The 65,443-nt window shown below is 47.5% G+C and overlaps 1 protein-coding gene across 3 annotated transcripts; it reads left to right on the top strand.

Annotated features, from left to right (window-relative positions):
- The first annotated feature begins 9,822 nt into the window (after positions 1 to 9,822).
- Positions 9,823 to 63,317, top strand: Anxa6 (annexin A6). 3 transcript variants are annotated; one of them, XM_027427465.2, is made up of 26 exons: positions 9,823 to 9,963; positions 21,599 to 21,642; positions 29,859 to 29,949; positions 32,415 to 32,509; positions 33,006 to 33,119; positions 34,922 to 35,012; positions 36,592 to 36,671; positions 37,452 to 37,508; positions 38,107 to 38,200; positions 38,567 to 38,662; positions 39,859 to 39,917; positions 41,354 to 41,476; positions 42,757 to 42,815; positions 44,266 to 44,344; positions 46,454 to 46,535; positions 47,746 to 47,840; positions 48,098 to 48,211; positions 48,300 to 48,390; positions 49,741 to 49,820; positions 50,529 to 50,582; positions 54,813 to 54,830; positions 55,647 to 55,740; positions 56,728 to 56,823; positions 58,824 to 58,882; positions 60,642 to 60,764; positions 62,617 to 63,317. In XM_027427465.2, exons 2-26 carry the CDS (start codon positions 21,625 to 21,627, stop codon positions 62,674 to 62,676), a joined length of 2,022 nt encoding a protein of 673 aa, XP_027283266.1. In that variant the 5' UTR covers positions 9,823 to 9,963; positions 21,599 to 21,624; the 3' UTR covers positions 62,677 to 63,317. The 3 variants fall into 3 exon arrangements, with proteins under 3 accessions (XP_027283266.1, XP_027283267.1, XP_027283268.1); XM_027427466.2 differs by lacking the exon at positions 54,813 to 54,830; XM_027427467.2 differs by lacking the exon at positions 21,599 to 21,642 and having other exon boundaries at positions 9,837 to 9,963.
- The last annotated feature ends 2,126 nt before the right edge of the window (positions 63,318 to 65,443 follow it).

Below are 65,443 nucleotides of genomic sequence, written 5' to 3'. Positions count from 1 at the left end.
CAGGCAAGCTGCATCCAGGCTTAAAAGCATTTTTATTTTATTTTTTAATAATTTATTTAACTTTATGTGTATTGGTGTGAATGTATCAGATCCACTGGAACTGGAGTTACAGACAGTTGTGAGCTGCCATGTGGGTGTTGGGAATTGAACCTGAGTCCTCCGGAAGAGCAGCCAGTGCTCTTAACCACTGAGCCGTCCTTCCAGCCTGCATTTTTATTTTTTTGTAATGTACTTAGTGTATTCGTGCATGTGTGTGTGTGTGTGTGTGTGTGTGTGTGTGTGTGTGTGTGTGTGTGTATGTGTGTGTAGGCCAGAGAACAACCTTGAGTGTCATCTTCAGGAATGCCATCTGTTGTAGAAATGTTATATTTGTTTGTAGGCCAGAGAACAACCTTGAGTGTCATCTTCAGGAATGCCATCTGTTGTAGAAATGTTATATTTGTTTATGCTGTGGAACATTTGTTTTAATGATGCAAAGATGTGTTGCATTTGTCTGACTCTGTGAAACTTTGATTTGTTGCCTATCTAAAACACCTGATGGTCTAATAAAGAGCTGAACAGCCAATAGTGAGACAGGAAAAAAGGACAGGCCAGGCTGGCAGGCAGCAAGAATAAATAGGAGAAATCTAGGAAAAGAAGAAGGAACAGGACAGAACAATGAGAGGATGACATCAGTCCTACATTTTTCCTTCTATTTATTCTCTCTACAGAAGTAAGAAAAGGAAAAAGCCCAGATCAAAAGTTAGTTGGAATAATTTAAGAAAAGCTGGCTAGAAATAAGCCAAGCTAAGACCGGAGGTTTATAGTGACTAAGTCTATTTCTCTGGGAGCTGAGTGGCAGTCCCCCAAAAATATAAAGAATGAACCAGTAAAGAGCCGCCAGGTGGTGGTGGTGCACGCCTTTAACCCCAGCACTTGAGAGGCAGAGGGAGTGGATCTCTGTGAGTTCAAGACCACCCTCGTCTATAAGAGCTAGTTGCAGAACAGCCTCCAAAGCCACAGAGAAACCCTGTCTCGAACACCCCCCCCCAAAAAAAAGAGTAAAAAGCCAACAACAACAGCCATCCAGCACCATTGAGACAGGTTCTGTTACTGGCCTGAAGCTCACAGTTAGGCTAGCCTGGCTGGCCATGAAGCCTAGGGATCCTCCCATCTCTGCCTCCTCTGCACTGGGATCATAGGCACATGCCCCTGCATCTGGATTTTATGTGGGTTCTGAGGATTGAGCTGAAGTCCTCATGCTTGCAAGGCAGGTACATTACCCACCAGGCTGTCTCCCAGCCTAGAAGAACTTTATCCCATACACCGGATGTTTTAGGGAGATGTGATCTTTCACTAGATCCTTGAAGGTGTTGTGGTATCTTGGAATCCCAGAGAGGGGAATCTCAAAGTCATAGATATTAGGATCTGGATTTCTATAGCATTGAATGACATGCAGATGTTTCCGGATGTCCTTATTGTTGACAACTCTCCCACACATTCTCCTTATATGGATGACTTTGTGGTTTATATTTTGATGCAGGATGTCCTGCAGCCCAAGGCTGGCCTTGTCTTTGCTGGAGATAGCCTTGAACTTTGGCTCCTCCTGCCTCCACCTCCCAAGTGCTTGGGGTCACAGGCATGGAGGACCAGACCCTGTTTATGGCAGTGCTGGGAATTGAGGCCAGGGCTTCATGCAAGCTAGACAAGCCCCCTGCAAACTGAGCAGTATCCCCAATCCCCAATAATCTTGGCATGTCTCTCTCCACTGCCACCACTTGATTCAGCACAGGCATCGATGGCAGCTTTGAAGGTCACTCCTTTTAGAGGACCTTTGCCAGGCTGTTGCTGCAGTAGAGGAGCAGGAACACTGCTGCATCTCTGGAGGTATTCCAACACCAGTGATTGCTGCCCAAGCCTTGCTTGGGCTCCAGTGATGTCACCAAGCAGAGCATCGATAGCATCTGGGAGAAGTGTTTGCCAAGGGGAAAGACACTGAAGAAATGAACTCACTGTCGTGGCTAAGGAACTAACATGTAAGAATTTGATAATACCGGAACAGTAGCGCATAACTGAAGATGCAAAGGGAAGGAAACTGTAGAACCACAAAGAAAATCTCTAGCCGGACATGGTAGCCCATGTTTGCAATCTCACCACTTTGAGAGTCTAAAGCAAGAAAATCATTGCAAGTACCAGGCTAACTAGCCTGAGTTATGTAGCAAGAATAAGATTCTGTCTCAGAAGAAATAAGAGGAAGGAAATTCACAAGGAAGGGTGCAGCAGATCTGCCCACCTCCACCAGACTTCAAAAGTGTGGGAACCTGATGGTAAGCAGAAAGCATGGTGGTGCATTCCTGCCATGTCAGCACTGGAGTTAGGGGACGAAGATGGAGAGTTAAGGTTGGCCTGGGCAGCATAGCTGACACACCCTGCCTAGAAAACAAACAAACAACCCTTTACGGGCTGGAGAGATGGCTCAGCAATTAAGATCACTGGCTGCCCTTCCCAGGACCCACAAAGCAGTTATTATTCCAGGTCCAGGCAATCCAGTCTCCCCTCTTCTGGTCTCCCTGGGGACTGCATGCAAATAGTATACAGATAGTCATTCAGGCAAAGCATGCATATACATAAAATAAGAATAAATATGGGAACCAGTCATGGTGAGGCACACCTTTAATCTCATCAATCCGGAGGCAGAGGCAGGGGGATCGCTATGAGTTGGAGGTCAGTCTGGTCTACAAAGCCAGTTCCAGGACAGCCAGCAACCAGGTCTGTTACACAGGAAACCTGGGCCCCGAAATCCCAGAAACTCCCTTTAAGAGAGACAAGCCCACAAACCAGTAGCTGCTCATGGTAAATCTCGTATTTCTTTGTTATTATTGGAGGGGTACAATTCACACATACCATAGCAGGTGTGTGGTGGTCGAACAACTTTAGGGAGTCTATTCTCTCATTCTACTATAGAGTCCAAGGATAGAGCTCAGATCATCAAGATTGTGCAACAAGAATTTTTACTTACTGAGGCATCTCCACAGGCCATCAGGTACAAATGTCAGTAATGACTCCTCCTGAGGAAGCTCCTCAAGTTCCTCAGGATTATTCCATAAGTCATTATTATAGGACACCTCCCTACTGTCCTGAAGAACTTCCATGTGAGATGGTGGCTTCCCAGGCTGGCCTTAAACTTCTGAACCTTCTGCCTCCACCTCCTGAGTGCTGGTATTAGGGGCCACAGCACCTAGAAAACTGTACTTTAAACAATGTAGCCCACGAATGTTCATAAAGTTCATAGTAGTGTATTTGAATACTCTGGGGCTGCACCCTCACATCTGCCTCCTTACGCCCAAGCAGAGCAACTCTAGGCTTGTTCTGCAGACCCCCTTCATAGGGTGCACCCTGCACACAGATGTTCTTTTTTTTTTTTTTTGACACAGGGTCTCTCTGTGTATCTCTGACTGGCCTGGAACTCACCACTATAGAGACCAGGCTGGCCTTGAACTCACAGAGATCAGCCTAACTATGTTTCCTGAATGTTAGGATGGAAAGCATGTGCCACCACGCCCAGATCAGATGTATTGTTTTTTTTTTTTAATCTGTGGGTCATTTGGGAGGATGTTGACTTGTTTTGAGACAGGGTCTTGTGGATGAACAGATTAAGGTCTAGGATAATATAGGTTAATTTTATTCGGGGAGAGGTCACTTACACGAGAAGCCAATAACCCCAAGTTCCAGCTCTGAGGATCATGCTCAGCTGCTCTCCGTGATCCAACAGGAACCAAGAGAGCTTGTGCCCTCTCTCTCAGCCCTTTACTCCACACGCCCGGTTGGGCGTGGTCACAGGTACAGGTATCCGGGTCTCCCCCTACAGGGTCTCACTATATAGTTCTGGCTGCCCAGGAACTCATGGAGATCTGCCCTTCTCTGCTGTGTAGTAAGAACGACCTTGAACTTGTGATTCTTCTGTCTCCACTTCCCAAGTCCTAAGATTACAGCAGGAGCCATCATGCCCAGTTCAGTTCCTTCAGTGCTGGAAATAGAACCCAGGGCTACATGTGTGCTAGGCAAGCACTCTACCAACTGAGCCACATCCCAGACCTCAAGTGACCTCCTGTCTCAAAGTGGGTGTCTTCATATTGCAAGATTCCATAGCAGGAAATAATCTTCATGACAAATGGTCGGGAACTATGGAGAGCAACAATCTTTAACTCTATTACTATTTTTATCATTATTATAGTTATTGTTACTATTATTATTATATTTTTACTAACTCTGAGAATTTCATACAATGCATTCTTACCATTACTCCAGGTAGGCCTCCACCTCCCCACCTCCAGCTTCATGTCCTTTTTTTAAGACTCTTAACTCTTATGCAGGCCCTGAGAGAGGCATTGAGGGCTTCACTGGAGCGCATTCTAGGTTATTATTAGGCGGGATTCCGGGGCCACCTCAATGTGGGAGTCTGAGGGAAGGCACCGCACTGCCTGGCCGCCATCCAGCAACTGGCCAGCAGGTGGCAGTGTCTGTCCACTTTCATCTTCTCCAGGTAGTGCTCAAAGATCCTATTCCTATAAACAGTTCAAATTAAAGCCCAGAGAAGAGAGTTAAGGAAAATCCCCAGTCCCGGTACATTGTTCTGGTCTGAGTCATGGAGTCCTTCCTCTTGCATACAGACCCCTTTGGATGGGCCACTCTGTGGAGAAAGGGGCCTGGGAGAATTCCAAAAGCATAGTGCCATCTGGATGTTTGCTTCCTTCCAGGGTTTGTTTCCATCAGCCTGCCAGGCTGCGACACCTGCATACTTCCAGTCCCACAGCTGAGGGGGCTTCCTCTTCATACTAAAAAAAAAAAAAATACAGTGTTGCACTCAAAGCATTCCCCATATCTCAGATTGTTTTCTTAGGACTGATTCCAAGAAGCAAAGACAATGAAGTCAGCCAAGGAATGGTAACTGTTAATTAGCCATCATTCTTGCTGGATGCTTCCACTCCTGAATTAAGGCCTCAACTATGCAGCCAAAGGAACCAGCTTTTAACCCTGCTTCAACCTTTTCAGCTGACTCCTGGTAAAAGTGATCATTTTGATTATATGTAGAGCAAGTTAGGAATACTAAATGGAAATGGAAGCCACTGACTGTGCAGGCCTATGATCCAGCCCTGGGGAGGTGGAGGCAGGAGGACCAGACATTCAAGGTTATACTTAGCTACATAGAATTTGAAGCCATCCTGGGATACAAGAAACTTTGTCTCAAAAGACAAAATTAAATTTGTCAATTATACAGTATGGCAATTTCTCAGAAAATTAGGGATCAACCTACCTCAAGACCCTGCAGTACCACTTTGACATATACCCAAAGGAGGTACACTCACACCCGAAGAATATTTGCTCGAGTATGTTCATAGCAACATTATTCCTAATAGCCAGAACCTGGAATCAACCTAAATGTCCCTCAATAGAAGAATGAATAAAGAAAATGTGGTACAATTACACAATGGAGTACTACTCAGTGGTAAAAAATAATGACATCCTGAAATTTGCAGGCAAATGGACAGAACTAGAAAAAAAAATCCTGAGTAAGGTAACCCAGACCCAGAAAGACAAATATAGTATGACTTACTCATAAGTGGATACCAGACACAAAGCAAAAGATATCCAGCCTACAATCCACAACCCCAGAGAAGCTAGAACCCGCCTCCAGAAACAGATGGAAGCAGATGCAGAAATCTACAACTAACCAATAGGCCAAACTCCTGGGGTACAACAGAAGTGAGAGAGTTGTGATAATATGAATAAAGGAGTCAAGAATATGATGGGGAAGCACAGAGTCAGCTGACCTGAGCTAGCGAGAGATCACTGACTTTGGTCTGACATATGGGCATATGAAGCCACTGGCAGTGGGTTCCAGATCTAACTCTAACGAACAAACTGACTTTGTGGAGCCCATTCTATATGGAGAGATAATTTGCTCAGCCTAGGTGATGGGGGTTGGGGGTGGTCCTGCCTCAACAAGATGATTGGACAGACTTAGACTTCCAGGGGAGGCCTTACCCTCTCCAAGGAACAAATGGGGGTGTGTGGGGGGAGGAGTGGGGGAGACTAGGGAGTGGGAACTGGGATTGGAATGTTAAAAAATAAATCAGTAAAAATTTTAAAATCTAGAAAAAAATTAAAAATTGTCAATTATAATAAAATATAATCAGTACTGTTGGGATGTGGAGATGCACTCCTGTGTAACCCCAGGGTTTGGGAAGCCAATACAGGAGGATCATAGTTCAGTGACAGCCCAGGCTGAGCAGTGAGAATTTCCTTGTAAGGCTCGTACACTCTATCCCATTTTCTACAATATCACTCCAGTCATTACCCCTTCCTGACTCTTTTCTTCTCCATCAATTGCCCACCCCCCTCTAAGGTCTCAAGTATCCCTGGCTGGCCTTGAACTCACTAAGTAGCTGAGGATGACCTTGAACTCACTATATTTTCTGAAGATAACTTTGAACGCCTGACTGTCCTACTTCTACTTCCTGAATGCTGGAATTGTAGATTGTGCCGCCATGCCCAACCATGAAGACATAAGAGCCTATTTGTATACTGATGGCAATGATCAGAGAAACAGTGAAGAACCTGGATTGGGGGGGTGTGTCTCAGCAGCTGGTAGAGAGCTTGCCTAGTATGCACAAAGTCCTGGGTTAGATCCCTAGTCCACATAAATGAAGCTGGATGATGTGGATAAAGATCAGTAATCCCAGCACTCAGGAGCGGAGTCAGATCTGGAGTTCAAGGTCATCCGTGACTACATTGCAAACTGAAGGCCAGCCTGGGCTACAGGAGACCCTGTCAAACACCAAACAACACCTAAATAAATCAGGTCTTGGGCTGGAGTTATAACTATGAGTAATTGACTAACACATACCAGGTCCATGGTTCTATCCCTAACAAAGCACACACACACACACACACACACACACACACACACACACACACACGCACCCACATGTTGGCAAGGATGTGGAGAAATCTGAACATTGCTGTGGGTCTGAACACTGTACATTGCTGTGGGAATATCAGATGGTGCACTGTGAAAATCAGACCTCATGGAGGGATGTAGTTCAATGGAGAGTGTTACCACATATAAGATCCTGCCTTCATTGCCCAATACTGCAAAGAGAGGAGAGTCATATTATCATATAGCCCGGTTGATTCCACTTCTAGGTAAATTCATAAGGGAGCCCACACACTGGCATTCAAGTAAGTGTTCCTGCTGTTAATAGTGGCTTGATTACAATAGGCAGAGAGTTGAAATGAGTTCTACTTGCAGATGAACTGAAAAGCAAAATTCAGCAGATTCCCACAACAGAATATTATTCAGTCATAAAAAGTAAGTACTGACACATGCTACAATGTAGATAAACTAAGGGATGCCAAATGAGGCCAGCCTCCAAAGGCTACATGTGTATCCTACCATTTATATTAAGTGGGTGGAAGAATCCATGGAGACAGAAATCAAATCTGAGGGGGTGGGATGGTGAGGTGTTGTGTGTCACTGTTGTGGTGGGGCACTTGGGAGGGAGAAGCTGGAGTGTGATGAACACAAGGAGTTCATGACCAGCCTCAAACACATGAGACCTTGTCTCAAAAGACCAAAAGTGAGGAAGGAGAGAGGAAGTGAAGGGAGAGGGGAAGCAAAAAGACAAGGTAGGGCTGAGGAAGAGAAAGCAAAATGGTGGTTGATAGAGACAGGTTCAGGAAAGATGGGGAGTGACTGCTAAGAGAGTACTGGCTTTTTTGTTTTGTGTTTTTGTTTTGTTTTGGTTTGGTTTGGTTTTGGTTTTTAGAGACAGAGTTTCTCTGTATTGCTTTGGAGGTTGTCCGGAACTCCTTTCAGGACCTGCATAACCTGAGAGAACCAAGTCCTGCAAGCTGTCCTCTAACCTCTGCATGGATGCTACGGCACTTGTACTCAAAATTGAGTGCATGCACACACCTGTACACAAAAGGACAGTCATTTAAAACAAGGAGTCATACAACAGTGTGACTCAAGAAAAATGCTCAGTAAATGACAGCAGCAATGATTATGTGCAAGGAGACCACTGACCCCCATCTTAGCAGGGCCTCTTCTGTCTTCTTCCCCCACGACGTCTCTCATTTTCTTCTTTACATTTATTTATTTGGTTTTCTGAGAGTCTCAAGTAGCCCAGACTGTCCTTGACCTGCTAAGTGGTTGAGGATGGCCTTGAACTTCTGATCCTTCTGAGTAGTAAGATTATAGGTGTGCACCACTAAATCCAGTTTTATATGGTGCTGACAATCCAGCCCAGGGCTTTGTGCCTGCCAAACTCTGCAAACTGAGCCACAATCACCAGCCCAGTATTGCATGTTTTTGAGACAGAGTCTCAGGTAGCCCAGGCTGGCCTTGAAGTTGATATGAAGCCAATGATGACCTTGAACTCCCGATCCTCTTGCTCCTCCTGCTTCAGCCTCTCAGTGCTGGGACACAGGCTTGGATGGTAACATTTGCCACTTGAGCTCTCTCTTCTTTTTTTTTTCTTTTTAAAGATTGTATGTATTATGTATACAACATTCTGCTTCCATGTATATCTGCACACCAGAAGAGGGCACCAGATCTCGTAAGGGATGGTTGTGAGCCACCATATGGATGCTGGGAATTGAACTCAGGTCCTCTGGAAGAGCAGCCAGTGCTCTTAACCTCTGAGCCATCTCTCCAGCCTGAGCTCTCTCTTCTTAAAAGTTCTAACTCTGTGTCATTCCCAGTCCAAAGGTTAGACTGCCCAACTTGCTTCACCTCACATGCTTCCTCCACCTTAGCCCCAGGCTTCCCAGAAAAACAATCAAAACTTCCATCTATTGGAAGGTCCCCAAGGGTGGGACAGGGCTGCTGAGCCCACTTTGCTCTAGCATGCAGCAAACACTCAATAAATGCTCACTGAGTGAAACAGAAAGACGGAAAACACATTTTCCAGTCAGATCTTGTTAGAGCCTTATAAGTTTCTGAACTAATGACAGATCCCGAGGATAATATCTTTTTTAACTTTAAAAATTGCATTTTTTTTTTTTATTTTAGAACTGGGAGGCATGTGCCTCATGTGGGTCTCAGGGATCAAACTCAGGTTTGGCAACAAGCACCTTTGTCTGCTGCGCTAGCTCACTGGTCCCTGAGGACGACTCTTTAAAGAAACTCAGAGAAGAACTTGTTGACAAACAGAACAGTTTGCTGTCGGATCAGTGGTTACCAAGCAGGAAGCCATCTCTGTTAAGGCCTAGCCATCTGTTTCCTAGGGACTCCCAGAGACTGATGCTTTTCCACACAGACCAGGAGCACAACTTCTGGTCTCCTTAGTAGACCCTCTTCCACCAGAATGCACTCACCAAGGCTAAGGTATCCCTCTGAGTCACCTGCCCTACTAAGTTCGATTCCCAACGCTACAATCTGCAAGCTGTTTGACTCTGGGCGAGACACTGTCTCCTCTGGGCTTTCCTTCCCTACAAAGTAGGTAACTACGCCCGATAACGCGGAAAGGCGTGAAATCTGATCGGTCCAGGAAGGTCTCAACTTTGATTCTAACAAGCCTCAATTTTCTGTTTCTCAACAAAACTTAGGACAGTGGCAAGATTGTGGTAGGACGTATCCAGAATAGGACTTTAGCTTGACTTCTAATTCTGATTTGCCAAGTCCCCTTTCCTCTGGAGGCGTCAGGTCTGGGGTCTGAACAGACCCAGGTAGGAGGTGGCAGGTTGCCCAGGAGAGCGCCCTCCCCCACGCCCTTCCCCTGCAGCTGGTGACACCCAGACTCCCAAAGTGAAGCACCCCGGGAGGGGCGGGGCGGAGCGGGCAACGAGCGAACCCGATTGGCCTCTGCGAACCACGTGTCCCGTGCCACGGTGAGCCCAGTCTGCGCTGCCGCTGCTGCTAGGCTAACGGGCTTCAAGCTGCGTCTATCTGTCGCCCTGACCCAAGGCCTCCCCCGCACGGTGAGTGTGCAGAGTCGCTGCAGGACACCGAGTGCAGGGCTTCGGGGACCGGGGATGGGCATCTGGCTGGGTCCCTGCTTCGGTGCGGTCACCCCGGGGTGTCGCGTTTGGGTGTGTCCCTGAGGTGCAGGCGCGGGGTGACAGCGCTCCTGAGGGGGAGGGGAGCTGGTGGAGCCCCGGCCCCACCAAGGGTGTGGTTCAAGGCGGGGGACGCCTGATCGCCTTAACTTCACTGGTAGAAAAACTTGGGGCGACTGGGGACGCGGGGATCTAGGGACCCTCAGGGGAGGTTGTGAGTTGCCCAACTTTGAGAGCTTTGAGGAATCCTCTGCTGCATGGCAGATGGATTGTGTGGTCGCGGAGAGAGGCTCTCTGATAGCCACCGAGAAAGGACCAGCTGTCCATCCCGAGGGCTGATGCAGCTGCTCACCTGTCCGGGAGCCACGGAGGACTCTAGCTTGATGCAGAGGCCCCATTTATTCTTCTGCTTCTTCTAAGCCAACCCTGCGCCTTCCCAAAGCTCCAGGGCCTTAGATGCTTTCTAATGATCTCGAATCCAGACCCCAGCACCAACTTGCAGTGTGACCTTGAGCCGGTCTCTTTCCCTCTCTGAGCCTCCTCTCCCAGTTGCTGGTAAACCCCTTTCCAGGTAAACATTCGCTGCGAAAGTGGATTGATCTGGCTGCTGGTACAGGTGTGGGCGGTGAAAAGCTCCTTTAGGAGAGTGAATCTGGCCTCTGCTTCTTCTCTCCCGCCCCTTCCTTTTGTCTAAACTCTGGTGGGTCTTCCCAGACACTTCCAAATTTGGACATATGGCTCCTGGGTTTATAAGAGCTCCTGGTGTCCCCTGAGAATCTGCCCTCCTTTCCACCTCCTCTCCTGCCTAGATCACATCTTGACGCTACTGCCCGGATCCCCAAACAAGATAGCTGGACTTCGAAGCCTTTCTTGCCCCAACTGCAACCATTTCTGCCCCTACTGTTCTGGTTGCAAGCCTTGAGCCTTGCAGAAGACCCTGAGCAACTCTTCTTTCAAATCCATGGGTTGAAGCTTGCCTGGGCCCTTGGATAGGCAGGCCTCTTTTCTTTCTGGGCCCTTGTTCCCCATAGCAGTCTGCTGAGGTGGCTGACACTTCCGGTGCCCCCCCCCTCCTTGGCCAATTCAACTGCTCTCAGATTTGGGAGCTGGGTGTGGCTGGGCAGGGAGGGAAGAGAAGGCCTTCATCCCCTTGCAGCTGTGACTGTCAATCACGATGTCCCTTTACTTCCTGTCCTTTTGTTCATGAGCCTCCCTCTGCTGGGAGATTGAACCTATTTGCTGTTTCTGGGCAGGGGTTGCAGCTGATGGACAGAACATGGATCTGCCCTGAGAATAGAGATGCTGGGGCGGGTGGGGGTGGAGCTGGGAGTGGGGGACTGCAGCACTGGAGAGCTGCCAAAGACCATGCATACATCTGCACTGCAGCTCCCAGAGGAATCCTGGACACCAGGCCCAGCCCCGCCCCACCTCTGCCCCTCCACCCACCAGCTAGGCAACTCCTCCCCCTGATTCCTTCCTCGCTGGAGGAGGAGACCTGTACCCAAGCCCCCAGCTGGCAAGATGTGTTGGGCCTGGGTGGTGGCTCTTTACAGTGTCATTCAGGCACAGTGGTGGCCCCGTGTACCCCTAGGCAGCTTCTTCAAGAGACTTCCTGGGTGGGGTCAAAGCTGAGGATGTGGTCTCCACACATTCCCCATGTGGAGGGTGGGAAATGAGGGTTGTATCCTAACTTGCTGCTTCTTGGCTTGGAATCCATCCTCTTCTATTTACACCCTGCATTCCATTTGCATTTGGAATACCCTCTCCTGGAGGACTAAGGAGCCCCCACTAAGGCCCGGCCCTGTTGAGTGGTGTTGGCTTGTGGTATTGCCTTGTGGTTTCTATGAGCCCAGATTCCCCTATCTGTAAAAGGACTGATAACGTTCTTTGAGCCTGCAGATATGAAAGTGCCTTGTAAATTGGGGAGTGCTCTCTGTAGAGAAGCTAACACTGCTGTGGTAACCTCAGAAGGGTGTGGTACACAGGAGGCTACCTGAGCCTCAGGTTCCTGACTCCTGCAGATGATCCTTAAAGTCATCCTTGTCACTGATGGAATCCTTCCAGCTGAGCAGACAAGGGGAGCCCTTGCTTTGTTAGATGCTGGTACAGAGATACACTCTAGCCCTCAAATGGAAAGAAATGCCTAGAAATGTGTTCCCCCACCTAGGGGAATCCCTGGTTCCTTCCCCCAGGGAGGCATAAACTGTGTGTATCTGCAGTCACAGCAGTTGGAGGTGGAGACTTCAGGATCTGGACGTTCAAAGTTCAAGGTCACTCTGAGCTACATAGTAAGTTGAGTATAGGAGGCCCCATCTCAAAAAAAAAAAAAAAAAAAAAAGTAAAGAATAGTTGTAAGCCCTTGCACAGCACTTCATGTGCATAAACTTTCTGTGCAAAGTCCTCTTGTGCACACTCATCTTGTCTTCATTTTTGCCAGGTGTGGTAGCCAATGCCTTTGCTTTAATTCCAGCAGAGGCAGAGGCAGTTGGATCTCTGAGTTTGAGGCCAGCCTGATCTGCTACAGAGACTCTGTCTTAAAAATAAATACATAAATAAATAAAAGAATTCAATTCTTTATTCTTTACACCTTAACTGTAACCTTTACAACTGTTATGTTTTAAATAGTTTTATTTACATGTATATTTATTTGTTTGTATATGTACTTTCATGCATGGCATGGATATGGAGGCCAGAGGACATCTTTCCGGAAGTTGGTTCTCTCCTTCCATGTTGTGGGTCAGATAGAACTCAGGTTGTCAGGCTCCTCACATACTGAGCCATCTTGCAGCTGTTTTTATTTCCATTTTCCATGTGAGACAAGTTCTCTCTTTTTGTTTGCCTCTGGCCCATGAGCTATCGAGGATTCTCTTGTCTCTGCCTCCCATCTTGCAGTAGGATGGTAGACTTGGCTGCTGTGCAGGACTTTACTTGCATTTTGGGGATTTGAACTCAGGTCCTTCCCACCATCAGCTTCTAAACAGCACCTTGGAACTTTGACCTCTGGATACCTGACTGCCGTGAGATGCTAGACTTTATCATTCACCACATGACCTCACCCGGGATTCAAACCCACACCAGGCAATTTCTGATCCTGGGGCAGTCGGATGAATGCTTGGGGCTCTGCCCAGCTGGGAATCAATGACTGCTGGTCAGGAGTTGGAAGACACTGCTCTCGAAGAAACCTGAGTGTCTGGAGTCGGGGGAGGGGCGAGACAGGAGTGCTCCATCCTGCTTCGATAGCTGGGATTGGGAGCTGCTCCTTCTGGCTGTGGGGAGCCCATAGGAAAAGAGATAGAATTTTCTAGATTTATCTTTTCTTGGTGGTAGGAATATAACCCAAGGACTTACACATGCTAGATGAATGATCTACACTAAACTACATACCCAGCCTGAAAAGGATTTTGAAAGTCAAAACCTTCAAAGTACAATAGACTTACCCCAGGAGGCACCATACCTTTCTGGGGTACAGAAAGTTCTCAGGCTCTGTTATTAAAATGGTTGTTTTTGAGACAGTGTCTCATGTAGCCCAGGCTGGCCTTGACTTTGCTATATAGCTGGTGATGAATTTCTAAGCCTCCAGTCTCTACCACACACCTGCTGGGATTACTTGTGTGTATTATCGTGCCTGGTTTATTTGGTGCTAGGGATCAAACCCAGGGGCTTGTGCATACTGGACCAGTACTGTACCAACTGAGCTACTTCCCAACCTACAACATGTACTTTTTCTATCTTGTTTTAAAAGTCATTGAAGGGTGGGGAAGTGAGCAGGGAAATGGCTTAGCAGGTAAAGACTTTTGCCGCCAAGCCTAATGACCTGAGCTCAAGCCCCAGAACCCACATGGTAGAGGGAAAGAACTAACTCTGACAAGCTACCCCATGGCGCATGTGTGCTCCCCCAAAAAATTTTTTTTAAAAAATTATCAGTGTTCATTTTTTTTCCTCTGTAGTTATTGGTGGGCAGACTTCAGTATTAGGCTGCTGGTACCATGGGCTATTCAATAGCCTTGGCTATTCAATTTTCTGTCCTAGCCCTAGCTCCCACCAGTGAGTCTAGGTTGCTAATAGGTTTATTGTTTTGTTTTGTTTGTTTCTTTCTTTCTTTCTTTCTTTCTTTCTTTTTTTTTTTTTTTCGAGACAGGGTTTCTCTGTGTAGCTTTGGAGCCTATCCTGGCACTCGCTCTGGAGACCAGGCTGGCCTCGAACTCACAGAGATCCACCTGCCTCTGCCTCTGGAGTGCTGGGAATAAAGGCATGTGCCACCAATGCCTGGCTTTGTTTTGTTTTCTTATGAGTCCCCAGTTAATCAGTAATTTTCTCTCTGGACTTGGACAAGTTGCCCAACTTCTCAGGTCATTTACCCTCTGGCCACAGCCTGGGAGCAAAGCAATTGCAATTTGGTTCAATGGTTCTATTTTTTCTCCCCTGTGACTTCTCAAGGATGTAACTACAGGAACCTCTCATGACTATAACTGGAGTTTTTATCTCGTAAACCTGGGTTTCTGCAGCCCTAGCTGGCAAGGCCTCGCCACCTGGTCCCAATAAACCAGTTACAGACCAGTAATGGTGAAAAAGAAAATAAAAGGAAATCATTTGTTCAGTGTGACCAAGTTGGGAGGAGGAACAAACTGAGGGAGGCTGGGACACCAAGCCCATTTTTAGGATACTGACATGAGCCTTAGGTCTGAACAGAGGAAGAACTGGGGCAGGAGATGTGAGGTCAACTAACTAGTCCTGGTCCCCATGTGGCCTAGACCTTCGTTACCTCCATTCTGGTTCCTCTAGGTGATTTTTAGAAGCCCTTATCCCTGTCATCGTTATCAATACCATTGCTTTAGGAGCTCAATCTGGTTCCTACTGGCTGACCACTTCAGTTCCAGGGTGCAGCTTGCACTCACGGAATGACTTACAGGGTGATCTGTTCTGCACAGTTTTGTTATTTGGGACCCTAAGGTTACTACAGAGGAGAGGTTGCTAAAATTTTTGAAGAAAAAGAGGCGTGTAAGATGAAACATATTAGACATATTAACTAGTTTATTATGTGCCCGGCAGAGTAGGGAGACTAAGAGAGAAGAGAAACGGGGTAATGGCTGACTGCCATGGCCGGTCACCATAGAGAGGCAGAGAAAAGAGACAGAGAGAAGAGAAGAGCAGAAGCAGAGAGAGAGTAAAGAGAGCGTAAATGGGCGGGGGGGAGGGGGGTCTGTCTTTTCAAGGGTCCTTTACACCTGCGTGCAGACTTAGTTCCCATGGAACCCTGGGCTGACCGGGGTACTGCCTGAGTGGATTCTGACAGGTAACAGAGGCAGGCCAGCATAATGCCTGAACCTTTCAGAGATGCCAGGAGATACGTTGGATTTAGGTTCTTGTGAGCAGAGTGAGGTGTCTGTGCTTTTGAGGAAAAGTATCCTGGAAGGATTGGTTTCTTAGCCTCTTGGTACATGATGACCTTTAGGAAATGCCATTCCTGGCTGGAAGTTTACAGCAAGCACAATAGCTGTCCCCCAAAAAAGGCCAACCCATGAGTCACATGCAATAAAATAAAAACAATCTTTTGCTCAAGGCTTTATTCTACTTCTAATCAATGGACTCGTGCAAGCAACTATTAGTAACTAGCTCAAAATGGAATCAATAACCACCTTCATATTGAAAGGAATATTCACTTAGAGGCAAAACTGGTTTTTCCACCCAAGGGGGAAGGGAGAGACAGTGGAATGTGCAAGTTATTAGAATTACTATGTATGAACATTAGTCACCCACAACTCACTGAGCTGTAAAGAACTTGAAGACAGAAAAACTAAAATCAGATAACTCAGAAAGGTTTTCTTTGAAGATAGATTTTTTTCCCCTTCCCCATGGTGCATTCAGGGCCAGTGACCTCCAGCTACACAATGGCAAATCCTCAATGGTTAATCACAAGCCAGTCAAGGGAGAGTGATGTGGAGCCCCCTAGGGATTCCAAGGAGGGGAAATCTCCCTGGCTCCCCAATTGAGGTACAGATGAGACCAGTCAATTGGTTTTCTACTTTGTTGGTTGCAGTGGCCTTTGGTCATTTGAAGAAAAAAAAAAAGTCTTCCAGTTGTATTAATAAAACTAGAATGGAGAAACACTGGTTTAGGTTCTAGAAGGTTGAGTAGAGAAGTGATAGTGGAGGGAATTCCTGGCTTAGGGAGAGAAGTGGACAGAAGCCATGAAGAGTAGTCGAGGGCCTTGAATGTTGAGCCAGGAGACCTGGCCTTGGAAGGCACTATGGGAGGGAGACTGGATATAACCCTTTAAGCCCTCCTCTGTCACATGCACAGTTAGATGGAGGGCTGTTTGAAAGTTTCGATCATTTAAAAAGATAATTTATTATTGGTACTGTGTGTGTGAGAGAGAAAGAGGGGATGCATGTGGAGATCAGAGGGTAATTTTGAGGAGTCTGTTTTCTCTTTCCACCTTTTATGGTTCTAGGAATCAAACTCAGGTCACCAGACTTGCATGGCAACCGCCATTGCCTGTGAAACTGTCTTTCTGGCCGAGTTTTGTTTTGTTTTGAGACAGGATCGCACTGTGTAGCCCTGGCTATCCTGGAACTACTATGTAGACCTAGACCTGACTGGCCATTAATTTAGAGAGATCCACCTGGCTCTGCCTCCCCAGGTCTGTGACTAAAGGAATGTACCACCATTCCTGGCTCTACCTGCCAGTTTTGATTATTTTCATCTTTGAAATGAACTGAAATTATACAGTTTAGGAGGGGAAAAACCATAACCATGTACCTTTGTACATGCATTAGTATGCATAGTTGCTAATGCCAGGCACTCAAAGAGAGGCAAGGGAGACTGCCTGGAGGTGAGGGGATACATATCTGTAATCCCAGCACACAGAAGGCTGAGGAAGGAGGGTATCCTGTTCCAGACCAGCCTGGACTATATAGTAAGGCCCTGTCTCAAAATAAGAAAATCAAAACAAGGGGTGGGATGATGGCGTCCTTCAGTAAAGTGAACAAAGGATTGGGTTGGGCTTCTAGGGGAAAAGAAGTGGCCCAATCCTATAATGAAGATGAAGTCTCTCAGGGTGACCTGTAGTCATTTCTATCTGGACCAATCAGATCTCCCATGTCCTTCTGTAGATAAGATCTTTCCTGTGCAGAAAAAGGAGTATGAGAAATACCTCTGCCTGTACCTACTGTCTACTGATATGGGCAGAAATGATTAGCTTCCTGGAAAAAAAAAAAAAAAAGCCGTGTCTTGGAGCCCATGTTCTGTTTGTAAAGGTCTGCAGTTCCTTGAATGGCCAACTTAAACATATGCCATGGAAATACATTTGGTTGGCTATGGGTGTGGCTCAGTTGGTAGGGTGCTTTCTAGCACCCTGAAAGCCAGCCCTGGGGTCAGTTTCCAGCACTGTATAAACTGGGTACTGTGATGCATATGTGTAATCCTAGCACTTGGGAGGTGGAAGCTTGAGGATCACCTTATCTGAGGATACATAGTAAGTTCAAGGCTAGCCTGGCATACAAGAGACCTTGTCTCAATAAAAACAAAACAAAACTGAGTTTGAAACAAACAATCTGAGGCCAAAGACATGGCTCAGTGGTTAAGAGCACTTACAACCCTTCCAGAAGAGTTTGGTTCCCAGTACCCAGGTTCTTTGGCTCACAGCTGTCATAACTCCAGCCCCTTGGAAATCCAACCCCCTCTTCTGATTTCCATATACACACCTGCTCATGTGTGGCATACGTTCATCCAAACAGATATATACACATAAGCATAAATTTAAAAAAAATTAAAAAGTTACTTCTGCAGGCCCAGAGAGGTGGCTCAGTGGTCAAGAGCACTTGTTGCTCTTTCAGGGGACACAGCATCCACATGGTGGCTCACAACCATCTGTAACTCCAATTTCAGGGTTCCGATACCCTCTTCTGACCTCTGTAAGAACCAGATACACATCTGGCACACATCCATCCATACAGGCAAAATAGCAATACACATAAATAAATCTAAAAAGAGATCTTTAATTACTTTCAGGTGGGCTCTTTTAGTCTCCCACAGAAAGGGTGGTTTTTGCACACTGTCTTACAATATCCTAAGAAAACCTATGACTATCCCATTTCTTTTTTTTTTTAAGATTTTATTTATCATGTATGCAACATTCTGCTTCCATGTATATCTGCACACCAGAAGAGGGCACCACATCTCAAAATCGATGGTTGTGAGCCACCATGTGGTTGCTGGGAATTGAACTCAGGACCTCTGGAAGAGCAGTCAGTGCTCTTAACCTCCGAGCCATCTCTCCAGCCCAACTATCCCATTTCTAAGTGGGAGATTTCTAAACTGAGTCAGAGAGAAGTAATACAGCTGGTTCAAAGTCCCGAACTAGGTGTTTGTAGTGTCAGGATTTGAACACAGGGATCTTGACGTCAAAGCTTTTGTTTTTTGCCATGTTAAACTTATCCCGATAAAAGTGATTATTTATTACTTTTTTTTTCTGTGTGCTAGCAGTCTTGCTAAGCATTTTTCATCTGTTGTGTCATAGTTTACATTGGAATTCCAATATGTCTTTGCAGATGAGCAAACTAAGATTCAGTTTAAATAACTTATGTTAGCCAGAGCTCAGGAGACAAGGTGGCCAAGCCCATTCTCTAGGTTGGGCAATAGGACTCTGCCCCCTCACTCCCCAAAGAAACCCCACAATGGTCACAAGCTACCAGGCAAGGCAGTGGTGATGGCCACCTAAGAAGAAGCCATCAAGGTCACTGCCCAGAGGGAGGTTTTTCTGGAATGATCCAAGCACTTGGGTGGTGATCAGATGAAAGAGACTCAGGGCTCTAAGGAGAGAGAAGCCAGTTTTAACCAGTCTTGAGCCCCTTTTCCAGGTTAAGTTGGTAAAATTTACAGATTGAGGGAGGGCTGAGGAGTCCTGGGGTCTGGGGAGAGCATTCCCAGCATTCTATTGTGGAAACCACTCATTGAAATATAGAAAAATCATTCATATTGACTATGGGGTTTCCCAAAGATGGCAGCTGTATGACTTCATTCCACTAAGGCCCAGAGAGGAGACCCAGCAGGAACCACATACCCTGGGTCGCTCTCCATCTGTGTGGAAGCTTGCTGTGACCTGGAACTGTAGACAAGGCTGCTGGCTGAGTCCTGGTCATCTTGAAAAAGGCTTGGAGGTCAGATGGTTCAGGCCTTGGCTAGGATCCTAGGCCAGTGGCTGCTCAGTCGGAGGTAGTGTGCCTTAGGTTGTTATGGGGGGGAGGGGGGACAGTGCTCAGGCAGCTAGCCTCTGTGCTGTAGCCTTTAGCTTTCCTGTTGGAATGGATCAGACTGGCTCTCCAAACTGCAATCTGAACGTGAAGTTATCAAAGGAACTCACATTCCACATACACAGGAGGCAGACCCCCAAGAGTCCCACAGAAACTGCCCTTGGAGTTTCCCCCAAAGGCACGGTGGCCCCGCCTTGGAGCCGGCTGTCTGTGGAAAGGGGCTGTCGTCCAGATGGGCCTGGGCGCCAGCCAGCTGCTGAAGTTTCCAGCAACAAGGCCAAAGGAAAGTGCCTCAGCCTTCAAGTGACAGGTCGCAGCTCTCCCACCCCCATATCAGCTCACTCCCTGGGTCTCTGGCAGTTTGGGGGTTCATTCCTTCACTAGCTGCCCCTTGCGTCTCCAGACTTGGGGAAACCCCAGGGATGGTTCTGGAACCAATCTTAGAAGTCACCCCTTCTAGTGTGAGGTTTCCATTTCCTGATGAGAGCTGCACTCTTATACCAAGGGGCCCCCGGTTGCTAGAGCAACAGCAGGGTTTCCTGTAGCTGAGTTTCAATTGCAGACAGATCTCTGTCTGTGTCCTCCACCCCCAGCATCATCAGATGACTGCCCCTTGCTGACTGTAGTAAGCCAGCAGAGGCAACATAGGGGCAAACTAATAAAAGTCCCTATACCAACATCCCACCACCCCTGATATGTCTGCTCTGTGCTGGAATCAATTCAGACCCCATCCCCCAGCACCACTCCCAGGCAGCTTGTGCTTAGCATAACCTTGAACTCAGAAATGAGCACTAAGCCCTCTGTCACATAACTACTAAGTGTCAGGGGAGAGTTCTCCAAAGTTGGGGGATGTGTAGGGCTGGAGAGTGCTGAGTTGCAGGTCTCTATGATTCCACCCTCCTTTCTAGTTCATTCCTTGCAAGTAAGATATTTTTACTCTTACAAAGCAGTATGGAGCTGTTTTGAGGCAATCAGCTTACACCAGCTTCTCCTAGTGTCCAGCAGCCCTCGTGGTTCCTGATTGCTCAGCTTGCATCTCCTACCCTTCTGCTGAGTGCCTGTGAGCTCAGCTCAGCTCTGTACCTGCTTCGCTTCCCCTGTTCATTTATTTATAAGAATTCACCTGTGTCCCTTTTTCCATCATTGTAGCTCTTGTCCCTGACACCTCCAGCCCATAGTCCTTACCAGTTTCAGTAAGACATTTTATCCCATTTGTTCAAGTCTCCCACAGTGGTGATGGCTGTGTTCCATCAGAGATGAGCCAAGTCTTCACAGTGACCTCAGCCATTGGGTCAGACCATCCTGTCACCATCCTTCTCCCTGCTGCCATCCCAATGACACCGAGATCTGTGTTGCTGCCTCTTACCCAGACATCTGTATGAGACCTCTGACTGGCCACCCAGGGTTAATTACATCCCATTACCTCTTGTCCTGCACATTGTCTTTCCTCTAGGTGCTTATTGAAATCCATGTGGGGCCAGGTATTGGTGGTGCATGCCTTTAATCCCAGCACTTGGGAGGCAGAGGCAGGCGGATCTCTGTGAGTTTGAGACCAGCCTGGTCTACAAGAGCTAGTTCCAGAAAAGCCTCCAAAGCCACAGAGAAACCCTGTCTCGAAAAAAAAAAAAAAAAAAAAAAAAAAAAAAAAAAAAAAAAAAAAAAAAAAAAAAGAAAGAAAGAAATCCATGTGGGTGCATTTATTACTGGGACCCATGAAAATAGGACTGTCCTGTCTCAAGTATGTCCTGCTGTGTTCTCGGTGCAGAGCATTCCTGGCTGAGGTAGATGATGGGTGAATGCAACATACCCAAGTTGAGAGGATGTCCTCAGGGAGATACTTGGAACCTCCTGGTTTTCCCATTTGTATGCCAGAAGGCCTGGTTAGGAAGCCATTCTCAGTGGTTTGGAAAGAGCACACAGAGTGCATGTAGCACGCAGGGACTCTGAATTCTGGAGTGATTTGGCTTTGGACCAAATGTGGTACCTAGCCTTGGTCTCCTTTCTCTTACAAAGGGCACCTGCTGCCTGTAAGGATTGCTAAAATGATAGGGGAGATACCAGGCACACAACAGGGCATGGGTCAGTGCTAGGTCAGTGGTCATGCCCAGCCTCCCTTGTCCAGGTCCCTTTCCCACCCTGCTGTGACTGTGCTGTTATCTAATACAGCCACTGTCATTTGAAAAACAAAGTTTCTGGCTCCCTCAGGTCTCTGAGTATGAAAACAGCAGGAGAGAAAATGAGGGGCAAAGAATGGAGAGTTGCAGAGTCTTGGGGTGGTCTCTCAAATTCGCTTTCTCTTTCCACAGTGGTTTCTGCTGCAGAACCTGAGACCATGGCCAAAACAGCCCAGGTAAGGGTCTCTCCTTCTCAAGGCCCCTGCTCTTAGGTCTGGGAACCCCAGCATCAGTAGGCTAGATCCCAGGTACCCTTAGCTAAGCTGGGTACCTTCAGCTAACTCCTGGGGCCTCAGAAAATCCATGGTACCTTCAGATAATCATGGTACTTTCAGCCCAAAAGGAGTAGAGGTGGCTCTAAATTTACAGCTCTTCATATGCAAGTCACCAATGGTGATACACAATATCCCAAGTACAAAGCAATGTGAATTGGCTCAAGTACTGGGAAGCTCAGGGCTTTGGGATTGACTGGATCCAACTCTTAGCTGACAGAGTGAGGATTCTGCTTCTATGGGCAACTTCTAGATTGCTTCATTCCTGAGAGGTTTTGCCTGGCATGGGCATCGTGTACCTCTGGCTTCTGTTCTCCTGTCTTCATAGACCTGGATACAATAGTGCAACTTATTTCCAGTGGTTCCAGGTTTTATCCTCATAGGCTGGGCCTGGGTGACATGCTTTTTTGGGGAAGTTGGGGGGGAGGGTTTCGAGGCAGGGTTTCTCATTGGCTTTTGAGGCTGTCTTGGAACTAGCTCTTGTAGACTAGGCTGGTCTCGAACTCACAGAGATCTGCCTGCCTCTCCCTCTGCCTCCCGAGTGCTGGGGTTAAAGGCATGCACCACCACCATCCGGCTATGACGTGCTGCTTTTTGGAGTAGGAAGTTGAAGCGACCCCGTCAGAGCTATGTGACCCCAGGAAGGGAGATGGGCAACCAGACAGTCACTAAATCACAATGAGGGTTGTTTATGCCCTGAAGAAGTGTGTCCCATGTCATCCCCATTGGGGTTAAATTTTCCTGGCCAGGAAGACTCTAACCTCAGGTTTTCACACTGTCTGACTACTCTGTTGGGTGATAGAATTTGAGACCAAATGGAGCATTCTGTCCTGTGTGGCTAAGGGAGGTGTGAGAGATTCCTCTGTGTCAGGATTTGCCTGAGAGAGATGCCCGTTGGCTACCCTTATAGTGCAAACCTGGCAATGGAAGGGGAGGATGAGCTGAGGGAACCCCAGCCGACTCCCTTTTGTTGCTTACCCCATCTCTAGAACTTCTGGTCACAGAGCAGGCCTCTTACTCACTGGCTGAACTGAGAGCCAATTTCACTTCAGCCCTCCTTGTGACATGACACCCAGTGAACCAGGGATAGCCACAGTTTGCAGAGAGTAGCATTCATATGTTGCAAGACAGACTCAAAATAGCTCTTGCACGGCTTCTCCCCGCACCCATAAGGAGCATGCTTTGTCCCACAGCCTCTCTGATCAGGCCAATCCGGGAGAGTATTCATTTTGTGTACAAAGCTCCAGGACGGGAACTGCTGCTGCTTCCCTCTTGCTGTGTGCCAGGAGCTGGGAGGCATTTGCCTTGCAGGGTTCTGAATGACTCAAACAAACAGGTCAGAACGAAAGATCAGTCAGGCCAAGACTTGGGGTTCAGAGGTTTAGGCCAGGGCCCAGAGACCCTCTGCAAGCAAATTTCAGGGTGGCTGAGCATGAGTGCAAGTCAGATGTCTTTGCATCATGCTTTGGTGAGACATGAAAGAAGTCTGGGACCAGCAGGAGGGCACCGCCTTCAGGTTAGGAGGCTTTGGAAAACAAGAGGGGTCTAGGATGGACTGGCTGGATTAGAAGTCCAGAACTGAGAAATAATCCAGTGTAGTCAGGACGAAGGGTAATTCTGGGTACCCGGCAGGCAGCAGCCTCAAGTGGGAGAAAGTTGCAGAAGATGCTACTAGGAGGTGGGTGTGAAGAAGGGAATTTGTCTATTGCCTGCTCTTAGCACTGATTGCAGTGCCCCACACATATGTGCACACCCACACACTGCAGCACAGTCCACGCTCCGTGGGTCCAGTCACCTTAGCTCTTTCCATCATGATGGCGGGTCCTTCTTGTCACCTTCCAAAGAGGTGAACTTGGGACCCAAAGGCAGGAAGGCAGACTATGATTCCATGGAAGGCCCCAGGAGTTGTAGCTCTGTGACCTGTTTAGTGAGATTTGCCATTGGAATGCAATAGTGAATTTAAAAACACTTTGCAGACATGGAGAGGCGGTACATGTCCTATGACCCCAATAGCTGCAGGATGAGGTGGGTATCAGAGCTGGTTATGGTTGCTCTCCACTACAGTTCCCGTATAGGCAATCATCTGTCTAGGTAATGTTTATCTGTGTTCTAGGAAGTCCAAGACTACCTACCTGCAGTAGCTGGGGTGGGGCTTCACAGGCTGGAGCCCCAGGGCCCAGGCTGCTCACCATCTGGCAACAGGGTCTGCTAAATATTTCAGGTCGGAAAGCTTTCTCTCCACTCCCTCCATCCTGGGTATCTGCATCCAGAATCCTGTCTGCATGGGGTGAGACAGGCTGATTACAGTGGCCTGGGCAGCAGCACAGGTGGCATTTAAGAATATAAACTTCCACACTGGGGTGAGTCATGGCCTGAAGGAGCTAGGCCTAGATGGTTTGAGGGAACGTTCCTATACCTTTATGTTAGCAGCCAGAGCTAAGCCCCATTTTGCTTGCAGAGCCCATGACCATGTAACATCTTGGATCACGGGGCCAGCAGGCAAGCGCTGGGAAGATTTCTCCATCCCTGTCCAGAGCTGCATGAGAAACCAAAATAGATTCCCACTTGGTTTGCCTCTCCATGAACACTTTGGCCAAGCCTGTATGGACCATTAGTCATCTTTCCCCAGTGTCACATTGACTGTTTTATCTTCAGCCCAAACAACACCAGAAGCCACCACACATCTATGGAGGGAGAAGGGCAGAGATGAAGTAGCCATAATAGGGAGGGCATAATGCCTGGTACCCTGTCTTCTGCCTGCAGCCTGGCAGGTGCCTCTTGTCTCCTCCCAGAGCCTCTAGGCATCTTTCAATCCTATGATCATAAAGACCTTGGGCATCTGACTGTGAGCTTTCAGGAGCCATCTCAGAATATCTTAACACTTGTTGCCTCTAACACATTCCCTGTAATGATTAATCTCCATTGTCATCTTGATGAGATCTAGGTCCACCTAGGGAAACGGTCCTCTTGGCTTGACTATGGAAGGATTCTCTTCCCCTACTACCCACCTCTATTGTTTTTTGTTTTTGTTTTTGAGACAGGGTTTCTCTGTGGCTTTGGAGGCTGTCCTGGAACTACCTCTTGTAGACCAGGCTGATCTCGAACTCAGAGATCCACCTGCCTCTGCCTCCCAAGTGCTGGGATTAAAGGTGTGCGCCACTACAGTCCGGCAACCCACCTCTTTTTAAATGAGAGTCTTGCTAGGTAGCTCTGGCTAGCCTGGAACTCAGTGTTTAGATTAGGCTGGCGCTGAACATACAGAGGTCTGCCGCCTCTGCCTCTGCCTCTGTCTCTTGAGTGGTGGGGTTAAGGGGGCATGCCACCATGTCCAGCTCTAGAGGATTGTCTTAATTAGGTTAATTGAGGTAGGAAAATATACCCACTGCAGGTAGCACCATTCCCTAGGCTGGAGTCCTAGATTGTGTGAAAAGGAGAAAGTGAGCTAAGCATAAGCATTTACTGTTCTTTGTTTCTTGACAGTGGAAGGCATATGATCAGTTGCCACCTCAGCTTCTCCATCATGATGGACAGTGCTCTTGAAACATGAGCCAAAATAAGTCTCCTTTCCCTTAAGTTGCCTTTGTTCGGGCTATTTTACCACAGTGTCAGAAAAGAAACTTAGGTATCCTTGAGAAAGTCATCAATTTGAAACAGCTTGCTGCTTGACTTCTTTTAACCTACACAGAAGATGGGTTACATGGTTCAATGGGCAGAGACAGCAATGCCAGGTGTAAGAGCCTTGCTTTTCCCAGGCCCTGAATTAGGGGCCATGCCCAGGGTAGCCAACAGAACCATAGGCTCTCAATAACATTGCAATCCCATCTTCTGCTTCATGCTCATTGTACCCCACACAAGTTGACAGACTCTGGGTATTGGCTCCTAACACTGTAACCTGGGGTTCTTTTTCCAATGTTCTCACTGTCTCCCAGCCCTCTACCATGTCTCTCTGTGTGGTAATTTCCACAGTCTCTCTTCCCGGGGTGGAGGGCCACTGTTACTCATCCTGTAGAACTCACAGAAACTCAGACATCATCTCCAGGAAGTCAGCTCTAATCTGCTCAGCATGTATTCTCAGTAACTCACACATCTATTTCTGAAGCAAATACCTAGGTGTGCCTAGATGTCCCAGGCCCTGTGCTAGGGGCTGGAAAGACATCAGTGAGCAAGACAGATGCAGTCCTGGCCTTCACAGGGTTTCTTCTCTGGCCCCTGTGATACACTTAGCTAACTGGATTGTGGCTACATTTACCATGCAGTTCCCCACCAGACTGTGGGTTCTTACAGGTCCCTGGCTGGGCTCAGCACCTTTTAGATTCTCAGTGAGAGATGGATGGATGCGTGCATCTGTGGGTAGATGAGTGAATGGATGGATAGTTGGGTGGATGGATGGTCATGATAGATAGATTAGATAGATAGATTAGATAGATAGATAGATAGATAGATAGATAGATAGATAGATAGATAGACAGACAGGCAGGCAGATAGACAGATGGACAGACTGATAGATACATGGCCAGACAAATAGACAGATATATAGATGAAAAGAAGGACTGCAGCATAAATGGGCAAATGGGTGGATTGGTAGGTAGACAGGCAGATGAATAGCAGATGAATGAATGGGTGACTCTAGTTTCCCTGGAAATGAGAATCTTGTGTGTGAAAAGCCTTTGGGGTCTAGGCATGGTGGGGCACTGATGCCTGTTTAGAACTCGAAAGTGGGTCCACCCTAGCACAGAGAGAAACAGTTCTCCAAAAGCTGCCCTCCCAGCAGGGGAGACACAGTATAGGACAATAACTCTGTTTCAACTTCAAGGAGAGGCAGGTGGGTGTCATTAGCTGAGGAAGAAGCCCTAAGCTATGTGATTGTCACCCTTTCCCTTATAATCTGCCACACCATCCTGGCATCTGACAGAGAGGGTGAAAGCTTGGTTTGCTAGAAACAGCCATCTTTCCCCCTTCCCAGTCAGGCCTCTGACATGCTGGCTGGTCACATGTCACTTGTCCTCTCTATTTTGGGTCTTTGAAATTTTAAAGTACCTTGCCTTTTTTCTCCAAATAAGCCCCAGGATCAGTGGCAAGGAGGTTGGAGCCAGAGAAATGATGGACACGTGGGCTCAGGCAGGTGGAGAGAAAAACATCATGGGTCATGGTAGCAGCTGGCTGCCCCAGATAGACCCCAGAAGACCTGGCTCCCAGAAAGCTATTCCAAAGTTGGGCACTCCAGCGCTATGCTAAGGAGTCAAACTGCCTTCCCCCTGCCTGCCTTCCTCTTTAGCATTCTTCCCCTCAGGAGAGAACATCTTCAGTCCTTCATTCAACTTAGTTACATTTAGTCAACCCTCTCTGGTCTGTGCTGGTTGTGGGGATCCACTTTGTCCTATGTGGTCATGTCCTATTCATGACAGCTCCTGTCCTTGTAGAGTCAAGAATCAAAGAGCCAGATGTGGTGTCACTCACCTGTAATCCCAGCACTGGGGTGGCAGAGGCAGGTGCATCAAGAATTCAAGGTCCACCTTGACTGCATAGTGAGTTCAAGACCAGCCTTGGCTATGTGAGACTTTATGTCAAACAAACAAACAAACAAACAAACAAACAAAAAAACTCAAAGGATCAAGAGGTTAGTCTAAAAGGCTTTAAGGCCCTTTGCAAAACAGACATTCTAGTCCCTCTGCCTCCCCCCTTCCCGCCCCCCGCCATGTTTTCTCCACTGTAGAAGCTGATGGTAATTATTTTCTGACTTTGCTAGACCAGGATCTGCAGAGAGACACCAAATGTTTAGGAGGTAAAATTTCAGCTGGACACTGTCTTTTTTTCTGGCAACAGGGACTTAAGGGCCTCCTCTGGTCAGTCTCTGAGCCGTGTGCAGATCAGGTCTGACACTGGACTTCAGGTCCCTGGATCAGACTATCCAGGGTGGCACTGTGAAAATGCAAATGTGGCTGGCTTTAGAAGGCTGAAGAGGGCAAAAGGAGTGTAGGCAGGAGGCAGGGCCAGCATGAGCCATCCCTCCCTGCTCTGCTATCTGGCCTGTTTCTCTTTGTTTGCCCAGGGTTGAGATCAGGTTGCAGGAGATTCACAAATGGCAAATGGCGGGAAGAAGGCTGTTTCCCTTTCTGGTCACTCACCCTTTGAGTACTTTAAATAGCAGCCCTGTACCCACACATGCTAACCTCTGAAGAGGCAGCTTCAGTGACCGAAGGCAGAAGACAGACAGATGTCTGGCTGGATTCTGTGGTAGGAGCCACTAGGGCACATAGGACCATGGGAGGACTCCTGTTTTGCCCACCTCAGTCCTTGAAGGCACAATCAGCAGACCCCTCGACACTCCTCCATCTACAGGGCCTTTTCTGATCTCCTTTTGGAGCTGGTGTTGATCTTAGCTGTTGTCTCTATAACTTGCCTCTCTCTTTAGGTGTTTACTATAGCCATTTATGGCTCATGTCTGCCACTGAGCTTAACAAAATTAGATCTTTGGTCTTTCTGAATCTTCAGCCCTTGGCCCAGGGCCTGGCACAGATATGCTGTGTGCCTGCCTAGTGACGGCCCCTTGTGTACTGGATTTACCTGGTGGTTCTCTCAGACTCCATATTTCTCCATGCTGTATGGCTGACCCACATCTGACTCCTCCATGAAGCAGCCCATTGTGCATTCAGCTTTGATCTGATGTCTGAAGTCTCCTGGCTCTCTGCCTTCCTCTTCTAGCCTGCAAGGACCCTGCCAGCTTATCCTTAGATGCCAGTTCACAGCTCAGTTTACTGGGCCCTCAGGACCAGTGCTCATCTTGGCATTGAATTGGAGAGCAGCTCTGGGTCCCCCTGAGTAGCTGGCAACTGTTAGATTTGTGCAGCTGAGTGGAGCAGGGAAGAGGGCTGGGGCCTGTGGGGCTTCTCAGGGTTTGGTTGTAGAAGCCACCTTAAACACTCCTGCAGTGGTTAATATAATTTTGTTAACGGAGATAAGAAGCTTTGTAAACTGTAAAATGTTGTGAAAATTGTTAGGAGTGCTGGGAAGGTGGCCCCATCTTCCTCAAAGTGCTTGCTAGGTAAAACAAGAGGACCTGTGTTCAAGCCCCAGAACTCAGTCTCCCACCCACCCCCCAAAAAAGCATGGTGGTACATCCTTGTAATAGCAGTGCTGGAGGAGGCAGAAACAGGTGGATCCCTGGGATACAGTAGCCAGGCCACCTATGATAGGTGAGCCCCAGGCCACTGAGAGACCCTGTCTCGAAAAATAAGGCGAGGCAGGCATGGTGGCTCATGCCTTTAATCCTAGCAGAGGCAGGTGGATCACTGTGCATTGCAGACAAGCTCAGTCTACACAGTGAGTTCCAGGACAGCTGGGGCTATGTAGAAAGACCCTCTCTCAAAAAACAAAAATGAGATGTATGGGCGGGCAAGATGTCTCAGTGGGTAAAGAGGCTTGTAACACAAGCCTGACATCCTGAGTTCAATCACCGGCACCCACCTAAGGTAGAAATAGAGAACAGACTCCACCAAGTTGTCCTCTGACCTTCATGTGTGCATCATGGCAGACACATTCCAACCCTCTAAACACGGTAATGATAAACTTGTAGCCATTCTTAACAAAAATAAATAAGGTAGGACAGGGTGTGATGGTGCATACTTTTAATCCTAGCACTTAGGAGACAGAGGCAGGGGAATCTCTGTGAATTGAAAGTCAGCATTGTCTACAAAGCAGTCCCAGGTCAACCAGGGCCACATAGTGAGACCCTATCTCAAAACAAACAAAAACAAGATAGAGGACACCTGGGAAACAGCACCTATGGTTGACCTCTGACTTCCAGAGACACACATACCACAGGTGATGTTCTTGTCACTCACCGGGGCCATTTCCAGCCTTCTACTCAGCCAGGCTTTTTAAACTTTCCTGGTGGTGCCAGGTGGTGAAGGGGACGAGCCTTGGCCAAGTCACCTCTCTTGGAGGAATGACATTGTCCTTTGAGCTGGCTGCATCTGGTGGTTCTGAAGAGTCAGCCACACCCTTCCCAGGTGACCACAGTGCTTGTTTTTTCTCTGGGGAACAGAGCTCAGCCTGAGCTAACGGACTGTCCCGGGGCCAGGTCCAAGGTTGGAACTCACCCTCTGCTTTTCTCTCCACAGAGTGCCATGTATCGAGGCTCTGTCCATGACTTCCCAGACTTTGATCCAAATCAGGATGCTGAAGCTTTGTACACAGCCATGAAGGGCTTCGGTGGGTGTCAGCTATCCAAGAGTGGGTCCTACCATGAGGAGGGTGCATGGGACATAGCCAATCCACCCCACATGTGACCTACCCTCGAGCCATTTGCTAGTATTCTGTGACTTTTCCTAGAGAGACATGAACAGACTTTATTCTACCCAGTTAGGGCACCAACAACTAACCAAAGACACCATTCCACTCATCTAGTAAGGTGATATTTTGTTTGTGATCTAGCAAATAAAGCTTGCCTGAGGATCAGAGTGCAAAGCTAGCCACACTAGTTAGCCATAGAGGCCAGGCAGTGGTGACACACACCTTTGATCCCAGCACTCAAGAAATAGAGGCAGACAGATCTCTGTTAATTCAAGGCCACCCTGAGCTACACAAAATTGATGCAGTCTAAAAGAGAAACAGCTCACACTAAGGTGATCTCAGCACTTGGGATCCCACACCTTTAATCCCAGAACTAGAGAGGAATATAAAGCCGGAGGAGACAGGAGCTCAGTGCAGTCTGAGGTTTGGCAGAGACAGAGGTAGTCTGAGGAGCAGTACAGTCTATAGACAGGATGGCCCTTTGGTCTGAGCATTGGTAGAGGTAAGAACACTCTAGTGGCTGGCTGCTTTGCTTCTCTGATCTTTCAGTTCCTCCTCTCCCAATTAATATCTGACTCTGAGTTTTTATTATTAAGAACAACTAGAATTTTTCTACAATCTATTTGAGGAACCAGTGAGTTTATAGGGGTTATTTACAGGAGCATAGGTGACCCCAAAACAGCTGCATGACTGAAAAACCCACTCATTGGGAAGCTGCCTCCTTAGTACCCCCTGCCCAGCTTGCAGGCGCTCCAGAAGAGAGGCCTCCCACTCCAGCCATTGTTACTGCGTTTATAAGCTTGGGGAAGAGCCTTATGGCCCATGTCTCAATCTGGGCTTTCTGAAAATGCTAAGGTCCCTGAACTTCTGCTCCCTGTAAATTTCATGAGCTTCTAAGTCTTAAGAGCCATCCCTCCTCCATCCTTGAGAGAAAGTCCCCTTTCCAAGGAAATGGCTGCACATAGCTGTTGGTGGGGGAGGAGCCTGGAATGTTGCAATGTGGTTTGGTTTGTGTTTTGTTCCTGTTACTAGGGATTGGATCCAGGACTTAATACATGCTAGACAAACACTCTGCTTCTAAGCCATGTGAACAGCTTATTTAATTTTTGCCTGTTATTCATATTTTATCAATTTACAATATTGTCAAACCAAAAAATATATATGTGAAACCACTAAAGAGAGATAAAGAATACCAAATCCTTACCCATAGACCCAAGCTTAAGGAATGGACCTGGTTAGTATAGCTGGGAACCATTGTGAGTTGGCATCCTCCTGGTGACTCCCCTGCCTTTCTTCAGGGTGACCACCTTTGCTTGTCTGCAGTTGGCAGAATATATGCTATTAGGACATCTGGGTTTTTCTAAATCAAGTGCATTGTGAGGCCTGGTGAAAACCCATACCTGTCTCTGTGCCTCAGTTTCTGTGTTTGTATCATAGAGAGCTCAATCAGGGACCCTTTGAACTCAGGTGTTATGAATGCAATGACTCCTCTCTGTGGGGACCAGTGGTTCTCAACTTGCAACCCTTCAATACATAAAATTATTACCTTGCTACTTCATAACTGTAATTTTGCTACTGTTATGAATTGTTGGGTTTTTGTTTTGTTTTGTTTTGTTTGTGGGGGAGGGAGTTAGTTTTTCAAGCCAGGTTTTCTCTGTGTAGCTTTGGCTGTCCCAGAACTTGCTCTATAGACCAGGCTGGCCTCGAATTCACAGAGATTCGCCTGCTTCTGCCTCCCAAGTACTGGGATTAAAGGCGTGTGCCACCCCTGTTGGCAACTGTTATGAATTGTAATATAAATATCTTATATTCAGGATAGCTGATATGAGGGGTCTCGACTCACAGGTTGAGAACCACTATTGTCCCCTCCTTGTTAAGAGCAGAAGATTTCTACAGATTACAGGAGCTGCAAGGCCTCTGCCTGATAAAGGAAGCAGTCCTGGAGGGCTTCCTGGAGGCAGGCTGGGCAGGGTGACAGTGTAACTGAGTGCAGTAAGCTTGCATGTTGTTAAGCAAGTCAAAATCAACAGTGGAGACTTGAGTGGAGGAAGATTTATTACCCGAGGCAAGCAAGAAGGCTGGCAGTCATTTCCAAGCCAGCACTCTCACTGAACAAACCAAGCATGGACATTTTAATGCAAGCCCATACAGATTCACATAGCCATGGTCCCATTCCTGAGTGAGCATGTGTTTGTGTTAGGAGTACAGTCCCAAGCATGCTCACTTTAAAGTGACATAAATGCCTCTGGGTATGCTCCATTGGCACCATGAAGCTTTAATTGAAAACAATCGAAAGGACATTTTGAAAGCGCATTAACACGGGAGTCTGAACCTGAAGGAGTCTTGCTTAGTCACTAACAAAGAGGTGCCCTCAACTCTTTTAGGCAGTGACAAAGAGTCCATTCTGGAGTTGATCACCTCCCGCAGCAACAAGCAGAGGCAGGAGATCTGCCAGAGTTACAAGTCCCTCTATGGCAAGGTAAGCATGGCAGTTGAAAGGCCAAGGGGGAAGGGAACCATCACTTCCTGTCTTGCTATTTAGGATCCTTTCCTAGCATTCTTCTCCAACTCTGCCTTCATGCTGGCTCTTCTTCCTCTGCTGTTGTCCTTCTGACTCAGGTGTCATCTGTGTACCTTGGGCTGGGCATCCTGCAGGCGTTAGGCCTGCACTGAGAAAGCAGACCTGTGCCACAGCCACTCTCTACACTCCCTTATCCTAGGAAAGATGGACAGTGGAGCAGACAATGGTGGGGGAGGGCAATGCTGAGGGCTTGAACCTGAATGGCCCACTTGCTGCTAGCTGCATGACTTGGGGCAGCGGCCTGGAGTCTCTAAGAGTTTTTTTTTTTTTTTTAAGAGGTAATGGTAGTGTCTCCTCCCAAGAGCTGGATCCAGCAAGGCGACTAGGCCTTGGACCAGGCAGAGAAAGCATTTACTTATCACTCCTTCCAACCATGGTGCTCCTCCATCCCCAGGACCTCATTGCGGACTTGAAGTATGAGTTGACAGGGAAGTTTGAACGGCTGATTGTGAATCTGATGAGGCCGCTTGCCTATTGCGATGCCAAAGAAATTAAAGATGCCATCTCGGTAAGAAGCATGGGTCTAAGTGTGCACTTGGAGTGCAGATATGGGTAATAAGTTCTGGGCTTTGCCACAAGCTTGTGGTCAGCCCCTGCCCATCCAGCATGTGTGTCCTGCTTTAAGAGGCAGCCTGCCTCAGATGGGTTTCCTAGTCTTCTCCAGCCTGACAGATGTGGACAGATGTTAGGGAAATGTTGACCCTGTAAAATGGGGACTTTGTTCCGATCTCCATGCCAGGAGTTATAGTCCTGAGAAAGTGAAGACAAATGCTGTCCAACACACTAGAAGCTGAGGGCACAATAAAAACTAACTATTGCAAGAGGACCAACTTGAACCCAAAAGACTACAGAGGATCTGGTAGGTAGGAGTGCAGAGGACATTCCAGGCTGGGGGCTGTGTGTTCAGGTATGAGCAAGACTTACCTGCTTAAGGCAGAGGGATACCCTCTAGGAAGAGGGACCAAAAGCCTTGATTAAGTATGGTAGTACAGGCTAGCAATCACAGCACTGGAGAATGAAGGCAATGGGATGATAAGTTCGAGACCATAGCCTAGGAAAAGTATGGGAGGGAATAGGGCACTGGGAAGATGGCTCCATGGATAAGTGTATTGTAGGAGTAGGAACAGGTGACACCAGGGCCTACTGGTTAGTCAGTCTCGCCAAAACAGCAAGCTCTAGGTTTGGTAAGAGACCCTGTTTATCATTAAAATGGAGAGTGATAAAGAAGACACCCGAAGATAACTTCTAACCTCTGCTTGCATATATTTTTGTGTATGCATTCTCACACAAAGTCCCCAATTTAGGGTGTGTGACTCAGAGGTAGAATGCCTGCTTTGAAGCTCTGGGTACCATCCCTAGCACCCTAAAAAATTATACACAGAGCCTTTGATTATACCTGGTACTTTACAGTTTATAAAGTCTATGACCTCTGCCATCATTGAGTTCCTACACATAGATTCAATTCATGAGTGGATACACTTGACCATGTGAGAATATATTACCTTCCCGGCTAGCCTTAGAGTTTAGTAGTGCAACAAGGAGCTTTCCTAATGTATAGATGAGAAAACTGTGGCCAGAAAGATGACATCATTATTGTTGTTGTTGAAGATTTTATAAATGTTCATTTTATATACAAAATACTAGCATACTTCCTCCATTGGGTGGGTAATTTGGAGAATTCATTCAAAGATCACTCAATCTGACTTAATGAACACCATGTTCTCTAGGGATAGAACTCTGGCAATAAACATTGAGGCTCTATTTTCCCCTCAGGCTGTGAGGCTTTGTGCAGGAATGACAACCCTGGTATAATCTCTGCAGTTAACTTTACTGTGCCAGCAAAGTTGCCAGTGGCCCATCTTGCTTTAGGTGATGATTCTAGGAGGAAAAGAATGCAGGACTGTGTTGTTTTCTGAATTTTTATTTATTTATTGAGTCAGGGTATCATGTAGCCCAGGCTGGTCTTAAACTCCTAAGCCTTCTGTCTCTATCTCCAAGTACTGGGACTAGAACATTGTGCCTACCATGCCTGGCTTTATGCAGTGCTGGGCTGAACCCAGGGCCTTATTGCATGCCAGGTAAGAATTATACCAACTAAGCCACATCCATGAGAAGTCATGAGAGTTGCTGTACAGGTGGGACTAGAAACCATGCCTTGAGTCTTTGGATGGCATCTTCCAAATGATGCTTAAAAGCTGAGCCAAAGAAACCATGACTGCAGGAGGTATCACAGCCCAGGCTGCTCCAGGGTCCCCTCATGGCTAAGGCTTCCCATTCTGCTCTACCCAACATGTTCCTTCTCTCCTGCAGGGCATTGGTACAGATGAGAAGTGCCTCATTGAGATTTTGGCTTCTCGGACCAATGAGCAGATGCACCAACTGGTGGCTGCATACAAAGATGGTGAGCTGGGCAGGACAAACACTCATACTGCAAGGATGGGGACATTAAAAGTAACCATCTGAGGCTGGAGAAATGGATCAGCAGTTAAGGGCATTGATTGCTCTTCCAGAGGACCCAGGTTCAATTCCCAGCACCCACATGGCAGCTCACAGCTGTCTGTAACTCCAAGATCGGACAGCCTCATACAGACATACATACATGCAGGCAAAACACCAATGCACATAAAATAAAAATAAATAAATATTTAAAAAATAACCATCCACCTTCCCTCTGACCTATCCATCTCTCTAACCATCTGTTATCCATTCAATCATCCATCTATCCACCCATCCTTCTATCCATCATCACACTACCCACCCATCTACCATTCCTCCATCCAACATACATCTATCCTCTCATACATCCACCTACCATCCATCCATTCATCCATCATCCATCATCCATTATCCATCAACCCATCCATCTACCTTTTTCCATCTTCCCATATATCCACCCATCATCCATTCACTCATTCATCCATCCATTCACTATCTGTCTATCCATCCATCCATCGTCTATCAACCCATTACCATTTATCTATTCATCCAACATCTATCTACCCATCGTCCATCTACCCACTTACCCATCCGTCCATCTGCCCATCCATTTACCACCTACCCATCCACCTATCCTTCCATCCATTATCTGCCCACCCATCTATATTACCATTTGTCCATCCATCCAACACCCATCTATCTTCTTATCCATACACTCATCAATCCATCTATCCACTCACTCATCTATCCATCTACTCATCCATATCCATCTTCCCAGCCATATATATCACTCTATCTACCCACCATCCTTCTGTCCATCCATTCAGTAAGTACCTGTTCTGTGCTAGACAGTGTACAGGTTCTTAGGAGATGGTGATAGATAAAAGCAATATGGTCTCTTGATAGCTGGAACTTGTAGCCTTGTGAAAGAATGATGAATCTCAGAGAAAAATAATGATGACATACAGTGGTCAGATTTTACAAAGGAAATGAACAAGAGCCAGACTTTCCCAAGATAGGACCTATATCAGAAAACCTATTTTAGGAGGAAGTGAGGAGCTTGTTGTATGGAGAATGGGGTAACAGATGGTCCTTCTGGCAGAGGGACAACAGTATATAGAGCCCTATACAAAAGTGAGTTAGGTGGCCCAGATGAGGCTGGAGAAGTAGAGGGTGGGTTAGCATCACAGAGGACTTTGTAGTCAAAAGAGCACTAATATTTTACTCAGAGTTCAGTGACAAGTCAGGAGTGTTGCGATCGATATGAACTTTGTGACAGTTGCCTTGTCATTGTGGGTAGAAGAACCCTCTGTCCAGGTGAGGATGATGATACCGTGGAATGGTACAAGGGGATGGAAGTAGGAAGAATCCACTTCATTGTGTCCTGGTGCTAGCAGCTGTGAAGAGACAGTTGCCATGGTAGCCATGCACATTGTATTAAGATTTATAACAAAAACTAATCATATGGAGGGAGCAAAAGACCTCTGTTCTGGATTCCAGAGGCTTTTGGGGATGAGACTAGAGCCCCTGTGTTCCTTCCACAGCCTATGAGCGAGATCTGGAGTCTGACATCATTGGAGATACTTCCGGCCACTTTCAGAAGATGCTGGTGGTGCTGCTCCAGGTAGGTCTATGAGCAGACATATGTCCCTTTCTACAGCTCTCCCCATGGAGCCACAGGCTCCTTTCACTGCTTCTCAAACAGGCATAGGAGGACTGCAGGGTGTGAGGGTCTCCTGTAGGCCGTGACTGATTTACTGACCATCCCCATTTGTTTCATCCTTTCAAGACCACTCTGAAGCCTAGCCTCTGTCTGTTGGTCTATCCTTGTCCCAACGTCCTGCTTTACACAGGCTTGTGCCCTGTGGAGAGCCAAATGCCTCATTCACAGCCTCCTTTCCCTCCTCATGTACATCAAAGACCCTTCTGGGAGTTCAGACCTTAGAATACAAGTCCCAAATCCTCATAGGTAAATTCTTGGTTTAGGGGGATGAGAGACCTTAATATTAGCACACAAATGTGCAGTCCTAGGCTGAACCTGATTGTATGCCTAGATTTCCAGTGTTCAAGAGGTAGAGGCCACCTAGTCTACGTCGTTAAGTTCTGGGTCAGCCAAGACTACATAGTAAGACCCTGTACCATCCTTTACCCCTTGGGCATTATTGTCATGAAGTGACCTGGAGAGTGCCAAGACCTGTGGCCTTGCCATCTAAAGCTCTGTCTTCAAAGAACAGGACTTTTGTCTGCCATCCTGGGATGGAGGTGCCAGAAGGACCTCAGTCATTCCCAGGTCTCCTGTTTGGTCAGGTGTACAACTCTACAAAACAGACACTGGGCATTTCTCCTGTTCAGTCACTCTTCTGGGCCTCCCCGTGGCTCCACACTCCCTTGTCTCTCCATCCAGGGAACCCGGGAGAATGACGATGTTGTAAGCGAGGACTTGGTCCAACAGGATGTCCAGGTAAACTATAAACGATGCTGATGAAGGTCTCTATGACTCAGCCAGGAGCCTGATGGGAAAGGAGAAGTCAGGGGTCTTGTGGTGGGGTAGGGGTGAAGCCCTACCAGAAATCCCTGAACCAGTGTGGTTTTTATAGGATTTCGTCAGAGAAAAGATGTAGGTTTCTTTCAGAGGTAGCAAGTGTGCTGGAGTAAAATGGTAGACTGTGCTTGATATCCAGTACCCATGTAAAAAAAGCTGAAGACACCACCTCAAAAAACAAATAAGGTGGACAGTTCCTGAGGAACAACACCCGAGGTTGACCCTCTGACACACACCCACACACAGAAAGAGGAAACTATGGGAGCTATGGAAGGGAAGAGAAGGAAAGACATTCATTTAAGAGACCACGGGGATAGTTGTGGAAGAAGGAGGGATGTCTGATCTGGGTTGTGAAGGTTGAATGGGAGCTTCCACAAAAAGGAAGATGGGAGTGTGCAAAGGTCAAAAGGTCACCGATAACTTCAGGATCAGGAAGCTGTTCTGAGTGGCTTAGCCAGTGTGTCCTGTCTCCCGGAGTTTGTTCTTTCCTACGTCTCACTCACTTCTTCCTTCTCAGGACCTGTACGAAGCAGGGGAACTGAAATGGGGAACAGATGAGGCTCAGTTCATTTATATTTTGGGAAACCGCAGCAAACAGCACCTCCGGTTGGGTGAGTTCCCAAACTGAGACACCTCCTCAGGTGACACTGAGAACTCCTTTCTCTTCTCTTTTCTACTGATAGTACTGAAGCCATTTCATCTCCAAACTACATACCAGCCCTGCTGTGGGTTGTATAGTTCTTTACCTGAGTCATAGCCAGGACAGTAGTAGCCCTGTCTCAAGATACAGTCCTGCACAGCAAAATGGCACAACGGTGTCACCTCCCAGCCACCGACCCTAAGTGCTAGCCCTAACCTCCTGCTAGCATTTGACTCTTGGCTGTTTTGTCATCCCCTTCAAAAGTCTCTGTTCTTTTTTGTTGTTGTTGCCATGGCAACATTGTTAGAGGTCATATCTGTCTGTCTGTCTCACTAAGTGTTTGATGAGTATCTGAAGACCACGGGCAAGCCAATTGAAGCCAGTATCCGAGGGGAGCTGTCTGGAGACTTTGAGAAGCTGATGTTGGCTGTGGGTATGTACTGGGGGCCGCAAAGGTGTCTGGGATGTTGTCCCAGAAGTAAGGGGATAGGAATGAAAGGGATTTCCATGGGGTAGAGTTAGAATATAGAAAAGCAGATGGTAGAGGCTTGGTCAAACAGCATGGCTGAGGCCACAAGTTAGTTGTTTTTTGTTTTTGAGACACGGTCTCATTTAGCCCAGATTGACCTTGAATTATGAGGTCAGCTGAGGCTGATCCTGGACCTCCTATTCCTGCCTCTTCATGCGTGTGAGTATTTATGCCACCATGCTAAGGACTTTGTGTGTACTGGGAAAGCCCTCTCTGTGTGTCATTGGGTTACATGCCCAGTCTTGTTTCCTGCTTTCTTTTCTTTCTTCCTTTTTTTCTTTAATTTATCTGCATTGTTGTTTTGCCTGCATGTATGTCTGTATGAAGATGTTAGATCCACTGAATGTGAGTTCCAGAGAGTTGTGAGCTGCCAAGTGGGTGCTGGGAATTGAACCTGAGTCCTCTGGAAGAGCAGCCAGTGTTCTTAACCACTGAGCCCATCTCTCCAGCCCCCTTCCTTCCAATTCCTTCCTTCCTTCCTTCCTTCCTTCCTTCCTTCCTTCCTTCCTTCCTTCCTTTATGAGGCAGGATCTCCTATATCCCATGCTGGCCTCAACTCACTGTGTAGCCAAAGATGACCTTGAATTTCTGATCCTCTTGCCTCTATCTCTGGAGTGCTGGGATTATGGAGTGTGCATCACTCCCAACCAAACACACACACACACACACACACACACACACACACACACACACACACACACACGCTTCCCTTGTGTTTAAAACTAGAGGTACTCTGAGGCTGAGGGCCATCAGAAGCCAGGAGTCTTCCTGCCTTTGAACTTGGTGGCCCCCAGGAGTTAGGAACAACTGGTAGCACACAGGTGCAATCCCATCACTAGGGAAGACTGAGGCAGTAAGACTGCGAGTTTAAGGCCTGCCTGGGCTACAAGAGTAAATTTGAGGCTAACCTAGGCAATTTAGCAAATGTTGTTTCAAAATAAAAAGTACTGAAAGGATGTGGGCTATATCTCAATTTTAGGGCACTTCCCAGCACATCCAAGGCTAGAGAAAGAGAAGGTGAGAGGGAGGGAGGAGGGGAGGGGGAGAAGAAGGGGAGGGAGGTAACGATGCCTCATTTCCCTTTCCCTCCTTTTCTCCAGTGAAGTGCATCCGCAGTACCCCGGAATATTTTGCTGAAAGACTATTCAAGGCCATGAAGGTATGTAGTGGGTTAGTGGGAATGAGATTGGGGGAGGGAAGCCTCTGCCTACTCCCTCAAGACTGCCCAGCTTTTACCAAATCCTTGGTGGCCAGTGGCCAGAAAGAGCCTGTTCTGGTTTGATTTTTGTTGCTGTGATAGAATACTGTGGCCAGGAGTGAGGAAGGGGGTGGGGAGGCAAGATAACAAAAGCAATTTAGGAGAGGAAAGGATTTATTGGCTTATCCTTCTAGGACACTGCCCATCACTGAGGAAAGTTAGGACAGAACTGAAGTCGAAATCATGGAGGATGCTGCTTGTTGACTCACTGAGGTTCATGCTCAGCCAGCTTTCTTATATAGCCCAGGACCACCTGTGTAGGAAGTAGTGCTTATCACAGGGGTTAAGAATGCTGGTTGAGCTGGGCAGTGGTGGCTGAACCCTTTAATCCCAGCACTCAGGAGGCAGAGGCAGGTGGATCTCCATGAGTTTGAGGCCAGCCTGGTCTACAGAGTGAGTTCCAGGACAGCCAGGGCAACACAGAGAAACCCTGACTCAAAAACAAAAACAAACAAAAAGAATAAAAGTAATTAAAGCAGAGCAAAGTGGTGCATAGTTGCAATCCCACAGCTTGGCATGGTGGCGCGGGAGGATCAGTAGTTTAAGGTCATCCTGCACCTTGTCACAAAAGCACAAAACCAGGCTGGCAGGTACAGGTGCTTGCTGCCAAGCCTAACAGCTTTAGTTCAGTCCTTGGGGCCATCATGGTGGAAGGCAGGAACACGTTGCCAAAAGTGACTGTGACTTCCACACACATTCCATGGCATGTGTGTACCCACCCACACAACTAAACAAATGTAATTTTTACAAGTTTTATGAGTTGGAGAGATTACACAATGGTTAGGAGCACTTACTGCTCTCCTAGAGGATCTGAGTTCAGTTCTCAGAACCTATATCAAACAGCTCACAACTGCCTGTAACTCTAACCCCAGGGATCTCATGCCCTTTCTGTCCTCTGTATTCAGCTGCAGGTATATGGTATATATACATGTATATACATAAATAAAAGCAAAGATAAATCTTTGAAAATTTTTAAACCGTGAAAATAAATAACAAACCAGAATGTTCCTATTTATATCAGACCACTTTAGAAAACACTTTGCCATCTGTCAGTAATCTCTCCATATTCATAATGCTGATCATTGTGACCAAGCAACTGGTTTCCCTCTAGGCTCGTTCCAAAGGACAGCATTTCCCAGGCTTTCTTTCATATGACACCAATGATATCTGTGATATTTATATGGCACATTAGAGTTAATGAATATTTGCTATGAGAGATTCTGGAGCAAGGGCTGTCCTAGCCCTTCTTGGCTACTCCAAGAGTGCAAGACACATAGATGGTCAGACATTCCCTATGAGTGCTGTCCTTCATGCCCTCATGCCCTCATGTCCTCCAGGGCCTGGGGACTCGCGACAACACCCTGATCCGAATCATGGTCTCCAGGAGTGAGCTGGACATGCTTGACATTCGGGAGATCTTCCGGACCAAGTATGAGAAGTCCCTGTACAGCATGATCAAGGTGAGTGGGTGCTGGAGAGGATGGGGAGAGGAGCTCTTCCACCACTACCACCTAGGTCTTGGAACCTCTACATAGGAGTGTATGAGTCTTGAGCATTCCAAGAGCTCTTGATTTAGGACATTTTCGAAGAAGTTTAAGCATCAGGGTAGCTGGTAACAGAAGCAACTAGAAAGAAAGGTATGGAGGCTGGAGAGATGGCTCATCTATTAAGAGCACTGGCTGTTCTTCCAGCCAGGTCAGTTCCCAGCACTCACATGAGGGTTCACAACTATCTGTAATTCTAATTCTAGGGGATCTAATGCCCTGTTCTGGCCTCCCTGGGCACTGCACCCATATGGTACATATACATACATGCAGACAAACACTCATATGTATACATAAAAATAAATAAAACTTTAAAAAGTAAGACATGACTGGATCCTGCAGGGCTTGTAAATAGACTTTAAGGGCCAGGATGCTGTCCCAGGGGCAGTGGGTATCCACAGTCTCTGCACAAAAGTTCATTAAAGAACACAAGTGAGCATTAATTAGAGAACCCTGGAGCCTGATGGGTGATTAGTGCTACCTCAGGGGTGGTCGTCTCATGAAGCCTTGCCAAGAGATCATCAGATGTAGTAGTTTTATAAGCCAACAGAGAAAAAGATCCAATTTGTGCTCATAAATGGTACCCAACAAGGATTTTTATGAGTGTCATGCATTGGACATTCCATGGGGAAATAAGTTTACAAAAATCTAGAAAAATCAAAGATTCTGTTGCACAGGGTCTTTACCCTGGAAATTCTCATAACTGCTAATATTTTGAGGTCCATTCCAAAGCTTCAAAGGATAAAACATCTGTATCATTGTGTGGCCTGACCAAATATTTGTTTCACTTTGAGCATTTTCCCGTGGGTTTGTTCATGGACTTGTACTTTCATGGAATGTTTCCCTTGAATGTGCTGCACCTGGGACAGTGGAATGAATGCCAGGGCCATGGGAGAATAGCAAGCATCTGGGAATCCCATGTTTAGTGAAGTCTGTATGGCAACAAATTGTTATTACTGGAAGTATTTATACCTCAGGAAATGTGGCAAATGACATACATACTCTAGAGACTTGTTCCTTCCTGTCTTTCCCAGAGAGCTGATTGCTGGATAGTGACCAGTACTGCACTGTTTGGTGGCCTCAGCCACTGCAGGCAGGAGGAGAGGCAGGGCTGGTGTGAGTGAGTGTTCTGCACCACCCCCCTCCAAGAAGAGCCAGGGCTGTGTTTAAGGTCATCTTTCCTCCTCTCTCCCCAGAATGACACCTCTGGTGAATACAAGAAGGCTCTGCTGAAGCTATGTGGAGGAGATGATGAGTAAGTGGGTTCTGGGCCCAGGATGGAAGGATGACCTGACTCTGCTGGTGACCATCCCCAATGGATGGGTAGATTGCATGAGCCTGGGTCTCCTCTGAGGCTGGAATGCCAAACGAGGGTGAAAGTGGCCTTCGGCATTCCAGTCTCTGCTGTCTTGGGGGTCTGTGTGTCTGAACAAGTGTGGTCTACTATACATGGAACCCTCTGCTGTGTGAACTTGGAAGTCAGTCCACTATCTGGACCAGGAATTAGAATTCAGGATTTAAACTGGGCATGGTGGCACATACCAGAGGCAGGCAGATCTCTGTGAGTCCAGCCTGGTCTATGTAGCAAATTCCAGGACTGCATAGTGAGACCTTGTCTCAAAAAGTGAAAGGAGAGAGAGAGGGCTGGAGAGATGGCTCAGTGGTTAAAAACACTAGAATTCCAGAATTACCATCAACCACATAATGGCTCACAACCATCTGTAATGAGATCTGGTGCCCTCTTCTGGCTGGCAGAGGTACATGCAGACAGAACACTTTATACATAATAAATTTTTTTTTTTTTTTTAATGAAAGGAGGGGGAGCTGGGAAGAGAGGGTCTTGAGAAGCCACGTCTAAGAAGGCCTGGTGATGAGGACTGGCCTGGCTTCTTTCTGTGACTATCAATGTACTCTGTGGAGAGCTGGGGAAAGAGGTGAGGTGGCAGGTGGGCTGCAGGGGCCCTTCCTGGAATATTAATCTAGGTGACTATGTCATGACATGACCAACTTTATACCAAGGAAATTGTGGGTGCTTTGACTTCTTTCTCCAGGATTCAGTGATCAGTTAAGGAAGGGACATGAAAGCTTCCTGTTGACTATGCTCAGGCCACAGAGGCCACAAATCCCATGCCACACACTGGTGGTCCAGGTGCCTTGCAAAAAGAGAGATGGGAGTGGTGAAGCCATATCCTTCCCTTGGCTTATTTGAGAGGGGAAGTCGCCCATGTTATAAAGAAGAAGAGATTGAGGGACTGTCCTACTTGGGCCTGAGACCAACGAGGCAGCTAGGGAAAGCCCACTGCCTAAGTTAGGGGGAGCTCAAGGGAGGACAGAGAATCACTGGACTAGAGGGTCCTTTGATGAACTCAGACCGGAGAAGAAATAAAGCCAGATAGGTTTGTATTGGTTAGGTGCTGTGTGCATGCATGCATGGGTGTATTAAGGTATACATTGTGGTCTCACCTAGTGTTCCGTGTGTCTTTGTATTAGAATGTATGTGGATGTCTCACCCTACGTTGTGTGTGTGTGTGTGTGTGTGTGTGTGTGTGTGTGTGTGTGTGTGTGTGTGTGTGTGTGTGTGTGTGTGTGTGTGTGTGTGTGTGTTGATTATATGTGTATGTTGGGCATAAGACTGTGCTGGAAGCGTGGAGTGTTGCCCGTGATGACATTCCCTCCCGTCCTCTCCCCGAACCCCTCCATTCCAGTGCGGCTGGCCAGTTCTTCCCGGAGGCAGCACAGGTGGCCTATCAGATGTGGGAACTTAGTGCAGTGGCCCGAGTCGAGGTCAGACCCTCCCCACTTCCTGCTTGACCTCTTGACCACTGGCTTTCACTTGTGCTTGCACTTTTCCCGCGGAGCTGGTTGGCCCCCAGCTGCCCCCTGGTGGCTAACCCGAGCTGATGCGTCTTACACCTGAAGCTTCCAGATCCCTGCCTTGGTTCTAATCGCCCGGGAAGTGTTCTGCCTGCTCTCTACTAACAGGGCTTTCTCCAGCGAGACTGGGCTGGTTCCATGGGGGCCTCTGCATCCTGGGCCTGGCATCTGGGCTTCGTATACTGAGCTGCCCTCAGTAGAACAGAGGGTACCCCTGGGTATATTACCACAGGGCTCAGGGGTGTTCTCCTGAGCACCCTCACGCTTGGTGGTCCACAAAGGACAAGATGAAAGGTTTCACAGAGGCTCCTGGCAAACCAGTCCAGACACTGTTGGGTCCTCACCATTCTCGAGGCATCTATGCCTGAACCTTTCTAATGAGGGGCTTATTCATGGCAGTCCTGGTGACCTAACAGCTCTTGAACTCTGATATTCTAGTCTTCCCTAAATTTGAAGACAAACACAGGAGATCTCAGGTGTCTGGGAGGAATGAGCTTGGCTTGGCAGATGGAGGTGTAGGCATTAATTAACACCCAACTTCAAAAGAGCGTCTACTTCTTTTCAGTTCCACCAGCCTTTCTGATAAGTACAGAGAAATTGGCTTGGTGTCACATTGGTGCTTTGCGAGCTGGCTGCCCTTTTACACAGAGAGCTGAGGCAGCTGGCCTAAAGTTCTGGTCTTGGCAAGCAATAGCATCTTAGATTTGGTGGCCTTTAACCTGAGTAGGGGCAGGCATTACATTTATTTTTATGGGTGATCATCTGTTAATGGCGTAGGATAAATTCTTTCTAGTTTGTGATGGTATATAAAGTATAAAATTATCTTATAATTTTATAAATTATAAAATTTATAAAAAATAAAAAAAAGCTCAAAGCTGGGGACGTAGCTCAGTAGTAGAGTATTTGCCTGGCAAGAGTGAGGCTTTCAGTTTAGTTGCTACCATTGAAAAATATTTTTATTAATTTGTTAAGTATTTTTTAAATGTCTGTTATGTGTCAGGCACTTGTTAGCACAAGAGGATATAAAAAGTATATACAAAAGTTTAGGCTTAGGACGTTGGTGGTCCACGCCTTTAATCCCAGCACTCAAGAGGCAAAGGCAGGCAGATCTCTGTGAGTTCGAGGTCAGCCTGGTCTCCAGAGCGAGTGCCAGGATAGGCTCCAAAGCTACACAGAGAAACCCTGTCTCAAAAAACCAAAAAAAAAAAAAAGTTTAGGCATGGTGATTCATGCTTTTAAACCCAGTACTCAGGAGTCAGAGACAGATCTCTTTCAAGACCAGCCTGGTCCATTTAAATGTACTTGAAGATAGATCTGTTGAGGCTAGGATGTTGCTTAGTATGTCAAGCACCCCTCCCCCAAATTGTTCTAAACAAAACTGTTTAAGCAAAGATCAGGCATGAAGATGCCCATTTTAATCCCAGCGTTCAGGGAGACAGATGCAGGGGCAAGCAGATCTCTGAGTTTGAGGCCAGTCTTGTCTCTTTAGGGAGTTCCAGACCAGGCAGACCTACATAGTGAAACCTTGTCTCTACACAAAATAAAAAAATAAAAAATAAAAAAAAAACAGTAAAACCCAAAAACCACTGAAGCAAAATAAAAAAGAAACAATTAAGAAATAGCAAATACAGGAAACAGCATGAATGTCATTAAGTTATGACTAAAATTTGGGAAACTATTTCACTTCTGAATGTTTTGGCCTCCTTACCAAGGTGCCATGACTACACCAAGCATCAGGTCACCGAGGCAGGGTGGCTGGGATACTGAGGGGCCCCAGCCTCTGGAGCTGAGACTGAGCCAGGAGCTGCCCACTTCTCTGTCCAGCACTCACCTCTCCCCAGGCCTGAGACTCTCTGCTCTCTCAGCCCTGGGTGGGCTTTGTCTGCTGTGCCTCCTTCCCCAGGCTGCTTGGCTTGGGACTCAGCCTGGAAAGCCCTGGCCACTCTGCATGCTCTTCTCTGGACCTGGCTCCCCAGGGGCCTCCAGACACCTGCTGAGCCTCTTTTCCCCTTCTCACAGCTGAGGGGTACCGTGTGTGCAGCCAATGATTTCAACCCAGATGCTGATGCCAAGGCCCTGCGGAAAGCCATGAAGGGGATCGGTAAGGATGACAAGGGCCAGAGAAGGTCTCCAGGCAGCAGCCTGGCAGGTTTGGCAGTAAGGAGCCAGGGATGAAGCCTCCAGCTAGGTGCTGCAGGATGAGGAGGAGTGTGTGGGAGCCTCCTCCACCTCCGGTGGGAAGGAGGGATAGGAGAGGATTTGGAATGAACTTGACCAGAGTTCTTCCTAGACGCCTACATGTCTGTCCTATAGCTTCTGAGAAGGCACCTGGTGTGGAAGAAAATACTGGTCATTGAGCTTTAGGTGTTGATCAGTATAACTCTGGATAAGTCCTTAAACAGCTCTGGTCTCACTTTCCCAGTGTGTAAAATGAGGTCTATTGACCTAAGAACCCAAACCCCAGTGCTGGGGTGACAACACCCCAACTGTTGGCTCCTCTAGGCTGCGTTTGCTGACAGTGGGAAAAGCCACTGCATGAGTGTAGATGGTCAGCTGTCTGCACCCAACTGGGCCTGTGCTTGGAAAGCCCTTGCTGGGAGGGAGAATTGGAGGAGGTGGGCACTTCTGTTATCTTTCCTTCTTCCATATGCCCAGCAGCAACTCCCAAGGGGTCCTGCACCTCCTGGGTCTCAGTGAATTCTTCTCATGAGAGTAATGCCTACCTAGCATCTCTGTGGCCGTGAAACTACAGGGGCAAATGCTTTGAAAACTAGATCCCCGTGTCAGACCTGAGGTTGGTGGCTCTGACTGACAGGCTGGAAGTAGTGTCCTAATGCCTTCAGCCAACCTGCTACACTTAGAGAGACTACCTGGGAGCCACTGTCAGGGACAGTTGAAGACAAAGGAAATACAGTCACTAACTATGCTGAGATTACAGGATTGGAAGGATCCTGTTCATGTTAGAGATGTGGAAAGAGTCCCAGAAAGAGAAAGGGACCTTCCCAAGGTAGGCAGCCATTGCCAGAGCCAGGATTCGAACTCAGAGCTTCTGGCACCCAACCCACTGCTTGCCACCCCAACTGCCAGCCAGGTGCTTATCACCTAGTGCCTGCCACCTTCCTGATTGTAGTTTTATCTCATCCAGTGGTATGACAGAAAAAAGCAAGGAGCCCACAGGGGCCAGGAGCACCTGGCAACCGACCCAGGCCTTTACCCTGACAAAGATTGATGGGAACTGTCAGTGGGTGGAGGGATGCTGGGAAAGCTGAGCCACAGAACCTCCTCTGAGGCATGTGGCTTTGGTGACCCAGGAACTGATGAAGCCACCATCATCGACATCATCACACACCGTAGCAACGCCCAGCGGCAGCAGATCCGACAGACCTTCAAATCTCACTTTGGCCGGGTAAGGGTCCTTCCTCCCTAGTCTGGATGTCGCCTCCTAGTGAGGCTCAGCCTGTCACTGCCAGCTCTGTGCAATTAGGCACCAGGGGCTTCATGGTAATAAGGCCCCCGCCTGGCTGTGGCATCGTGGAATATTTTGCCCTTGGGTCACTCTGTGCCCCCAGTTCTTTGTGATCAGTGAGTGATATGTGTGTGAGATGGCTTGGTGGGGACTCAGTCAAAGAAGGTGACAGTTTCTGTGTGGTTCTGTCCTTGCAGGATTTAATGGCTGACCTGAAGTCGGAGATCTCTGGAGATTTGGCAAGGCTGATCCTGGGGCTCATGATGCCTCCAGCCCATTACGATGCTAAGCAGCTGAAGAAAGCTATGGAGGTACAGTGCACATACTTGACAATGGGGCAGGGGTACTGGTACTCAGGGTCAGAACTGCAGTGGACATGTCTTTGTGTGGACTTTCTAGGGAGCTGGCACAGATGAAAAGGCTCTTATTGAAATCCTGGCTACTCGGACCAATGCTGAAATCCAGGCCATCAACGAGGCCTACAAGGAGGGTGAGTGTGGGAGGGCTGGCCCAGGGCTGCTGGGCAACAGGGAGTCCCCCAGCTGTCAGTATCAGCCCATTGCTCTGACCTCGGCCTCTGTGAAGCTTTGCGTGTGTGTGTGTGTGTGTGTGTGTGTGGTGTGTGTGTGTGTGTGTGTTGTTGTGTGTGTGTGTAGGGATATATATGTGTATGGATGGAGACCAGGGTTCAAACTCAGGTGTGTCTTCAGGTACCATCCACCTTATTTGATTTTTTTGTAAGTGTGTGTGTGTACGTGCATGCATGTACACATGTGCATCCACATGCATGTGTAGGTCAAAGGACAACTTGTGGAAGTCAATTTTCTCCATCTACTCTGTGGGTTCCAGGAACTGAACTCAGGTCCTCAGGCTTGGTAGCAAGCACCCTTACCTGTTGATATATGCCATTGGCCTCGCCTTGCTTTTTGAGACAGGGTCTCTTACTAGCCTAGGGGTTGCCAGTTTGGCAAGGTTGATGGCCAAGGAGCGCCAGCTTCCATTCTTCCCCTTACCAGCTGTAGGATGACAAGTATGTACTACTATCCCTGTTTCGTTTTTAGAATGTGAGTCTGAGGATCCAGCCCAGGTCCTCATGCTCATGTGACAAGCCCTTTACTGACTGGGCTGTCTCTCCATCCCTTCTAAGGGGCTTTCACAAGCCTCTTCATGTGCCCAGCTCTGCATCTAGGGAAAGTTAGCTGCCCCAAGAGAGTCCTGGTGGTAGAAGACAATTTAGATAGAATTTGGGGAACAGAGAGAGCATTTAGCCCACTAATGAGAAGGAGGGTCTCTCCTGCCTCGTTGTACCCTACACTACTATTGTCTTGAAATCCTTAAGCTTTAATCAAGTGGCCCTGGATTTTCATTCTGAAACACTACGGCTTCTGGTCAGACCTAGGAACAGCTTTCCTCTTGCAGGGCTTCCAGACAACAGTCATTTTAAGTGGAGGAGAAGTCACAGATATACTTTGGGGTTCAGTGGCTGCTGTGTAGGAGGGATGGTAGAGAGGGAGGGAAGGAAGGGAGGTTCCACTGGAAGGTGTTGTGAGGGCTGGGGTATAGCATGCACAAGGCCCTGGGTTCAATTCCCAACAATGCAACAAAATGAATGGATAGTGAATGGGAGAGATGGGGAGCTGGTGCAGGAGTGTGGAGGGGCAGGTACCAGTGCCAGCTACCTCCTGAAATCGGCAGGAAGATGGCTGGATGCCCTCAAGAACTGGCTGTACACTCCTTTATCCCCACCTCTCCTGCTGACATGGGCCTGACTCAGGTGTGACTCTCACTACTATCCAATCCTCCCAGCCTGCAGCTGCTCACACCTTTCTTCCTATCTCAGATTATCACAAATCCCTGGAGGATGCCCTGAGCTCAGATACATCTGGCCACTTCAGAAGGATCCTCATTTCTCTGGCCACGGTGAGTGAATTCATGGTTCCGAGGCCCATTCATCCCCAGAAACCACCCCTTGCCTCCTCAGGCGTCCACTTCAAAATCTCTGTTGTTCCCCTTTTTTGTTGTTATTTTTGTTTTGTTTTGCTTCTTAAGACAGGGTTTCTCTTTGTAGCCCTGGCTATCCTGGAACTCATTTTGTAGACCAGGCTGACCTAAAACTCACCTGCCTCTGCCTTCCAAGTGCTGGGATTAAAGGCGTGCACCACCATCACCTTGTGAGAATCCCCCCCTTTTATTTATTTTTTTAAGATTTATTTATTTATCATGTGTACAGTGGTCTGTGTGCATGAATCCCTACAGGCCAGAAGAGGGCACCAGGTCTCATTACAGTTGGTTGTGAGCCACCATGTGGTTGCGGGAAATTAAACTCAGGACCTCTGGAAGTCCAGATAGTGTTCTTAACCACTGAGCCATCTTGCCAACCTGAGAATCCCTTTTTGATGACTGGTATTGTGACTTTTTTGGTCTCCTTTGTATAGACCAAAGCTACATGGGTGACCCTGTCCTGTGATCCTATAACCCAGGGGCCACGTGGCATACCTTGGAATTGTTTCTGTGTTGCAAAAAATGGAAAGGGAGACAGGGACATGATTAAGCAAGTCACCCATGGGTGACTGAAGGGTACTTGTGGGGCAATGTTTGGGGACTGACTTCTCGATGGTCCTGTGACAGGGGAATCGCGAAGAAGGAGGAGAAAACCGAGACCAGGCCCGGGAAGATGCTCAGGTGAGACCCCTGGCCATCTCTATTGGACAGCTGACAGGTCCCTGACAGGCAATGACTGTCAGGTGGAACTGGCTCCTCGCTGAGACATGGCTGGTTTGGTTAGGTCAGAAGCAAATGCTTGAGGGCTTTCAAAGTGAGTTTGGGAGGGTAGAGCTTGTGTCACTGGCATGTCCCATGTGGATACTGGGACCCTCAGAATTATAAGGCAATCCAATCATAGATCGCTCATGTCAAACCTCTCAGCCTACAGTGGGAAATGGAAGGCCAAGAGGGTGACTGGTTTCTCAAATCACACAGCAGATCAAGCCCAGGGATAACTGACCCAGAAGGAGTGGGTTTGGAATCTTGCTGGAAAAGAGGCCTGAGAACCAAATGTCTGGGTTTCCTGTCTGAAAAATGAGACCAAAGTCAAAGGGATTGACTTGGCAAAGTTTAGCAAGCTGTTGTCACTCACCAATGATGTATCCCAGGTATCCTATGTCCAGTGATAACTAGATAACAGAAGGGTCACCAGGGTTCCTGACCACTCTGCTTCTCTGAAGCTGCTTTTAGAGGCTGGACAACCACAAGTCATTTTCCCTGAGAGCAGTATGGCTGCACAGGCCCCACTGAGGCCCTCACTACTGTTCACTACTGTTCCCATGGACCTGAGCCAGGTCTCCATCTGTTCTGACTGCCCCATCCCCACATGCTGAAAGAGCTTCCCCATGCTGGAGATTGACACAGATGCCACTAACTCTAACACTAGCATCCAAGGGTTACAGTAGGTGACTAGAAAGAGCATTGACAAACCCAGAGTCCCAGCCGCTGAGCCCCCCAGCTTCACCAGCAGACATGGGCTGAGACACCAGTGTCAGCTCAGCAATCCCTAGGGTAGCCTGACAAAACTGAAACTGCAAAGTTAGGCATGCCCCTGCACTGGGGGTGCTGAGGCAGGAAGAGCAGGAGCCTAGCCTCAGCTCCCCAAGACCCTGTCTCCAAAAGAACAACAAAAAATCCAACAACCCCCAAACCCTTGTTACAGAGTTTAGCAGATGTGCCCTGTGTTGAGCAGGCATTGACACTCTTCTGTGTACCATATTGTTTTTCCTGGGGAGAAATGCAGCCTTAGCCTGCCCACAGGGACAGTTGCTGAATGGCTTCAGTTTGATTGGCACCCACGTCCAACTGACTCCAGTCTGGCTTCCACAATACCCTCCAGGACCCAGCACCACCATCTCCCATATAGTTCCTTGATCAAGAAACTGTGGTCCAGCGGCCCAGTTCTGTTCCAGAATAGAAGCTCTAGGGTCCCAGTCAACAGGGTGTTTTCAATTATATTCAAGTACATTCATAGGCGCTAGCCGTGGGGTAACCCCACCCACTGTCATGTACTAAGCCCATATTTCACACACACATCCAACAGGTGTTTATTTAGTATTCATGAGCAGCCTTGTGGTGTAACAGAGGGCTTTCGATCTTAGATTTCACCAGCATCCATCCTGTACCCTGACACTATCTCTAGGGAATGCTGCTGCCTTGGATGCCAGTCGGGCAGTGGTGGTCCTGGCCCAGCAACTGCTTTGCAAGGGAAAGGGAGAGAGAGAACCTGGGTGGAGGCAGTGGAGGGACCCTTTGAACCACAGCCCTGCACTGACAGAGACTAAGTAGCTTCTCCATGAATAAGGAGCAGATCCTGGTACAGTGTCAGCTCATTTTCTGACAACTAGCAAGTTTTTGTCTCATAAGGAATATGTATTCTTTCATAAAACTTTAGAAAATAGAGCTAAAGGGAAAAAAAATCTGCCCTTCCCCTGTAGTCATCACTTAATATAGATATTCAAATTGGGCTTTCTTTTTGTATATATAAATAGTTTCCTGCTTATGACAGTTAAAATAAGCTGGGCAGAATAAACCTCACATGCCATTCCAGCAGAGGTGCCACGCAAGTTCTAGGCCAACCTGTTTTGCATGGTGACTTTCGGGACTCTATCAAAGGCCCTATTGAAAGAAAGAAGGGGGAGGGAAATGATACTTAAGGGTCAGACGCGGCTTTCAGGAGTCAGTTCTCTCCTTCCATCTTGTCAAGGCAGGCCTCTCCTGTCTGCGCACTGCTACTGGCCCTGCAGGCTTTCTCCTGCTCTCACTATGAAAGTGTTGGGATTACAGATGTGCACCATCACATGAGCTCTGGGCAAACTCAGCAGGTTCTCATGGCAAGTGCTTTGACCAACTGAGCCCTCTCCCTGGCCTGAGTTACAATCTTCAGTGGCATCAAATACATTCACAGCGCACAGCCACCGCTGCTACCCTGCCCCCTAGAACTCTACTTTTGATAAAACTGAAACTCTGAGCCCATGAGCTAATGGTTCCTGGTTTCCTCTCCCTCTAACCCAGAGCAATCTGCTTTCTGTCTCTGGGTTTGCCCCCCTCTGCAAACATCATGTTACAGGCTTGTATCTGGCTTATTCCACTCTGCACATTGCCCCTCTTAATTCATGTAGGTGATTGAAATAATTGAAAGCCCAGAGTAGCCCATAAGCCTTATAAACAGGATCATCATTGCTTGCCACTTAAATCAAGTGAAATAAAGTATTTCTACAATGGGGAAAATGATCCTAAAATTCCAGAGTGGGTAAAGAAACCGCCTAACTCTGGCCTTATGAGTTAGATACTTGAGAGCTACATTGTCAATGTTTGTACCTCCTACATAGTGAATATCAGTATTTTTTATCTAGATAAAAGAAGCACAAATATATATAATACATATGTTCATCTTGACTTATGTAAATCATATAGATGTCCTTTTTTTAACAGTGCAGGCAGATCTCTGTGAGTTCCAGTACAGCCTGGTCTACATAGTGGGTTCCAGGCCAGCCAGGACTACATAAGACAGGGCCTTACTCTGAGCTTCTCCACTATTCCAGTCTTAACCTTTTTTAAAAATATATATATGTATGTGTTTCTATGTGCACATAAGTGCAGTACCCACAGAGGCCAGAAGAGCGCAGCTCCTCCTCTGGATCTGAGGTTATGGGCAATTGTGAGCTATCTGATGTTGGTGTTGAGACCCAAACTCAAGTCCCCTGATAGAATAGTACCTGCTCTTATCCACTGAGCCTTCTTTTCAACCCCCTTAGTCTTTTTTAAAGCTTCATGGGACCTTGAGCATGGTGGCATCTTCTGTAATCCCATAACTCAGGAGGCAGAGGCAGGAGGATTGCTGTGCTTTTAATGCCTACCTGGGTTGCTATATAATAAGACCTTGTTTGCAAAGAGAAGAGAAGAAACAAGGGGTGGTGGTGCACACTGTAATCCCGGCACTCGGGAGGCAGAGGCAGGCGGATCTCTGTGAATTCTAGTCCAGCCTGGTCTACATAGTGGGTTCCAGATCAGCCAGGGCTACATAGTGAGACCTTGTCTCAAAACTAAATAAACAAAGACTAGGATCTTGGTCTATGAAGGAGAATATGATGGTTGGTAGGATACTAGGGAAAGGACTAAGGACAGTTCAGGTACCTTGAGACTGGCTGGATTTATTCCCAGACATTTGGGTCAGAGCATATTGGCTCACAAAAGTCCTGGCCACAGTGTCTACACCACAGGCTGTTCTTCTTAAGGAGAATGTTTATAGTGCCCACCTATGCTGTGTGCCTGTGACTCCCAGGCCTCAGCTGTCCTGCCTTCCTGCCTATGACCTGAGGAGCTAAGGTGACAGAGTCTGATACTGATTTGCTATCCAGAATCTGTGCCTGCCCCTTCCCAGTGGCTCTGTAGGCTAGTGAAGGGGGCTTTCCTTCTCCCGGATGTCAGACAAACGGGACTTCAGGCTACCCTCGGTTACTGAGCATGAAGGTGTCATTCCTCTCTGGGAACCACACTATAAAATTATTCCTGCTGGGTGGTGTTGGTGCACGCCTTTAATCCCAGTACCCAGGAGACAGAGGCAGGTGGATCTCTGTGAGTTCAAGGCCAGCCTGGTATACAGAGTGAGTTCCAGGACAACCAGGGCTGTTACACAGAGAAATCCTGTCTTAAAAAAACCAAATTTCCAGGCCTGACTTCTGAGTTCTAGCCCAGAGGTTAAAGAAGAGAGATACCTCTCCCAGTCCTTCACTGTGACCCTGGGGTCTCTTGGTACCTCTGCCACTCTGAGCCAGGCCTTGGGTCTCCAGGGTCCTCCAGCCAATCACTCCAGCCTCTGACTCTTGCCTCCCCTCTCTCCCTCCTCTCTCTCCTCCCCACTCTCAGGTTGCTGCTGAGATCTTGGTGAGTGTTCTGTTCTTCACGGGAATTTGCCAGCTTCTGAGTCCTGCTGTGCTTGGGCTGGGGGCTGAGTGGGGCAGGATTGGGCAACCACTGGGGATTCCCTCACAGCTTCTCTCTCTCCCTTTCCGGGCCTTTTGAGGGCTCGGTTTAAAAAGGGCCAGGTGTGATAGTGCATGATTATAATCCCAACACTTGGCAAATGGAGATTGGAGGGTCAGGAGTTCAAGGTCATCCTCAGCTGCACAGAGAGTTTGAGGCCGCCCTGGACTATACAAAACTTAGTCTCAAAAACGGGATTCACAAGCAAAGCAAGTGCTTCCCATGCTTTAGCCATTCATTCCTAGCCTGAGTTACACTTTATAATCACCAGCTATAGATTGACTTATTTTAATTTTCTTTTTAAACCCAAAGTGAGTTTTTAAAAGACAATTCAAATAGGATTATAGCTGGCTAGGGGATTGTGGAAACTTTTGTGGTAGAGTATTTGCCCTTGACAACAACTAGGGAAAACCAACTAAGATGTTTTTGCTTGTTCACATACATGTTCATGCTCACCAGAGTGATTCTCTCGTGACTGGGTAGGAGGACCAAGACCCCACACCCAGCTCCAGCCCCATCTCTGGGTCTTGAGGACTTCAAAGGGAGATGGAATGACCACTATGCTCCAGAGTTGAGGAAAGAGGGGACCAACGTCAATCTTCTTAGATAGCTGGTCTAACCCCACCCTGTCTGCCCTGAGCCTCAGCAGAGACAGTTGGTACTAACCATGGCTTTCTCATGTCTCTCCCTAAACCCTGTCCCACCTGGGCTCTGCAGGAAATAGCTGACACTCCCAGTGGAGACAAAACTTCCTTGGAGACTCGCTTCATGACGGTCCTGTGCACCCGTAGCTATCCCCATCTCCGCAGAGGTGAGCCTACAGAACACCCCTACCCCCATCTTCCAGCGTGGCAGTGGGAGCCCCAAATCTGACCTGAGCACCCCAGCCCTCTGTGAAGAGCAGAAAAGCTAAGTGCCTGTTTCCTTTCCCCTCACTCCAGTGGCAGAGTGAGGGGGTGGGGGGGAGGGACGACTCCAGAGCCCTAGCCTGTCCTCAGCCTGCTGCCTTCCCCACCATACCAAAGCAGATAGAACACCTAGGATAAGGAATGGCCAGCCAGTCACCTCAGAAACATTCAGCATTAAGGATTCTGAGGGGTGCTGTAGTGACCCATTGGTGGTGCTTGCCAGTAACAAAGCAGAGAGGGGTAAGGATGGCACATCTGTGTGCAGTGGCAACCCTGAAGTCCCCTGTCACTGGGACTTTTGCTGCCTTGCATGTATCTACTCTGTACCTTTCAATACTCAGACGCTGGGTGCTTGATGTTCCGTTGCCTTGACTCCGGTCCCCCACTTATCAGCTGTGTGGCTGAGCAGATGACTGGGTCTCTGTACCTTGGTCCCCTTATCTAAGAATTGGGGTTTTAATTGCAACCCACATGGTTGCTAGGATACAAAACCTACAATAAACATAAAAGTAGTCGGCCTGTGCAGGGCATGCAAAGCCCCTGGGTGTCATTTTGATTATTATATAGTAAGTGCCATCCCAGCCTGTCCGGGAATAAGAGGGAACCTAGAGAGGAAGGCAACCCTGGGTGGTCCAAGCATAGTTCCTTTTACACATCAGTAACTGGGATAACAGAACTTGCCAAGACCTGGGGTTATTGGCCAGACCTGGAGGAGCTGGTATTGCTAGTTGGCTCCAAGCCTTATGACAGTCCCGAGGCCAGAACCTGCCTGTCACCACAACCCTACCCAGTGCACAGCATGTATTATGAATATGCTATGAGGACTTATGGTGTAGGACAGGTGACCCTGCCCAAGTGGTGTTCACCTCCCCCTCATTTCTCTTGGCCAGTCTTCCAGGAGTTCATCAAGATGACCAACTATGACATAGAGCACGTCATCAAGAAGGAGATGTCTGGGGATGTCAAGGATGCATTTGTGGCCATCGGTAATGGACCAGGGGAAGGGGCTGGGCCATTGCTGGAAATGTGGGCAGGTTCCCTGGAGGAAGGTAGCCTTAGCATTCATCCTATGTTGCTGTTACTGGGAACTAAACACTGTCTGAGATCATCTACCCTGCCGAGGTGATTGTGGAAGACATCTTCAAGGCTCTGGGGGCAGGGTGAGAAAAGGGCATTCCAGGGAAAGGACCAGGAGAGCAGAGAAGGGCAGTGCTCTGCAGAATTCGAGTGTCTGTATACAGATGTACCACACAGGAGACATGCCATATATGCACCTGTGAGACTCACAGGACATGTATGCATAGCATGCAAGATGCATTCATTCACAGGGCACACACCACATGCACTAGACACACCTTAAGCGTGTTCTCTCAAACCACGTTCTGCCACTTTCCCTGGGCTTTTTGTTTTTTAAGATTTTTTTGTTACCATTTATTATTTATTTTTTGTGTGTACACGTGTGTGTACAGGTATGTGTATACCATAGCCTGTGTGTGGAGATCAGAGGAAAACTTTATATAAGAGAATTGGTTCTCTTCATTATGTGGATCCTGGGGACCGCAGTCAGGTCCTTAGGCTTTGTTTCAAATACATTAGCCTGCTGAGCCATCCCATGGCCCAAAGATCTTGACTTTGAAAGGGTCTCTTTCCCTTTTTGGGTCTCATTTCTCGCTGTGTAAATATGGATACATACAGAGCTAAGCGTAATATTGCATTCTGTATATACCTTATTGTAGCAGCAGGTGGCGACAGAAGGCTTTCAAATTCTCTCCATCAACTGCAAAATGCATCTTGAATTTCAGGAATTCTAAAATGTGGAGGAAAAGTGTTTTAGATTAGATCAATGGAGGTGTTGCTTACAGTGGCTCTTTACTACCTAGAGCAACACCAGAGAGGCAGGACAGCATAGGGATTGGAAGCTGGGGAGCTGAGTAGGAACTGCCTCTTGATTGCTGTGTGTCCCTGGGCAGAACACAGAACCTGTCTCAGCTTCTGCTCTCTGCGACAGAACATGGAAACTGGCCTTTCTACCTAATCCTCAAGTGGCACAGAAGCTGTTAACCCCACATACACATCCCATCCCTGCTCAAAATGTCTCCAGAATCTGAATTTCTAGAGTGGGATCTAAAACTCAGGTGTTGTTTTAGGGTTTTGGTTTTGGGTTTTGGGTTTTAGGTTTTGCAACACACATATGTGGTAGCCTGTGAAATCCAGAAGAAGTTGTTATCGCCACTGGAACTGGAATTAATAGGCAGTTGTAAGTGGCCCAAAGGGAGTGCTGGGAACAAAACTTGAGTCTTCTGGGAGAGCAATAAGTACTCCTAACCACTGAGCTCTCACTCCAGTCTCCAGACCCCAAAACTCAGTTGTTGGTTTTTATTTTGTTTTGTTTTGTTTTTTTGTTTTTTGTTTGTTTGTTTTTCGAGACAGGATTTCTCTGTGGCTTTAGGAGGCTGTCCTGGAACTAGCTCTTGGAGACCAGGCTGGTCTCGAACTCACAGAGATCCACCTGCCTCTGCCTCCTGAGTGCTGGGATTAAAGGCGTGTGCCACCACCGCCCGGCCCAAAACTCAGTTTTTAACCATCTTCTCACATGCTTCTAATGCACTCAAAGTTGGTGGCCCTGCACCCAACATCCACTAAGGCTTAAATCCCATTTACATATTCTGCTGACCCCTGTCAGCTTCAAACATCTTCACTGTAGGAAAGATGCAACACACACACACACAGAGAGAGAGAGAGAGAGAGAGAGAGAGAGAGAGAGAGAGAGAGAGAGAGAGAGAGAGAGATATGAACATAGGGCAGGTAAAGGGAGCAGCATTGTGGAGGGGATATATAAAGCAACAGCTCTAAGCATGACAGCAGTGACCTGCAGGCCCAGTAGGTTTTTTGGTTGCAGTAGACAGAGGCAATCCCTGCCCAGGGTCTGAGCAGCAGCACACAGCCTCTGACTGGATTCCCTGCTTCTCTCTCCTCTTCCCTACAGTTCAGAGTGTCAAGAACAAACCTCTCTTCTTTGCTGACAAACTGTACAAGTCCATGAAGGTATGGTATCTGACCTGTTTATAAGCACTGTCTTTCCCATACCTACAGGCACAGATGTGTGCCATTCCCCAGATGAGGACTTCAGGCTGCTGTTTCCCTACTTTGCTATTTATCTGCATCTGCCTTTGGCCCAAAGATAGTCTTTCTCAATCAGGGGTGATTTTTGTGCCCCTCTCCCTGGGGATATTTGCAATATCCAGACAAATTTCTGGTTGCCAAATCTTAGAAGAGTATTGCTGTTGGCACCTGATGAAAGTGAACGGGGATCTTAACATGCCCTGTTGTATACAAGATAGATCCCTATATCAAAGAATGATCCAGCCCAACTGCTTAAGAACTCCCTGTGTGCCAAGGCCTGAGCCTCTTGTCCACCTCTCTGACCACAGTTGACCCCCATGGCAGTTCTATGGACTCATGGTAACCCCCTTATTTCATAGAAGAACAAAGAACAGTACATGGCAGTTACATTTGGCCCATGTTTATATACCTGATAAGTGGCAGAGCTGGAGGGAGAGAGGGCCCTGGTCCTCACATATTCCATATCCTATGTTAGTTTCCAAGACTTCTGAAATGAGTTTCTACAACTGAATGACAAGAGCATAATCTGTGATGGTTCTAAAATCAAGGCATCAGCAAGGTCTGTTCCTTCCTATCCTATTCCTCATACCCCTCCCTGCCTCCTGGGGATTGCCAGGAATCCCTTGTGTATCTTGGGGTTTGGCTGCACCACTCCAGTCTCTACCTTCATCTTTGTGTGTATGCCTGTGTCCTGGCTCTTCTTAGATGCCACCTAGTGGGTTTAGGGCCCTAATCCAACATGACTTCATTTTAACTCATTACAATGGTGTGGTAATTAGCATTCCATCTCTGTGATACATTATCTGGGAGAAAAATCAAATTAAAGGATGAAAAAATGGTTTGGGGATTACAGTTTCAGAGGCTTCAGTCCATGGTCTTCTGGTCCAATGCTTTTGAGCCTGTGGTGATGTAGAATGTCATGGCAAGGAGGACATGGCAGCCGGGCATTGGTGGTGCACACCTTTAATCCCAGCACTCGGGAGGCAGAGGCAGATGGATCTCTGTGAGTTGGAGACCAGCCTGGTCTACAAGAGCTAGTTTCAGGACAGCCTCCAAAGACACAGAGAAACCCTGTCTTGAAAACACCAAAAAAAAAAAAAGAAAGAAAGAAAGAAAAGAAAAGAAGGAGGAGGAGATGGTAGAGCAGAGCTGCTCACTTCCTGGTAGCCTAAAGCAGAGAGGGAGGAAGGGACTAGGGACAAAGTATATACTCTAACACCCCCAGGACTCACTTCATCTTTACCATTTCCCAGTAATGCCACCAGATTGAATATACATCAATGCACTGACCTGTCAAGGAAGTCAGAAACCTTAAGATCCACTTCCCCAAATCTCTAGTTCTGCACACTGCATTGGGGACCAAGCCTTCAATGCATGAATTTGGGGAAGGCTACATCCTCCAAACACAGCAACACAAAGACTCTGTTCCCAAGGTTACGTTCTGAGGTTCCAATAGGATGTTGAGTTTTAACAGGGCCTGCTCAGCCCATACAGGCCCTCTGCATCTCTCTGTCTGTCCAGTCCTCAACACAATGGAGTTTGATTGGTACTGTCTTGGAAGATAACAATGGAATAGCCCACCTGGTTTGGAAGGGCAGAATCGACAGGCAGGCAGACATCTGCTGACCTAGCTCTGCCTCTTCCTCATGCCCTGTGTATCTCTCCTTTTTGGCTCCACCAGGGTGCTGGCACAGATGAGAAGACCCTCACTAGGGTGATGATCTCCCGGAGTGAGATAGATCTGTTCAACATTCGGAGGGAATTCATTGAGAAATATGACAAGTCTCTACACCAGGCCATTGAGGTAAGGCTCAGTGGGCTCTTGGATTACCATGTAATCCATGTAACCAGGGAATTGCTAAATGAAGGGAGACCTGCCTCATTGTTTTTGCTATGAAAATATTTATTTTATGTGTATGTGTGTTTGCCTACATGTATGTCTGGTGCATGCCTGGTGCCCATAGTGTTCAGAAGAAGGTAACAGGTCCCCTGGCACTGGAGTTCCAGAGAGTTGTGAGTTGCCATGTGGATGCTGGGAACTGAACCTGGGTCCTCTGCAAGAGCAGCTTTTAACTACTGAGCCATCTATCCAGCCCCCGATTTTTACTTCTTGTAATTTTATTAAAGTATATAGTTTACAGGCTGGTCAAGTGGTAACAGGTAACCAGTACTAATTGTGGTGTCAACCATACTATAAAGTTTAGTTTATATACCACAAAACTGATTTTTTAAGAACATAATTCAATATTTATTTTTTATTTATTGGTAATGGGGATTGAAACACATGCTAAGTATAACTGAGCTATAATACCAACCCTTCTTAAGAAATCTCTTATTAAGTGGTGTGGTGGTGCATACCTTTAATCCCAGCACTCAGGAGGAAGATTCATGGGGATCCCTGAGTCTGAGGCTAGCCTTAACTCACTCTGTAGACCAGAGTGAGTTTCAGAATAGCCAGGGCTACACAAAGAAACCCTGTTTCAAAAAAAGAAAAAGAAATTTCTTACTTTGAGACAGGGTCAGGGTCACTACGTTGCCCAGGCTGGTCTTTAAGTCACTCTGTAGCCCAAGCTGATGTTGAACTTGCCATCCTCTTGACTCTGCCTCCTATTTGCTGGAATTACAAGTGTGTCCCATCATGCCAGAGGGTGGTGGCACATGCCTTTAATCCCAGCACTAGGGAGGCAGAGGCAGGCAGATCTCTGTAAGTTTGAGACCAGCCTGGTCTACAAGAGCTAGTTCCAGACAGCCTCCAAAGCCACAGAGAAACCCTGTCTCAGGAAAAAAAAAAAAAAAAAAAAAAAAAAAACGTGTCCCACCATACCTGGTTCATATAGTGCTGGGGATCAAACCCAGAGCTTCATGCTTGGCAGAAAAGCAGTCTACTAACTGAGCAACATCCCTAGCTCCTCTTTAAAGTTTTTATTCATTTATTTGATATAGTGCTCTGAATTAAAGCTAGGGTTTCGTGCATCCTAAGCGAACATACTACCATTGAGCTATATTCCCATCTCAGAATTTTCCAAGTAGCCAGGTATCCTATAATCTGGAAATACGGATAGATAAAGGTCATTCTTGACTGTAATGAGTTGGAGGTCAACCTGGGCTACATGAGACCTTGTCTCTAAAACCAAAAACATAAGTAATAGAAACCCCTTCTAATAGGATCAGTGCCACTGGGGAGAGTCTGGCTCCCAGACCTGACTACAGACAGACCCTTGTGGTGTATCACAGGAAGTAGTACTTACCAGCTTTGTTGCTGGCCTGCATCTTGGTGCACTCTCGGATGATGGCCACATAGCAGTGGGCACCATGGGCTAAGGAATGTGCCTAGTTTCCTGAGGCAAGATGGAAGCCTCAGGCCCTTCAGGGGGAAGCTGCAGGGCTGGCTGGACAGGAGGAGCTCAGATAGCAGATGGGATCCAAGCTGCTCCCAGAAGGAGAGGAGACACTCATGCCTTGCAGCTCTGCAGGGTCAGATTCTAAAGCGCTGATTGCTGGGGGTCACAGATGTGTGTCTGGAGAGGTCTCTCTGGCCCTGGGTACAGCAACTATGTTGGTGACCAAGATGCTGAGGGTCATGTCTAGACTAGGAAGTTGGGGCATTTAGACCAGAATTATTCCTTTCTCATTCTGCTTTCTCTCTGTCCTGCCAGGGTGACACTTCTGGAGACTTCCTGAAGGCTTTACTAGCTCTCTGTGGTGGAGAGGACTAGAGCTACTGGTCTTGGTGGCCCCTCTGCCAAGCAGTGGCCAGCAGCACCAGCCACCGTGACCTGACCAAGCCATTGTTCCAGCTTCAGAGACTAAGGAAGGAGGAGTGAGGGGTGGGGTTAGACTGTCATTCAGCTGGGGCTCTCTCTAGCCATCGAGGGCCCCAGGCCATCCCTTCTGTTATCCCTCCTGCTCATGGCTGAGTGGCTGGAGAACCACAGCCATATATCACATTCACCCCTGCTCTCCTTCTACTTCCTCCTCAGCCCTCCCAGCTTCCATTCCCCCCCCCCCCCGACATAACCCCTGCCCTGATTCAAGCTTTTGTCACATCTCAAAACATATCAAGCCTCTGGCTATAAAATGAGTGATGTGTATGCTTTGAAGGGTGGGGTGTGGTGGCTGGTGCCAGGTGAGCATTCTGGGATAAAGAAGATGGATTAATTTGATAGAGCAGTGATCTTCCCCACTGTCGCCATCTAATCTACTAAAGTACTGAGCTAGGACTTTCCATGCCAGGTTTCACTTTGTGTCTACGACACTCTGAGCTTCAGACCTTGGGCCCATCCCTTCCCTTCTCTGGCCTCTGTTATCTACAAAATGAGCGACCAAAATACCCTGTAACACTGGCCTTCTAGACTGAGTCTGCAGCTTGAATCTTACTCATTCTTTTAAAAAGGAAAGAAACAGGGCTAACTTAAGAACAAGTTCTCTGTAAGCATGAGGACCTGAGTTCAATCTCCAGAACCCATTTATTTATTTTTTATTATGTACACAATTTTCTGTCTGCATGTATCCCTGCAGGCCAGAAGAGAGCACTGGATCTCATTACAGATGATTGTGAGTTACCATGTGGTTGCTGGGAATTGAACTCAGGACCTCTGGAAAAGCAGCCAGTGCTCTTAACCTCTGAGCCATTTCTCCAGCCCTCCAGAACCCATTTAAAAAAGCTGGGTACCCACAGGACATGGTGGTGCACGGCCTTTAATCCTAGCACTAAGGAGACAGAAGCAGGCAGATATCTGTGGATCCAAGGCCATCATGGTCTACATAACAAGTTCAGACCAGCCAAGGATTTATCTGGGTGAAAACAAGCACGCATATATAAACAAACACGCATATATAAACAAACAACCAGGCACATTGTGCATTTATAATCTCAGTGCTGGGAGATGGCAATCGGAGGATCATGGGACTTTACCTCCTCCTGCTTCTTGAGAAGATACAGAGTGGGACCTGCTGCAAGCCTGGGAAGTCCCAGACTCCTTAGGACTCAGGCCTCCCAATGCTTGCCCCCTGAATGCCCTCCCTTTACAACCAACCCTGTACTTCCTCTCTGACCTCCTTGAGAACATGATGCCATCAGTAGATTCATCTTGAGAGGGGGTAGAGATAAGCCATGAGGCCCCACAGCAGCTGCTTTATCCATGTTTGCTCATCCATCTTCTGCCCTGCACTTGGAACTGAGATTTTTCAGGGACTGTGATAGGAGGATGTCTACTGGGCAGAGGGTGTGGAGGTGTTTGCACTCAGGGTATTGGTGGTAGAAGCTGTCTTCATGGACAGTTGGGAGTTTCTGGGTCTGGTTTTTTGTCATTCCTTCACTGGGTGACCTTGCAGCCATTATTCAATGGCCTCACTGGGCCTTGGTTTTCCCATTTGTATAATGAAGGATTGGACATGATGAGGGCTGGACATGAAGAGTCTGAAACTAAGAATACTTGTCAGATCTTCCCTTCTTCTAGCAGACAGGAGTCCAAGTGCTGGGGAGAGTCAGCTGAAAATGCTTTGGGGTATTTGGCCAATTTAACAATTAACAAAATGGCTGGTTTTGGAGTCAGACTTTTTTTTTTTTTCTTTTTGGTTTTTTTGAGATAGGGTCTCTGTTTGCCTCACACAGCCTTTGTGGGAATCCAGTGAGACATTCTCTGGAGTGCTCCACCAAGCATCTACTTGGCTTGAAGGCAGCAGTTGTCACCATCTGCTTTGAGCCAGGCTCAGTAGCAGGAGCTAAGAGATGACTCCAGGGTGTCTTTGATCTTGGACCCCAAGAACTAGATCAGCCTTGGATCATAGAGACACCCAAATCGAAGAAGAATGAACCTTAATAGACACATGTAAAGCTGGTCACTAGGGCCAGCTGTGATCTCATACTGTAGGAAGCCGAGGCAAGAGGATAGAAGGTTTGAAGTGAGTCTAGGTTACATATCAAGGCCCTCATCTTGAAACGGGGCTGAAGGGATGGTTCAGCGGGTAATGGTATTTTCTACATACTCGAGAAGACCTAAATCCAAATCTCCAGCATATGGTAAAAATTTGTGTATGGGGGGGGGGGCTTACAGAGATGGCTCAGCGGTTAGGAAAACTGGCTGTTCTTTGCAGCTGTCTAGAATTTCAGTTCCAGCAGATCCAATGCCCTCTTCTGTCTTCAGACACCAAACACAAAGTGGTACACAAACACACACAGGCAAAACACTCATACACATAAGATAAAATAAAATAAAAATTATTTTTAAAAAAGAAGTTTATGGCTGTGGATTCCTGTAACCCTAGCTGGTAGGAAAGATGGAATGAAGATAGAATGATCTTGGGGCTCCAGGTTCAGTAAGAGACCTGCCTCTGTCTCCCTAGTACTGGGACTAAAGGCGTGTGCCACCACCGCCCAGTTTGCAGTAACATTTTTATTAGTGTGAAAAACAAAAGAAACAACCTTGATGTCTATCAGCAGAGACCTGGCTGAGAACATACTGTGGAGAAGTTGACCAGGTA

The sequence above is a fragment of the Cricetulus griseus genome, chromosome 7 (assembly GCF_003668045.3).
Source record: "Cricetulus griseus strain 17A/GY chromosome 7, alternate assembly CriGri-PICRH-1.0, whole genome shotgun sequence".
NCBI lineage: Eukaryota > Metazoa > Chordata > Mammalia > Rodentia > Cricetidae > Cricetulus > Cricetulus griseus.
Note: the sequence above shows the minus strand (reverse complement) of the source record. Positions and strands in the feature narration are given on the sequence as shown.

What these genes read in the sequence shown, in the direction of transcription:
- Anxa6 (XM_027427465.2), top strand. An exon ending in GAAGCTGATGTTGGCTGTGG is followed by an intron (nt 38,663 to 39,858) that starts GTATGTACTGGG and finishes CCTTTTCTCCAG; the next exon opens with TGAAGTGCATCCGCAGTACC. An exon ending in GTGCAGTGGCCCGAGTCGAG is followed by an intron (nt 44,345 to 46,453) that starts GTCAGACCCTCC and finishes CCCTTCTCACAG; the next exon opens with CTGAGGGGTACCGTGTGTGC.